This window comes from Meriones unguiculatus, chromosome 11, assembly GCF_030254825.1.
Source record: "Meriones unguiculatus strain TT.TT164.6M chromosome 11, Bangor_MerUng_6.1, whole genome shotgun sequence".
Classification (NCBI taxonomy): domain Eukaryota; kingdom Metazoa; phylum Chordata; class Mammalia; order Rodentia; family Muridae; genus Meriones; species Meriones unguiculatus.
The window spans coordinates 101,401,812-101,473,900 of NC_083359.1; the positions used below are offsets into that span (position 1 = coordinate 101,401,812).

The 72,089-nt window shown below is 42.5% G+C and overlaps 1 protein-coding gene and 1 long non-coding RNA gene across 3 annotated transcripts; one reads left to right on the forward strand and one right to left on the reverse strand.

Moving 5' to 3' along the window:
- Positions 1 to 9,943: 9,943 nt before the first annotated feature.
- On the reverse strand, positions 9,944 to 40,943 carry Fbxo28 (F-box protein 28). Of its 2 annotated transcripts, none has more exons than XM_021633644.2 (5): positions 40,650 to 40,943; positions 28,106 to 28,215; positions 24,435 to 24,573; positions 14,817 to 15,012; positions 9,944 to 14,305 (listed from the first exon to the last, which is right to left on the reverse strand). In XM_021633644.2, exons 1-5 carry the CDS (start codon positions 40,914 to 40,916, stop codon positions 13,911 to 13,913), a joined length of 1,107 nt encoding a protein of 368 aa, XP_021489319.1. In that variant the 5' UTR covers positions 40,917 to 40,943; the 3' UTR covers positions 9,944 to 13,910. The 2 variants fall into 2 exon arrangements, with proteins under 2 accessions (XP_021489319.1, XP_060220833.1); XM_060364850.1 differs by having other exon boundaries at positions 28,049 to 28,215.
- Positions 40,089 to 52,225, forward strand: LOC110546664 (uncharacterized). Its single transcript, XR_002476316.2, has 4 exons — positions 40,089 to 40,319; positions 42,942 to 43,023; positions 43,661 to 43,819; positions 51,627 to 52,225. It is a non-coding gene; the product is annotated as an uncharacterized LOC110546664 (long non-coding RNA).
- Positions 52,226 to 72,089: the final 19,864 nt, after the last annotated feature.

Here is a 72,089-nt window from a genome sequence, read left to right on the forward strand (position 1 = left end):
GGAAGTCCTGCCTGGTTGCAGGAGGTGGCTATTTCCGGTTCCATATCCACCATTGCTAGGAGTCTTGGCTAGGGTCACCCTCCTAGATTCCTGGAAGTTTCCATTGTTTCCCTCTTCTTCCAGAGATGCCCCTCCCCCACACCAATTCCAGCTCTCTCTCACGGTACCCTCTTCTTCCATCCTCCCCCAATTTGGTCCCTTCTTCTCTTCTTCCCAACCCCATTTGCCCTCTCCATCCATCTTCAATGTCTATTCTCTTTCTCCTTCTCAAGAGTTCCCCCTGGGGCCCTTCTTGTTACTTAGTTTCGTTGTGTCTGTGGATTGTAGCATGTTACCCTGTAATTTATGGCTAATCTCCATTTATAAGTGAGTATATACTATGTTTGTCCTTCTGAGTCTGGGTTACCTCACTCTTTCTAGTTCCATCCATTTGCCGGCACATTTCATGATGTCATTGTTTTTAATAGCTGAGTAGTATTCCATTGTGTAAATGTACCTCATTTTCTTTATCCATTCTTCCCAATTGAGGGACATTTATATTGTTTCCAGTTTCTGGCTACTACAAATAAAGCTGCTATGAACATAGCTGAGCAAGTGTCCTTGTGGTATGAGAGAGAATCTTTTGGATATATGCCCAGGAGTGGTATAGGTGGGTATCGCAGTCCAACTAATCCCAGTTTTCTGATAAAGTGCCAGATTGACTTACAAAGCGGTTGTACAAGTTTACATTCTCACCAGCAATGGAGGAGGGTTCTTCTTGCTTCACATCCTTGCCAGCATGCGCTGTCACTTGAGTTTTTGATCTTAGCCATTCTAACAGGTGTGAGATAAAATCTCAGAGTAGTTTTGATTTGCATTTTTCTGATGACTATAAACATTTCTTTAGTGCTGCTTGGCTATTAGAGATTCCTCTGTTGAGAATTCTTTTTAGAGCTGTACCCCATTTTTAATTGGGTGATTTGGTTTGTTGATGTCTAGTTTCTTGAGTTCTTTATATGTTTTGAGTATCAGCCCTCAGGTGGATGTAGGGCTGGTGAAGATCTTTTCCCATTTGTAGACTGCCATTTTGTCCTATTGATGGTGTCCTTTCCTTACAGAAGCTTTTCAGTTTCACGAGACCCCATTTATTGATTGTTGATCTTAGAGCCTGAGCTTTTGACGCTTTTTTCAGGAAGTTGTCTCCTGTGCCAATGAGTTCAAGGCTCTTCCCACTTTCTCTTCTATCAGATTTCGTGTATCCGGTTTTATGTGGAGGTCTTTGATCCATTTGGAATTGAGTTTTGTGCAGGGTGATAGATATGGAACTATTTGCATCGTTCTACATGCAGATATCCAATTAGACCAGCACCATTTGTTGAAGATGCTTTGACTTCTTTGTCTTGAGAAATTTTTAAATGATTTTTATTTATTTATTCTTTGACAATTTCATACACGTATACAATGCATCTTGGCCACACTGTTGTCTTTTAATTTTTATTTATTTATTTTTATGTGTATGGGTGCTTTGCTTCAATGGATGTCCCATGTGCTTACATGCCTGGTACCCACAGAGTCAAGAAAATCCCCTAAGACTGGAGTCACAGATGGTAATGAGTGGCCATGAGAATTGAACCCTGGTCCCCTAGAAGAGCAACCAGCACTCTTCACCACTAAGCCATCTCTCCAGCCCCTGGGGTTGTCTTTTACAAATCACGATACTGAACCTCAGAGATTAAGTTACCTCGAGGGCAACAGCATTCTCAGGTGTGTGTGTCCCTGTGCACATCACATACATTAGGAATGAAAAAAGATGTGGAAGTAATCTGAATCATTTCCAATGTCTTTTGTGGTTCTAGGATTCTGAGAGATAACAAAACTAAGACGAAATGAAAATAAAATTCTCAGGAGTCTGAAACATCTATAAGAGTAGTTAGTTGTGTATGTGTGTTTAAATACACTTAGAAAGTGACTAGAGTAGACCCATGCAGCATTTGGAGACCACTATCAGATGCCTGTTCCTGCTCCTGAAGTCACTATGGGCCTGTGTTGCTGTGTAACCTATGACATCTACATATCTGGGTGTCTGCATCACGTTCTGGGCAATGTAATTGCCCAGCATTCACCCCTTCATTGTCCAATGGCAAAAGCTAGGTGAGCTGTGTTTTCCAGCTACTTTGAGAATAAAGAGCAGATGTGATTCCAGTGTCTAGGGTCATAGAAACAGCCCTAAAGAGTAAGTCCTTCTCTGTTCTCCAGGCTAAATCTCAGGGTCATCCCTAGCACTACAACAGACCATCTCCCCCTGGCTTTCCCTTCCCCCAGCCTCCAACACCAGCAGCCATTTCCTGGGAACACATCAGTGGAGCAGGCCAGGAAGACAGTCAACATACACTCTGAAAATCCAGAGAGGAAACAAAAAACAAGGAACAAAACACCCACACAACAAAGACAAACAGATATTAACACCTACACCTATAATCACCCCAAACCCAGATGCCTAAACACCAGCATAACAATGCAATCAATATTGCCAGGAAAATATGTCTGCACCAGAGCCCAGCTATCCTACCATAGCTGGCCTTAAATATTCTAACATAGCTGAAGCACAAGAACAAGACCTCAAAACCAACTATAAAAAGATTAGATAGGCCCTTAAGGAGGGAGTTCATAAAGCCCTTAAAGAAATCCAAGAAAACACAAACAGTTGGAGGAAATTAATACATCCCTCAAAGAAAGCCAAGACAGAAACAAGCAGTTAAAGGACACAAATAAAACTGTTCAAGACCTGAAAATGGAAAGGGAAGCAAAACAAAACAAAACAAAACAAAACACCCCACAAACTTAGGAAATGGAAATTTTAGGAATGCAAATAGGAAGTATAGAGGCAAGCTTCCCCAACATAGTACAAGAGATGGAAGGGAGAATCTCAGGTATTGAAGATACAATAGAAGAAACGGACGCATTGGTCAAAGAAAATGTTAAATCTAAAAAACCCTGCTAACACAAAACATCCAGGAAATCTGGGACCCTATGAAAAGACCAAGCTTAAGAATAATAGGAATAGAGGAAAAAGAATAATCCTAGTTCAGTGGCCCCCCAAAAAAGTATTTTCAATAAAATTATAGAAGAAAAATTTCTTAACCAAAAAAGGAGATGTCTATAAATATAACTACAAGAAACATACAGAACACCAAATAGATTGGATGAGATAAGAAAATCCCATTACCACATAATAATCAAGACACTAAACATACAGAAGAAAGAAAGAATATTACAAGGTGCAAGGAAAAAAGACCAAGTGACACATAAATTCAGACTTAATTAGAATTACACTTCACTTCTCAGTGGAGACTCTAAAAGCCAGAAGGGCTTGTACAGATGTGCTGCAGACTCCAAGAGACCACAGATTACCACACCCAGCAAAACTTTCAATCATCATAGATGGAGAAAATAAGATATTCCATGATAAAGTCAAATTTAAACAATATCTGTCTACAAACCCATTCCTACAGAAGGTGCTAGGAAAAAAATATCCAACCCAAGGAGGTTAATTACACTCATGAAAACACAAGAAATAATCTCACAGCAGCAAAACTGAAAGAAGGGAAGTGTGTGAGTGTGCACAGACTCATGTCTGTCACTACTACCAATAACAAAATAATAGAAATTAATGATCATTGGTCATAGATATCTCTCAGTATCAGAAGTCTTAATTCCCCAATAAAAAGACATAGACCAACAGAATGGATGTGAAAACAGGACCCATCTTTCTGCTGCATACAAGAAACACATTCCAACATCAAGGATGGACATTACCTCAGGGTGAAACGTTAGAAAAAGATATTCCAAGCAAATGGACCTAAGAAGCAAGCTGGAAGAGCCATTTTAGTATCTAACACAATATCTGGTGCACCAATGTGAGGCCCGAGATCCAGATTAAACACATGATCCAAATTTAGGCATGAGATTCAGATTGTCCACAAGTACCAGACACAGGAACCCGATGAGAGAATCTAGCAACAAGGCCCCAGCTACACAAGCGTGGAGTGGAGCGGCAGAGTCAGAGAAGCTGAAATTCCAGGCCTCAAAGCCGGTAATGTATGCTCAGAGAGGATATCCCCCAGAGAATATAGGGAAGCTTAAATACAGAAACAAATGTTACGTTTGGAAGTGGTAAAAAAGAGAAATATGTAGAAATGTTTTGTAAATGACCACAATAAATTAGACTCTGATGGAAGGAGAGTTAGCAAGATTAAAAAGAAAATATTTTCCAAGTTAAAAAATGGAAAACATAGAAGAGAGCACTTTGAGCCCATATAGTTTGGTTTTAGTTGTTTTCATGTAACTAATTACAATATGTTCAGTAATGATTGCAGGTTTTTGTGCTCTCTGTAAAAAAGATCAGAATGAAGCAGACTTGGAGAAGGAAAAGTGAGAAATGGAATGCTAGATTACAAGCAGTAGAACAGAAACGGATCTTTTAAACCAGAATAAAGAATTTGTTCAAGCTAGCCCAGAGGAATTTGATCTAAAGCCTATGGTGACACCTAGTGACGAGATTGCAGAATGGCACTCCAGGCCTGTTAGAAAATGGTGATTTTGGATGGCAGCCCATGGAAACGTCAGAGCTAAAAAGACGTAAAGCAGCAATGATAGCCTGTGGCATGGGCCACCTCGGCCATGCAAAATTGCATAATTCCAAAAGACTGGAAAGATTTAATACCGGCTATATTAGAAGCTGGCCCTCAACTGCAGTGGTCGACATGATGGACAAAAAAGGCTTCGGTTATGGAGAAATGTAATAGGACTAGAGGCATTAATATCGTCAAGGACCAGTTGCTAGGTGCTCCGTATGCTGATCTATGAGTGCATATTATGTTTGATGGTACTACCTTACAGCAATGTGCCTGGGACAAGGGTGAACAAGAGGGAAGAACTCTAAATCATTTACCAAGATAACCAAGGGCTTAGATGAATCTTTTATTGATTTTTAAAAATATTATTTATACAGCATTCTGCCTGTACACCAGAAGAGGGCACTAGATTTCACTATAGATAGTTGTGAGCCACCATGTGGTTGCTGGGAGTTGAACTCAGGACCTTTGGAAGAACACCCAATGTTCTTAACCTCTGAGACATCTCTCTAGCCCTTATTGATTTTTTTTTTACAAAGATTAACTTCAGCTCTAAATAGAGCAACATCAGATCCAAAGACAAGAGTTTTAATTGAGTCTTTAGCTTTCAAGAATGCTAATGCTGAATGCAAAAAGTTACTAGATTTTTTTTAAAGGTTTATTTTTATTATTTATACATATTCTGCCTGCATGAGGGCACCAGATCTCACTATAGATGGTTGTGAGCCACCATGTGTCTGCCAGGAATTGAACTCAGGACCTTTGGAAGAATAGCCAGTGCTCTTAACCTCTGAGCCATCTCTCCAGCCCCCAGGTTACTAGATCTTTAAAGACCAGATCCACACTTATTTATGAATGGATTAAAACTACTGCAGATATTGGATCTAATGCTTACATTCCCATTATGATTGGACAGGCAATTGCTTAAAGTATGAGAGCTCCAAATGTCTGATGCTAGCTGTGGAAGACCAGGCCGCTTCCTAAAGGACTGTAGACAAGCAGCTCCTAAGCATAATATTTTCTCTAATGATAATCCAGGGAGAAAGTTTCCTGGGATATATAGATTTGGAAAGGGTGGACACAGAGTTTATGATATACGAGGGAATTTCTTAATTGTAAGAAATTGCGTAGGGACTTTGCTTGGGCCCCACCAAAAAAACAGTATGAGCCATACATTCCCTGTCAGCCAAGGAGAGACTGTTGTAGAGAGCAACTAGAAAGATTAGTGCCCGCTATGCTAGACAGCACTGCTCTAAGCTTACCACAAGTGATTTGAAAGATACCAAAAAGCAAATATTTTGGCAAACTGCTATAAATGATTAGAGGCCAAAGTTGAAGTCACAATTAGATGGGGTTGAGATTGAAGGCCTAGTGAATACCGAGGTAGATGTAACAATAGTTTTATACGATTCTTGGAATCCAACTTGGCCACTTCGAAATACAGCTACACAGCTACAGATATATGCCTGCTTCTGCTTCCTGAGTGTGGAGATTAAATGCGTGTGCCACCATGCCCAGCTTAAATATTTTAATTTTTAATTCTATTTGGTGTGTGTGGGCATTCTGCCTGCATGGGCGGGGTTACATTTGTTGAGTTGTTGGTCAAGGGGTTTCTGTGGAGATCCTTAAATATTCCAGGCTGGTGTTAGGACAGAGGGTTGCTCTCTGCAAACTCATAGCGGGGGCCACCACTGCTGAAGACAACATCCACACAGCTCACTGCACCATAGAGAGGTCCAGCTGGTGCCCACGTGCAGCCTTCACCCCTACATATTGGTCTCTTTGGTGCAGGAAGGTACGCTGCTGGCTCTGGAAAGAGAAACCTGCGCATCAACCCAGCCACAACCCTCCACCTACAATCTGCCCTTCCTGCAAGATGTGCCAGGGCAGGGATGGCACAGAACTTGTAGGAGTGGCCAATTAATGTCCAGCCTGACTTGAGGCACACTCCACAAGAGGGGACCCAGGCCCACACTACCAGGACCTGGAGACTGGGTAGTCTGTAGTCCAGAGACCTAGGATAGAACCAAACCAAATGAGTCCTAGTGACAGTCTGCTGTACTCATAGATCAGTGCCTTGGCCAGTCATCACCAGAGAGGCTTTATCCAGCAGTAGATGGGAGCAGGGACGGAGATCCACAGCCAGACATTATTCAGAGTCTAAGCTGAAATCTTCATGAGGTCCCTCTTCTTGGGAGCTCACAGAACCTCACAGAACCTCACAGAAGAGGGAAAGATTCCAGGAAATCAGGAGGGATGGAGGCCAACAGGAGAACATGGCCCTTTGAGTCAACAGAGAAGGGTGCTCACAGAGACTGACATGGCAAGCATGGGACCTGCAAGGGTCTACACCAGGTCCTCCGCAGATATGTTAGGGCCGCTAGTTTGATGCTTTTGTGAGACTCCTAACAGTGGGAGTGGTTGTATCTCTGTCTGTTACCTTTGCTTGAGACTCTTTTCCTCCTATTGGGCTGCCTTGTCTAGCTTCGGTGGGAGGGCTTTTGCTTTGCCTTAGTGTATCTTGTTTTGTCGAGTCTGGTCATTATCTCTTGGAGACCTCTTTTCTGAAAGGAGATGGAGGGGGACTGGATCTGAGGAAAAGGGGAAGTAGGGGGAAACTGTGAGAAGTAGAGGGAGGGAACTGTCATTGGGATGTACTGTATGAGAAGAGAATCCATATTCCATCAAAAATAGAAGAGCAAGGGCTTCTGAGCTTGCTCCAATCCAGTAGAGGATGAGCTAACCCACTTCTTGGTGTGAAGAGAGCAGGGGTGTTGATTTTCTCTTAACATAGGAGGTGCCTAGGTTCCCATTCCCAGGGCCAATTTACCATTTACATTGCTGCTTCACAGACTTCAACAGGGAATTAAAAACAGAAGACGGGTCAGTGAGATGGCTCGGTGTGTAAAGGCGCTTGATGTACAAAGTTGAAAGCTGAAGTTAAATCCCTGGAACCCATGTAAAGGCAGAGAGATGACTACTCCCTAAACATGTCCTCTGCCCTCCGTGAACATAGTATACCCCATGCACGGGCTCCATCAATCTCAGCTGGTCAAGGCACTTGCTGTTTATACCTGATGACCTGAGTTAAATCCCCAGGACCCATTGAAGCTGGACACCTGACTCCAGCTATCACCACACGCTAAATGTTGAGTTTGAAGCCAGGATGGAATACATGAGAATTTGTCTCAGACAACAAACACAAGAAATCTACTCAGCTTTGTTTATATGAAGTTTCTAGAAGTGTACTGTTTTGGAGACCTGGGGATTGAACGAGGGCCTTGTGCTTGCGTGTGCTATCACTGAGCTGTGTCTCCAGCACTTAAGGAGAGACAGTGTCACTTACTGGCCCAGGCCAGTCTCGGACTCAGTCTGTAGCTGAGAGAGACTTTGACCTTATGACCGATCCTCTTTGTATCAGTCAGCTGAGGAGCTGGGATCAAAGAACTGTGTCACCAGGCCTGGCTTGAAGCTCATCCTTGATTTGTATTTCCCTCCTAATGTAATTTGGGCTTCTACCTCTGATGTCCACAACTTCGGTTTTGCTTCCTTAAACTTTCCTCTAATTTTGCTCTGAGATGCACTTTGCGGTGAGATGATCATCTAACATAGACCCTGTAGAAATGGTTTCAGAAATTAACATGGGGGAACTAGCGTAGGACAGGGTTGTTGAGGTTTTTTTTTTGTTTGTTTGTTTGTTTGTTTTTTATTAGGGATGGAAATCAGAAGCCAACCCCTCCACGTGCTAGCAATGGGCTCTGTACATGCCTGTTTTGGCACTTTGAGACAAGATCTTGCTGTGTATTCCAGGCTGGCTTCAAACTCATGCCATATTTCCAGAAAGCTAACTCAGAAGGATGGCGTTGAGTTCAGGATTAGCCTGGGCTACCTAGTGCATTTCAAGGTAATGTGGGCCACAGAGACCCTCAAAATAAAGGTGGCCAAAATAAAACAGAACTTCATTGACATTCTATCTCATCCATCAGAATGGCATCAAGGAAAACAACAACAACAACAAAAACACAAAAAAACCAAGAATGTGGGAAGAAAGGAACCTTAACACACTGTTGGTGGGGGATGTAATTTCAAGCCCTGTGAAAACCAGCAGGGAGGGTCTAGAGAGAAGGCTCAGTGATTAAGGGCATTGACTATTGTTTCAGAGGACCTGGGTTTGATTCTCAACACTTATAAGGAGGTGCACAACTTCCTGTACATTTCAGAGTAACTGATGCCCTCTTGTGGCCTCCATAGGCACTGCATGATACACAGATATATGTAGGCAAAATACCCACACACGTAAATAAAAATAATTAAGTCAGGTCACTACAGAGACACCACGTTTATCTCACTTCCACAACAGCCAATAAATGGGTGAACCTTGTATACGTCAATGGATGAATAAAGAAAATATACATACAAATGAAGGAGCTTTACTCAACAATAAAGGACGCAATCATGTTCTTTGCAGGACAATGCACGGAATTGGAAATCACATTAAGTGAAATAAGCAAACTCCACAGCCCTGTTTTCTCTTCCATGTGGAAATCAGGGAAACAAAGGACAGGGAATTAAAAGGGGGAATGATAAGCAAGTGGAAGGTAAGTGATGATAGTGGAGGGTAAGGTTAATATAGGAGTGAGTGTGTCGGTGTATTGTGTATGGGAACATCAATATGAAACCTCTGTATAATTTATACTAACAAAAATGATCTGTATGATTTCAGTTCCCCCAAAATTCTATTTGTATTGGGAGCAGGAAAGAATTTTGAAGAGAACTGCTGTTCCCCTCTGGTAGAGCCTAAGAATTGATGGTCACAGCAACATATACCATAGTGACCATAAACCTGTTAGTTGCCTTGGACCTGGAAGTCAGCAAGTCTTTTACTTGTACACCTCGGGGAAACTACCGTCAGAACCCTCCACCTTTCCCCAGTGTGGGGGACTGGACCAAGAGCCTTGGAAACGGATGCTACTCAGCAAGCGTTTCTGCTGAAGCTCCCTCCCCAGAGCACCCAGCCTTTTTGAATGGCTTGCCTTGAGGATCTACAAGGATCGCTCCACGTGGCATCTTAATCAATGCTCCTTGCCCTTTTAGAAATGGAGTATAGCACAGCAGGAAGTACAAAGCCTCAGGCTGGAGGGTCAGGATTAAATCCCACCGAAACCTCTTCCTTGTCTCACTCTGTGGGACATGTCGTCAACCCTGCTATGTGTGGTGGCTCTGGGGACAGTAGTGTGTAAACAGTGTAGTGGCCCAGGACAGCAGCTACCGAGGCGGTGTGTTGTCTGTGGTGGCTCCCAACTCTGGTGCGTGAAATAAAGAAACAGGGAGACCTGGTGACAATGCATTTATTTCCGTGCCCTTTGTGTGACTGGGAGGTGCCTCCAATAATTGAGTAGGTCATAACAACGAAAATTCCAGAAGGTCAACTAGTGGTTTATTGTTGCTCATGAGCATAAGGTAAACAGACACACGGTACCACAAAGAGGATTTCTAAACACGTCTAACCTTTTGGCAGTACGAACCACTGGACTTTGGCAATAGCCTGATCGGATTCCTAGGCTTCTAAAGCGTGTGGCTACCTTCAGACAATGGGGAAGAGGTGAATTCAATGCTACAGCATCAGAAACTTAGCCACGATTCTTAGGAAACTGGAAAGGCCAGCATCACTCAAGCCTGCCCTAGTTCTTACCTGTATGATTTACTGCTACTCAAAGGAAGAGCAGTTGGTGGCCACACCCCACCAGCAGCAGTTTTTGTAGGCTCAGTGTTTTTTGAAAATTCTTATTTTCTGCAGATGGTAGACTCTATATTTAAGTAGTTTGAACTGAACCTTGTCTGCCCTAAAGGAACTCATGCAGATCCCAATCCAAAGCATTAAGCAGTAAATTCAGCTTCCTGTAGAGACCCAACCATTTTCAAACAGCGATGTCATTTTGTGTGTTCCCTTTCAGGCCTTTATTCCCGCCTTCAACTCTTACAGTGTCTACTTTCTGAGGGTTTGGTACATGTAACAAACAGGTACCCATCACTAGAAGTGGGTCTATGACTGTGTGTGGATCACTAAGGATGAGATTTACATTAGATGAATTCCATGCTGTTGGAAATAGATTGGAAATAGACGAGACGGGAGTTCTTGGATCCTAGAAAATATGGCTAAGGAAGCAGAGAACTCAAATACGAAGGCCAGCTCCAGGAGACTAACTCAGCATAGAGAAAAAGAAGTGCGTGCCATTTTGGGAATGAGCTCACTAACAAGGAACAGGTACCACACAGCATTTCTTTGGAGGTTAAAGCGCAGGCTATGAAATGGCATATAAAATAGTGCATGAAATAGTGCAATCCCAAGGTGCCATCGATTTTTGTTCATGACGCATTGCCTATCTTTTTCAATATGTCCATTTTTTCTCTAAAAAAATCCAGCTGTAGTGACACCTTTTAGCTTATTTATTTAGGCATTAAACTCTGTTTTACCCACTCTTGGGGCTACATAGAATATTTCACCATCTTAACACATAGAATATTAGCGCATACATCTTGAAACTACGGAATTAAGGCAAGCCCCTGTGAGTTCAGTACTCCAAAAAACCATGTTTTACAAAAAAGGTGATTGCAAACCTGTGGCTTTAGACCCGGGGTACCCCAGCAGTCTTCATAAAGCAGGATCACTGTTAATTACCCCATCACCTCCAGGCTCTCTACAGCACAAGGGAAGTTTGAAGAGCTTCTGTAACCCAAGATGGGTGGAAACCAGGTGAGCAAAAGTGTGTGTGGGAGGTGAGCAGGGCTCTGCGGGACAGGGGCCAGTCCTCTTCACTGCCCATCCACGTCTCTTCATGTTTGTATGCTTGTGTGTAGTGTGTACCACAAATAAACTTATGCATGGGAATGACCCAAACAGAGGAATCTGGGTGCTATAAACCAGCTACAACACGTAAGGTTTTGCCAGGAAATGCAAGAGGTCGCTCTCTTAGGAGTCTAGTTAACCTTTCCCATGGTGAGTCAGTTTAGCTATTAAAATAATGTATGATTTGGAGAATTATAACTGCCACTATGCTATTTCAAAGCGAGCATTACAGCTCCCTAGTAACTGTCTTGATAAATGGTGAAGACAGTTTCCTAATGTGTCAGCTGCTCCGAGGAAAGCTTAAGACAAGCGAGCCACAGTGCTTATTCTCAGTTACAGACACTCATGAAACACGTGCAAGTCAATCTGATGGGCTGGAGGTCACAGGTCCATGCTGTAGACATGTCCCCACTCACCGAGAAAGGGTTCACTATGAAAGCCATGTGCTCGCACCAGCTTATGGAAGACTGGAGACTACACTCAGGCTCGTTACATGTAGTTTGAAAAAAAGAATGGAGAAAACTTTAATAATTATTAAATAGTTTCAGGCTTATTTCTTTGATGCATAAGGATTATTACACTTTGAAAAGCCTTCCTCTACCAGAACAGCAGACTGGTAAAGTCAAGCTCTGAGCGCTCAGTAGGCCCCCTCCAAGGCTATGGTGATATGGCTACATCCTAGAATTGTAAAAGTAAGACCTGCTGACAAAATGGGTTCATTCCTTATGGATGACCTTGGCTGACAAATCTTTTTAGGAAACTGTTTATTTTAAAATTATGTTCCTAACAAACCATGAAACACTTGGATGCCACGTTATGGTTTCTCACTGAAAACACTACATTGTAGATGGACTTTCAAGGTCAGACAGAGACTTGGACCAATGCCAAGGGCAGGATCATGAAGGGACAATACTAAGAAAGGGCAGGAGAATGTCACTTGGTAAAAATAACCTAAAGGATGCATAACATGCCATGTTGGACGGATGACAACCTCGTGTTTTCCACCACCATGGGACTTACCAACATTTTAGTTTTACACAGGTGTCAGCTTTCACCTGGAAGGGATAGTTTTTACTATCTTACACCTAAATTTACTATAAATAACTGAAGACCATAGCAACAGATCTTTAAAAGAACAAAAACTACATAATTTAGTACATTAAAATAAAAATAGGACAGTGATAGTTCAATGTTTCAAAAATATACAACCGGGGAAAAGAAGCACTTTATACAATTTGGAGGTTGTTAAAGTGACCACTCAGAAGGTTGAACAGTGCAAGACACGCTTTTCCAGTTACAAGCTCAAAACAGGAGTGCAAACAAGACTAAAGCTTCTGCTCAAAGTTATAACAAGAGCTTGAAAGTGGGAGTAAAAAGCTTCACTCGGGCCATCCCCAGAAATGAAATGATCAACCTGCTTGTCTCATGGTACAATTTTCTTCAATGAACTTTCCTTCAGCTGGGTCCCTATTCAGTCATGGCTAATCCATGAGCACAGCGATGAGTCAGGGTCATGGCTACTTCCCAGAGGTCTGATTTCTAGAGAAATAGCCTTGGATTTGGGGTTCTCTTACCAGTGGACCTGAACCCTACAAAGAAGAGATACATCAATGGACTTTAACAGTCTCTTGTGCCTGTAAAACAGGAGGACAAATGGACTGACAATTCTCCCCCTACAGGCAAGCTGCTGAGAAGGAAGATGTTAAGCGCTTAGATCAATAAGGGCGCAGCTCTAACATGTGGAGAAGAATAAAGGTTCAAGATCACCACCAGTGCAAGAGCTGTGAAGTGCGCTGACTAGGCAATGCATGCAACCATCCATGCAAATGTAGAAAACTGAAAGCATGTAGCGACGACTGCAAACATCCCTTGCCAGTAGTTTATAAAAATAGCCGGCACTGTAGAGTCCCTTCTACAGACAACACTCTGCAGGCCTTCCCATTACTCATCACTTCAATACCAAAGTATGAACTACTTCTCAGACATTCCAGACAAAGGTCACTTATAACAAAAAGTCAACTTCTTTTTTTTTAAAACAAGATAGTGTCCATTTAAAAAGTAGATTTTTTCTTTCAAGTGAACAGGACATTTTATGTATTAAACTTAACTTTTAGTCTGTTGAGAATGGGTTTGTTAAAATCCGCACGTAATGCGCATATATGCAGAAACAAATAAACCTCTTAACACATCACCTGCACAGGAGAAAGGTTAGTCCCCAAACATGAGAGAACGGGTCTGGTTAGTACAAATCTATTGCAAAGTAAGAAAGTTCTGTGCATCAGCTCCAACAGAGAAGCGCGAGGGATGCCAACCACAAGAGCCAAGTGTAAGTTGTGTCTGATCGCCCGGAAGCCTAAGGGACACCATGTTGCTCCAGTATCCAGAAAGGAGGAACTGCTTAAACTCCCAGCCATGGACGTTTTCCTCTGGAGCCAGAGCCACATTCCACTTTACTTTCTATTCCGGAGCCGTTTGGATTTCCTAAGAGAGTCTATGGCTTCTGTTGCCTTCCTTCGTTTCCGAGGAGACTCCTCACTCTGCCCAGACCCTGAGGACGTTCCTACTGCACTTTCCATGACCTCTCGAAGCTTCCGTTCCAGCTCTGCCAGCCGTGCGTTCTGTTCACCTATGATCTGGGTCTGCTCTAGCAGTTTCTGGTCTTGGTCTTGAAGCTGTTTCTGCTGTTCTTGCACTTTGGTGCGGAGCTCAGAAATCTCACGCCTGAGGACAGTCACACCAGCACCGTTGGTTTTAACCTGCTGTTGCAGTTTGGTGACCTCTTGTCTTGAGGGGTTTTGCTTGGAGAAGAGCTGCATTGTTGTCAAGGCTGCAGATGGTCCAGGAACTGTACGGAAAGCATTTAAAGGGTTAGTCATTCACATTTCCCGCTGGGAACACCTCAGCTTACTTTAGGTTCTTGGGTTAACTACAACATAAAATCCACTTTATGTCAGTCATTGTGTTCACATGAAATGGATCTAGAGAGTAGAATTTAACCAAAACCCAGAAGTAGGAGCTGGGGATGTAGCTTTGCAGCAGGTCATATGCAAAGCTCTGGTTCCATCCTCAGCACCAAACCAACAAAACGTGGTTAAATGAAAAGATAAAGAAAGGTGCTACAAAATTGTGAAAAATGATTATGAGACACTGAAGATGTAGTCAAGGTGTCTGCAGAGGAGAGCTGCGTTGGTGGTGGTGCAAAGCCATGTTCTCAGCACTCAGGAAGCTGAGGCATGAGGCTCACCATCAGTTTGAGGCCAACATACACTACAGGGGGAGTCTGAGGATAGCCTGGGCTATAGATACACATAAAGACCCTGTCTGCAAAAGAAACCCCAAGAAACCAAATAAGATACCTGGAGGAGAACCCATGAGTCTTCCAGACACATCTGATCCTGGCAATTTCCTCTTCAGAATTGGAACGATCTTCTCATCAAAGTACTCCATTGCCATGGAAGAAATATCCCGCAATTCCTGCAGCACTTCGTGAGCTCGCTGAGGGGCTCTAGTAGAATTGACGTATCTCAGTACACGGTAAATCTCATCAATCACCTACAGTATGAATTCTCATTAGCACTTTGTAAAGTTAAAAAAAAATAGAGATCAGCTAACTAGTAAAGAAGGGATTACCATTTTATAGCTGCTGTGAAGACTTAGAGAGCATTTTAACTCATGAACTTGCCATGAAGAATCCACAGCACAGTTTTTGGACTTAGTATCTGAGTATACTTTATGCTTAGATTTAGTATCTTTACTCTGCCAGGATACTGTATTAAAGCTAAAGAGGACATCTGCTCAACCGTGTTTGTAGCAGCTTTATTTGTAATAGCCAGAAGCTGGAAACAGCCCAGATGTCCCTCAGTTGAGGAATGGATACAGAAATTGTGGTACATCTACACAATGGAGTATTACTCAGAGATAAAAACAAACAAACAAACAAACAAACAACAAGGAAATGATGAAACCTGCAGGTAAATGGTGAGAACTGGAAAAGATCATCCTGAGTGAGGTATCCCAGAAGCAGAAAGACACATGGGGTATATACTCACTCATAAGTGGATATTAGACATATAATACAGGACAAACATGCTAAAATCTGTACACCTAAGGAAGCTAATCAAGAAGGAGGACTCTGACTAAGATGCTCAATCCCCATTCAAAAAGGCAAAGAGGATGATGGACATTGGAGGAGGGAGAAAACAGGGAACAGGACAGGAGCCTACCACAGAGGGCCTCTTAAAGGCTCTACCCTGTAGGGTATCAAAGCAGATGCTGAGACTCATAGCCAAACTTTGGGTAGAGTGCAGGGAATCTTATGAAAGAAGTGGGAGATATAAGACCTGGAGAGGACAGGAGTCCACAAAGACAGCAACAGATCTAAAAAGTCTGGGTACAGGGGTCTTTTCTGAGACTGATACTCTAGCCAAGGACCACTCATGGAGATGGCCTGGAATCCCTGCACAGAGGTAGCCTATGGCAGTTCAGTATTCAAGTGGCCTCTATAGTAATGGGGACAGGGAATGTCTCTGACATGAATTGATTGGCCTGTTCTTTGATCACCTCCTCCTGAGGGGGGAGTAGCCTTACCAGGCCACAGAAGAAGACAATGCAGCCACTCCTGATAAAACCTGATAGACTAGGATCAGAGGGAAGGGGAGGAGGACCTCCCTTATCAGTGGACTGGGAGAGGGACATCGGTGGGGAAGAAGGAGGGAGGAATTGGGAGGGGAGGAAGGAGGAGGAACAGGGGGGATAAAAAGTGAATAAACTGTAATTAATAAAAAGATTTAAAAAAATTTCAAAACAAATAAAATATAGCTTCTGCCCCTAAGGAAATCAGAGCAATTGGGAAGACATATGAATATACACAATACAAGAAGAGCCACATGGACTGCTAAAGAAACAAGAGAATTAAACACAGACATTAACTTCTACAGGGAGTAGTGGTAGGGTGAGGGATTACCCAAGTCTACACTCCAAATCTGATTCTGTCCCCAAGAACTCAGTCTGGTCTGATTCCCTTTCTCTGTACACTGCCTCATGCTCCATCCCATAAAGCTTTGTTTCTCTCAGAGTTGACACAGCTTGGATGAGCTTTCAGACACACTTTCTCACCATCACCAACACTCCCTTTTCTATTTGAGTGACTATTTCAATGCAGAGAATGAAGGCCATCCATGGAGAAGAAACAACTGTTTACTGCATGGATTCCTAATTCCCTCTGCTCTAACCTGAAAGGTAACTGAATGTCCTTGGCCAATTGTGTTCCCAGCTTTACTCCGAGAGGGTATTGTTCGCACTGCCATGGCTTCAGCACAGCCCTAAAAACACCGATTCACATCTTTGAAGACCACAGTCCAAATAGCATGTACTTCAATGGACTTTATCTCATCTATTTCATAAGAACTGGGGCTATAAGCCAAACCATTCTGCCATTAGTCTCAAACCTCCTCAAATCACACGTATTCCTCTTACTGCATTTATTCCCACTCTCAGTCTCATAATTTGCCTTCTCTTCTTGATTCAGAGAATAAACATATAATATTTACTAGTTAAAAAAAAACACACAAAATCTAGCATAAAACACAAATCCTAACCCTTACTGTTTCCTAGATTCAAGTTCAAGGTGGTGGTCCTTTGTATAGAGATATGACTTTACCAAGGTGGCCAGCGCTGTGGGCAAGGACTGAAAAGGAACTCAATGAGCTGAGGGGGAGCATCAGGCGGACTTAATGGGAAGTGATTCCTCAATGGGCAATCAGGTGGTAAGTACTAGAGGCAGCTGGAGCCAAGCCAGAACATCAGAGACCAACTGCAGATGTGGGCAGGTTCCATCAGGCAATAACACAAGAGGGTCCAGCCCACAAAGGGAGAAAACGAGGACCAGAGAGTCAAAGGTGTAAACAGGGAACCAATGGCTAGTGCTGCATTCTTCTGCCATTACTGTTCCATACAGGACCCATGTTAGAAGAAAATTAACTTTTTCAATGACTTATTCAAGTGTCATGCTAGAAAGCCAGTACATAGTAAAATGGAGTACCTTTTCTTGGACTAATTATGCAAGTGTAGTTTAAAATAAACATTCAAGCATTTTGGAGCGCTTACTAATGCTTCTGATGTTTCAAAGCATTGGAGTCAAAAACAGTGAACAGGGACAACACTCTTATTCTTAGCCAAGCATGGGGTGCACACCTTTAATTTCAGCTCTCAGGAGATACAGACAAGTGGATCTCTGTCAGTTTGAGGCCAGCCTGGCCTCTACATGTAAGTACCAGGTCAATGAGGGACAGAAAATGAGATTCTGCCTCAACAACAATAGGAACAACAAAATTCTTATTCTTATGAGGTTTGGGAAAAACAAAAACAAAACAATAAACAAATAAATAAAAAAACCTAAATAGTACCACAAACAAAAAGAAGCAGGCAGAGGAGGAAGGACTACATTAGAGAAGGGTCAGAAACCTTTCTCTGACATCTTTGAGAATGAATAAGGACATACAATTGACTACCTGAAGTCTGAGGGAAAATATCCAGGAAGTGCTTACAGCGTCAGCTAGCATGGCTTGTGCAAGGCATTCAAAGGCTACAAATGGAGTACTTCATTTGACATGTACAGAGAATGTTAGGACCCAACTAGGAGCCAATGTACTTCTGTAACTACATATTTTATACACATTCAAATAGTATTTATAGAAAATTTTAAAACTTACATAACACCTATACATACTAAGACATGGCCAGTAAAAATGTAAAGGCTCCAAGGCAGGAGTCCAGCATTTTAGAAGGCTGTTCAGGTTTCATATGCTTGTTCTGGGTTAAATGAGTCACTCTTTCCCTTGTTTGTGTCCAAGTCTTATATGGGGGTTATAAATACGAAAAACACTGCAATATTTGACTGATTTCTGCATTCTCTGTTTGTTTTAAGCTGTCTCAAAAGCTAGTACATTGTATCTAGCTCTGTGAAACAAAATCAGGCCTTCTGCCTTAATTTGCCCCAGGCTTTTGTATATTCTGATCTTCAGATCCCTTTTCTAGAATGTTTTCCTTGTATATCTCTTGCACAATGTATTCATCTCTGAACATTCTTCCAGTTTAAGCCACATTAATATCCTCATAAAATTTTGTTTGTTTGTTTTTCTCAAGACAAGGTTTCTTTTTGTGTAGCCCTGGCTGTGCTGGAACTTGCTCTGTAGACCAGCCTAGCCTCCAACTCAGATATCTGCTTGCCTCTGCCTCCTGAGTGCTGGGATTAAAGGCATACATCACCACTGCCCAGCCTCATCAACCTTTTCATTTTCTCCTTAGAACACGCCACATTGTAAGCATACCTTTCTGCTAATCTGTCTTTCCCATAAGATAAAAGCTAACTGAAGAGATCATGGCCAGAGCCCCACAGTGCTGACACATGCCAGCTACTTCTAAGTATTAACTAAATAAGGGATAATAATAACCAAGTATGTGTATTGTTTAATATTGACACATCCAAATGAAACTGTTTAGGGCATGCTACAGAGTTATGTTCAAATTAAGAATATGTGTTTTAGAGGGCTTGTTGCTTTGAACACAAAATTCAAGAGTTAACAAGATTACTATTGAGAGTAATTTCTCAAAATACACAATCCTTATATGTGCTTCTTCTATGTTTAATCAGGTGTCCTCAGTTTTATGACTAAATCTCTAGATACTATGTAAACACAAAGACTTATTTGCAGAATGTTTGGTCTAGACTGATAGTGTTTATTTTCTGCAGGTGTGAAAAGATGGAGTCAGGGTAGGTGGCCCAAGCCTGCAACCCCAGTGCTGGGGAGACTAAGGCAAAAGACCACGAGTTTAGGCACAGCCTAGGTTACACAGTGAGATCCTGTTTGAAAAAGCACAAATGAATGAATGAATGTGTGAATGAATGCAACAAAACAAGGAAAAGTAAAGAAAAGGAACTGAGCTGAGGTAGGCAGATGGCATAAGAACAGGTGACAAGATGGGCAAGCAACACGTGTGATATCGTATACCAGGCATTTATTCTAGGGTATGCTTTTATAAACAAACTAACTGGGCACTGTGGCCTAAAACTTTAATCCCAGCAGTCAGGAGGCAGAGGCAGGCGGATCTTTGTGAATTTAAGGCTAGCCTGGTCTACATAGTAAACTTCAGGATAGCCAGAGTTATGGCCTGTTCTCAAAATTAAAAAAAAAAAAAAAAGCCAACAACCAAAACAAACATTATATGGTTAATGTTTTTTATAACATACCAAGGGGACTGCTAACAGATATTAAATTCCATTTGTAAATTAAACTATGAAACATTTTTATTTTTACTCTATTCAGTTTTCCACATATAATATGAAGTGAAAGCTTTGCACATAAGCTTCCATTAGGAAAGTTCACATTTTCAAATCTTACTATACAGAGGTTTTAGTGTTGTAGAATAATCCATATTTTCAGTAAAATCTTAAATGACCTCTTTGCTCTGCCCAACAGTAAAATAGAGTGCATAATGAAAGACAAGCCCAAACCACAGCACTGTGTGGCGGGACTGCATGCTTTGTCCAGCCAGCCAGGAGGGGCAGCAAATGGATGGCACAGGCTGAGAGAACACAGCACCTCGCACAGTTAAAAAACAGTTCAGGGATGGAGAGATGGCTGAGCAATTTAACTTCTGCACCTGGGGAAGACCAACGTTTGGTTCCCAGCAGCCATATGGTGGCTTACACCTGACTGCAGCTCCTATTCTCAGGGCTCAGAAGCCCTCTTTAGTCCTGTGTGGACATTACATGCACGTGGTACGCATATATACATGCAGACAAAACACCAATGAACATAAGATTAAAAAAAAAAAAAAAAAAAAAACAACAATTTAATTTGTATAAGTGTAATGTTTTGCCTGCATTGGTGTTTTGCCTGCAGGAGAGTGTTGGGTCCCCTGGAACCAAAGTTAGACAGTTATGAGCTGCCATGTGGTTCTGGGAACTGAACCTGGGTCCTCAGGAAGAACAGCCAGTGCTCGTAACTGATTAGTTATCAAACTAACCCATAAATTAAACTCTTAAAGAATCATTTATTCATGTATTTGTTTTGAGAGAGGGTCTCACTGCATACCCCTTGCTGGCCTGAGTATGTAAGTTAACCTACTTGCTATGTGGGTTAACCCTGAACTTAGAGAGCTCTGCCTGCCTCTGCCTCCCAAGTGCTGGGATTTAAAGGTGTGAGTCCCACGTCTGGTCTTAAACAAAGCAAAACAAATACTTCCTTTGAGATGTAGCAGAAAGGCAGCAGGCCTCAAGCAAGTTATCCAACTATTTGCATGCCATTCAAGTAATATGCCATATACCAAACCCAACCTACTGTAAGTAACAAATGAAATCATCAAAGATATTTTTGTGTTTAAAAAGCATGGCATACCCCCAATGTGAATCACTATCACATGTCCCAACTGTAAAGTAGTAACAATGACCATTTGTGTCTTCAGGCATTTGTGGGCAAGAGTTTATCTTCGTGAAGTATCCCAGAAGCAGAAAGACACACATGGTATATACTCACTTATAAGTATTATAAGTAGATAATAGACCTATAAGATAAGACAGCATAAACATACTAAAATCTGTACACCTAAAGAAGCTAAACAAGAAGGCGGACCCAGGGTAAGAAGATCAATCCTCACTTAGCAAGATAAATAGGATGGACATTGGAAATAGGAGAAAACGAGAAGCAGGATAGGAGCCTACCACAGAGGGCCTCTGAAAAACTCCACATAAGCAGTGTATCAAAGCAGATGCTGAGACTCATAACCAAACTTTGGGCAGAGTGCAGGGAATCATATGAAAGAAGAGAGAGTTAGAAAGACCTGGAGAGAACAGGAGCTCCACAAAGACCAAATATATCTGGGCACAGGGGTTTGTCTGACACTGATTCTCCAACCAGGGACCATGCATGGTTATAACCTAGAACCCCTGCTTGGATGTAGCCCATGGCTAAGTTCAAAGCCAGCCTGGTATACAACATGAGTTCCAGGACCACACAGAGAAACCCGCTTTGAAAAACTAATACTACCACTAACCATGCAGCATAGAGCAGCCTGTGGGAAATGCTACTGCAGACACAAGCTTACACAAAATGCAGCTTCCATATGCAGAATGAAGATTTGAGAAACGCATCCAGGAGAGGTATATTCCTAGGTCACAGAGAAACTGAATGCACCATGAGTGTGTTGGGCAGAGTTGGCCAACTATCACTCTCTTTGGTCTGTAAAAAGCAAATCCATTCATTGACTCCATGCAGCCCAGCTGTCTCAGGATTGGACACCTGTGAAAAAATCTACATGACCTATAGAGCCATGCAGAAAACATGTACTGATCCTTACCATGGATACCGGTGATGAAATCTCAATACTGCAGTGTCTGGCAACCTAAGTTAAATTATGCTGCTCTTTTTCTGACTTAAGCAATAAAGTGCTGACTGCACACCTCACTTTCAATGAAATGGATACATTATAATAATCTAAAGGAATATAATCTTGGGTATTATAAATCATAGACTAACCCGAGATTACACATTAAGAAGAAAATTTGTGAGACTATTAATGTTTTGATTTGGTGGAGTGGCTTCCAGAGGCCATGTATGAAAGGCTTGGACTTCAGTTAGGTGTTGCTAACAAACGGTGAAACCTCTGCAAGCTGAGGCCTCGTGGAAGGGAGTCAAGTCATTAGGTATATCCTCAAGGGGGCTCCTGTAACCCCCTTTTTGAAGACTCTCCCACTTTCCTTTCTGCACACTATGGCCTCCAATGTCCATGCTCCCATGATGTTGTACTACACAGCAGAGCCAAACAGCCATGGAAAATGAAATTTATGAGTTATAAGGAGCCCTTTTTCTTAAGTTTATTTATTTCAGGGACAGGGTACAGTAATGAACAGTGAACATAAAGTTCTTAGTTCAGCATCTGGAAATTAAATGCCATATTCTGTTATCTGTTATAGTATGTGGTTAAGTTTAAGGACAGGGAATCTTTAAGAGAATGATTATGAAACAATCTAAACACTATTAACCTTGTTAAATTAGTTTTGTTTTGTTTCTCTGAGTAGCCATGGCTGTCCTAGAACTCAAAGATCTGCCTGCCTCTGCAGTGCTAGGATTAAAAGTGTGTGCCAACATGCCTGGCTTAACTATTTTAGTTAAGAAATACAGAAAATAACAGCAACATATTAAAAAAAAAATTACTGAATATATACATGTTGTTATTTTAGGCAAAACATAAACTATTAATCAAGGTAATTTTAAGAAAAACAAAAATCTAAGTATGATAAGATATGTATCTGAATAAAAATAAAAACTGTGTTTTTGTTTGTTTGTTTCCAGTGAAGGACTTGCTTGCTGAAGAGAAAAAAAATCCTTGTGAAGCAATGGGCATGTAGTGAAGAAGGCTGGAAGGAAGCGGCGGGTGTGAAAACCACATATGGAGTGAGCGCTGCTTCAACCATTTCCCTGGGCCTCGGTTTTCTTGCCCAGGAATCAGGACAGAATCAGGACAGCTTGTCCTATCTTCTATCCATGGCTGAGGGAATGCGGGTAAGTAAGCATACGTGGAGGTGCTCTGACAGTGAGGATGTGCTTCATAAATGCACACTGCAGCGATGACAAGAAAGGGGACAGGAGGAAGTCCATATACTGAGGTGAAGGTGATACAAAGTTCCTTTCTGGTGAGCTCTCCTGTGGACCAACGCAGATCCAGTCAAGGAGCTGCCTACAAGGCCGAGGACCCACAGCACCTGGAAACCTCAAGATGTGTCCACTGCTGCCTACTGGTTTGGTACTAGAATTTAAGCCGAGAAGCTAACAAATGGTTTCCAAAAAGAGAACTCAACTGGACTTCACTGCAGTTGCTCAGGTGCTACAGCTCTATGTTTCAGTTGTATGAACCCAAAGCCTGGCAACTACTGTAAAGCACAGATACACAACACTCATCTTTGCAGGGCCCCAATCTAGCCACAATCCCTCTGTTACAACTGGCTGCATATTCTTTGATGGGAGGAAACTGTAAGCTGAGTCTCAGTGCTCCTATTATTAAAAGTGAGATGCACAGTGACAGCTGTCTGCTGGAGAGGACAAAACGTATAGGCTCAAAGGACTTTTCAGTTAAGGCCTATTAACGGATAAGATCTGGTATAAAAATCTGAACCCCAAGTTTTTAGGTAGACATGTTCTTACAGTGTCTGCAAAGAGCATTTGTAGGTCGTATGAAGATACAACAAGGAAGATTTGAAATAAAATTATAAGCCATCAAAACAGATGTTACTGGAAACAGTATCTCCATACAACACTGCTGGGGGAAACTGTTTATGGAAATAATCTCACTAGGTATTAAAAAGTTCACCCCTGAACAGACCCTTTACCAGTGTCTATCCAGAAGAAAAATGATCTCCCTTGATCTACACATGACTCAACAATGAGGATGCTCCTAGAAGTCTTAGGTCATGCAGTGTGGTGGGGGAAGGGACTTACCTAGTAACTAAGCATCATACTTAGTGGGTAAAGAGGACTGACTACTTCTTAACTCCAGTATATTGCCACACAACACATATTTCTGGCCAAATTTGAAAACTTGTAAATTCATCATTACAAAACATTTCTCAAACAAAACCAAACCTGGCATACCCTCTATCCTACCCTCCCCAAACTGTAACAATCTTGAAGGCGGCACAATCCCTATCTGGTTCAATGCAGAAATTTTGACCATAAAGGTCAAAATGTTTTAACTATGAATCTTCATCAAGTCTGTCACTTCTACTGTGTATTTTAGAATCTTAAATGTCAGGATCACATAAATGATACATATTTATAACTGCACAGAACAGCTAAACATAGGCACTAATAGAAACTCATTTAGAGAAGTAAATTCTGACATCACAAAAACTACCTTAACGGTTCTAAGACTCAGCTTACACGGGCCAGCCCAGCATTCTGGGTGTGTGGCACTGTTACCTTTCCTGGGATGAAGCAACAGAGGTTGGAATCCACATACTTCATGAAGGTCATATTTAGCAGGGACAGCCTTGTTTCCACAGCAGCAAGTATGTCTGCATGACGAGCTAAAGAATGGTTCCTCCTTTCTGACTCCCTCCTAAAATAACAATGAAAGTCAGTAGCAACCGTTAAAGCAGCAGTGTAGAAGAAAATGTTAACCAATCAAAGTATCTAAACAAACAGATGAACCTTAACAGGCTAATTTAGACATCTGCAACTGGGCCGTAACTGTGATGCTGGCAGTGTAGCTCAGTGATAGATCACTTGCCCAGTATCCAAGAGGCCCTGGGTTTGATCCCAGCACAATGACACCGGCAGTGTAGCTCAGTGATAGATCACTTGCCCAGTATCCAAGAGGCCCTGGGTTTGATTCCACCACACTGACACCCACGCACCCACACCCACCACCACCACCACCACACACACACACACACACACACACACACACACACACACACACACATTTCTTCTGCTGGTTATACCAAGCCCAATAGTTATTAGAATCAGCGAAAACAGTTAGATGAAAGAATTAAACATGTACACATAGACAAGACTGTTTTTCCCATAAAACTGACCTCCTGCAAGCTCTTCTACCAGTTTTATTCATGTGACGCTCAGAATGCCTTTATTTAGAAGGCAGCTGTGCACACTGCACAATGCAATATCCTATTCAGTGTGTAGTTCACTCAGAGGAAACTCTGTACTAAACAGAGTGGCACAACCATCACCATTATCTAACTTCGGCACACCTTCATGGCCACAAACAGGAAGCCTGGACCCCCTCATCAGTCGCATCCATCTGCCAACCCCTCATCTACTTTGTTTCTATGACTTTTTTATTGTCAACATTGGAATAAGTGGGATTGTAATGAGTAGCTCTTTGTGCCTGGCTTTTCACACTTGCTATAGTTCACACAGTTCACTGATGTTCTAGCACTGACCTTTTTATTGCTGAATAACATGCCCTTATACATGGACATCATCACTTTACACAACCAGGTTGTTTCTGTATTTGACTCTGACCGAAGATCTAAAAACATCTGTGTGAAAGTATGTGCTTTCGCTGTGCTGGGGACCATGTCAGGTGTACATGCTAGTCAAGTGCTCCACTGAGTTATAATCAGCTCTTGCTTTCAAGTTTTTGTAGGAAAACACATTTTTTTAAATTTAAAAATTCTTTTTTATGTCCTTTTCTTTCTTTTTTTTTAAAAGATGTATTTATTTATTATTTATACAGTATTCTGTCTGCATCTGTAGCCTGCAGTCAAGAAAAGGGCACCAAATCTCATTACAGATGGTTATGAGCCACCATGTGATTGCTGGGAGTTGAACTCAGGATCTTTGGAGAACAGACAGTACTTTTAACCTCTGCGCTATCTCTCCAGGCCAGGAACACACATTTTAATTTCTCTTGAGTACACACTTGGGGCAAGCTGCTTTATTGTAATATGTCTATTAACTTTTAACTTAGTTGTCTCCCTTCTTTGTTCATTTTGTCTTTTACAAAAGTACTTAATTTTATGCGTATGAACGTTTTGACTGCATGTACTTATCTACACCATGAGGGTGCCTGACACCCATGGAAGTCAAGAGAGGGTGACTGGAACCGGAGTTCCAGAAGGTTCTGAGCTGCCACTGGGTGCTAGGAACTAAATCTGGTTCTTTGTAAGGGCAACACGTACTCTAAACTGCTAACCAGCTTTCCAGGCTCCAGCCTGCCTTCCTGAGACAGGCCTCACCACGCAGCTCAAGCTGCTTCTTGCTTGCTTTGTAGCCAGGGTAGGCCTCAAGCCTGCAATTCTCCTGCCTCAGTTTCTTCAGTACTAAAATTAGAGGTGTGTACTATGCTACTTAGCTGGCCAAGCCACGCTCCTTACATTATGTACTCTAGGGGTTCTCAAACGAGTACAGCAGCTATAATCCTTTCTCTACAGAGTGTGGTAGTGGCCAGCTTTATATGCACAGGTTTTTGTTCTAGCCCCAATTTTTAAAAACATTTATTGTGTGTGTACACATGTGGAGATCATAGGACAACTTGTGGGAGTCAGTTCTCTTTACATCATGTGAGTTTTAGAGATAGAACTAAGGTCATCAGTGCCTTTGCCTGTTAAGAAACCTTGCTGGCCCCTAAATCCCAATTTATTATTATTAATCATTATTTCGAGACAGGGTTCCTCTATGTAGTCTTGACCATCCCAAAGCTTGATATGTGGACGAAAGTGGCTTTGAACTCACAAAGTTCCTCCTGCCTCTGCCTCCCAAGTGCTGAGATTGAAGGCATGTATCACCATATCTGGCCTATTTTTTTTTAAAAACATCATTCTTTTCCCAACTGAACTGTTGTCACCTTTACTGAAAGTCAAATAAGTATACAAAGTTCCAGACCCTATTTCGTTCCATCTGTCATTACATCTTATACCATACCATTTGATTACTGAGCCTTAGTACTACATTTTAAAATCGGAAAGTATTACTCTTCCAACACTACTACTCTAAAGCGTGTTAGTTATTTTGGGTCTCTTTCATAAGAATTTTAAGATTAGCTGTCCCAAGTTCTAAATATATGTATGTGCTGGGCTGAAATCTAATCAGGACTGTACAGCATTACACACAGACCTGAAGAACAGTCACACCCACAATAAAAAAATCTTCCAGTCCACAAATGTACATGCCCTGTTGTTTATTTATGTTTTTTTTCTCTTCCCCTGTTCTCTTTCTTTTCTTTCATTTTTGTTTTTTGAGATTCTTTCTTTTTAAAAGACAGAGTTTCTTGTAGCTCAGGCTGGCCTCAAATTTGCTAATGTACCTAACTGAATGCCTGATCCTCCTGCTTCCACCAAATGCTAAGGTTACATATGTACACCATCACACTGGATTCTTTCTTCTCCATCTGTCTGTCTGTCTGTCTATCTATCTATCTATCCATCCATCCACCCATTCAACCATCCTAGTAGAGCTAGTTGGCCTCAAACTCACCTGCCTCTGCCTCCTGAGTGCTGGGATTAAAAGTGCGAACCACCACTGCCTGGCTTATGACTCTGTTTTATTTTGTAAAGATTTGTTTATGGATGTTTTGCTTGTATGTGTGTGTCTCTGTGAGGTCCTTTTTTTTTTTTTTAAATTTGAAACAGGGTTGCTTTATGTAGCCCTGTCTGTCCTGGAACTTTCTCTGTGGACCAGGCTTGCCTAGAACTCAAGAGATTCACCTGGCTCTGCCTCCCAAGTGTGTGGGCCACCACAGCCTGGCAATATTACTCATTCCTAGTGTACAGAAATAGAGCTGATCTCAGAGTATTATAACCTACTATCCTTGCTGAACTTATTACCTCTAACAGTACATTGTTAGTGTATTCCTTGTATCCAAGAACATGTCATCTTTACACTGAGGGACACTTAGGTCCTTAGTTTCTGCCTCTTGCCCTGGCTAGAACAACCAATAAAAGGTTGAACAAAAACGGCAATAAGAACAGATGACAAGAGAGAGCATTTATTGTGATGGGATGTCCTTTGCTAGAAAAAGTTAAAACTTATGTATGAAAAATCTGTGCTCAAAAACAAAAACCAGAACTTACCAAGCAAGCCCACCCTGATCCCGGTGTACATCAAGGGCAGGGCTGGCTAGAACGTACCTCGGTAGCTGTGCTTTAACTTGCTTCTGACATAGATTATGGTACCTCTCCACCTTCAGAAACCCCTGGTTCAGCATCCTCTGACAGACCAAGTCCATTCTTTTACAAACCTATAAGCAGAGGGGAGACAGGATTTAAAAAAATAAATAAAACCAGTAACCAAATCATTAGTGATGAACTTGGGAGGGATGACTGAGGCAGGAAGGTCTCTGTTCCCAGGGCACCGTCTAACCTGAGTCACTGCCAGTGCCATCAGTGCCATGGACCTACTATGGCGTTTCACCAGGAAATCGTATTTGCACCAAGCAGTATCTCTTACTTAGTTGTGATGTAAATACCTGTCTGCAGTAGGAAGATCAGTAAAATGATACACGTGAAAGCTTTAATAGCTTCAAACATTTCCTTTTATAAAAAAAGAAGGTAAATTCAAATTTTACTTTAATCTCAAAAATATAATCAGAATGAGAATTTTTATTTCTTCTAGTGATTTGTCTCATGATGTCCAAGGCTTTCAGACTACCTCTGTTAAATTCTCCAAAGCATCTTCTGTACATCAGAAAGGCAACCACTTTGGCGTACTCAAGAATAGGGGTCTTTAATACAGAAGCACTGTGCCATTTGAAAGCTTCAGAGCCTGATCTCTCCAGAGTGCATGGTATATAACTCAAAGACAACTGAGACAATCACGAGAATGAAATAGGTCACACATGCTAATTCCTTTGAAAAACTAAACCAAGTTATAAAAATGTTAGTTTTTCCTAAAATGAACTTGAAGTCTCTGTTCTGCAGTTTATTTTTTATATCTCTGAGTAATCCTAGTATCCTTCTTATCTTTTAATATTTTAAATCCAGCACATAAAACCTAATTGGTTTTTTTTTCTTTCCCTTGAAAATTCTGCAATGCTTCAGTCATCAAACTAAAGACTGCTTCTCCCTGTATAGGGCTAGATGCTGGAAAGTACAAGCTACTGAAGCGAGTGCCTACCAAGGCTGTGCCAATCAGCAGAGGCTGTCTCATGCTTCTTTTAAAATCTGTCCTATTCCAATACAGCATCTATGCACAAATATTTGCTATGCATTTGTTAAGATGAAATGCTGATAAAATTGCTAAGCTTATTTCTCCTAGGAACACAGGGAGACAACAATTCCTGCACACTGACATGAATTTCACAAAGGCTTTCATGTTTTCATGCCATATGAAACACATTAAGGAAAAGTTATTTCCAACTGTACAGTAAGGTGAAAAATAAGTTGAGAGTAATGACAAACACCAGTAATCCCAGCACTCAAGAAACAGAGGCAGGAAGATTATTTCAAGCTTAGAGTGAGTTCCAGGCTAGCCAGGCGATGTAATAAGAACCTGTCTCAAAAACCCCAAATCATTGCTTTTTTAAACCAAGTGTGGGGGGGGGGCGGGGGGAGGTGTCTGTTCATTCAAAAGAAAAAAGTAACTGGGATTTACTTCCAAGTAAAATCAAAAGAATCTTTTGAATACAGCACAGTAAACCATTTATACCCTATAATAAATAGATTGAGAAAGTAGGTGGTGAGATGGTTCAATGTTATACACATGTAAAGAGACAGAGACAAGGTCTCACACAACCCAGGCTGTGCTTGAACTTATGTATCTGAAGATGGCTTTGACCTTCTCCTGATCTTCTTGCTTCAACCTTTCAAGTGCTGGAATTATAAGCATGTACATCACACCTGATTGTTAACATATGGGCATGCCTGCTCACATGCAGACAGAGTCTCATTTGGTGGCCCTGGCTGGCTAGCTGGCTGTGTGTGTATTCATCAGAGTCTCACTATGTGGCCCTTGCTGACCTGGAACTCATTACATAAACCAAGCTAGCCTCAAACTCAAAGAGACCTACTTCCTACTTCCAAGTGCTGGTATTAAAGGCATGTGCCACCTCATTTGCCCCTTAATATGTTTTAAATTTAAAAAAAATTTTTTTTTCCTTTTAAAAACCACGTTTAGTGAGGGGCATTACTTTACATTTTTCAAAGTTCTTTGCTAAAAGAAATTTCTAAAAGTTAATTCCACAAGAACATGCAGTAAATGTTTCAGTAGTTATGGGCATATAGACAAGGCCACAGACCACATAACTCCTAGTATATATGTCAAGGAGCAAGTGAGCAATTGCAGCAGAAGTATCTGCAGGCTCAGCTGCTCTTCCAGAGGACTCAGCACCCACATGGTGGCTCACATACCTTTTTAACTGAGGTCCAGGGGATCTGATGCCCTCTTCTGGCCTCTCTGAGTACTAGGCACACATGTGGTACACAGACAAAATACCCAGACACATAAAAAAGCAGAAACAGACCCACAAGAATGAATTATCTGCAATCGTACAGAGCCCATTTTGGGAGGCTCTGTCAGTTCTCTAGAACATACTTTAGATATTCAGCACCCTAATATGGAATAAACATATCACCACAAACTTGAGTACTGAGCTTTACTGGGAGAAACGTTGAGAAAGAAGATAGTATATTTATGCGTGAAAAGAAACAAAGAGGGTTAAATTCCTATCTTTCATGGCAGAAAGTTAAAAGAAAGTATGAAATAGAGTAGTCAAAGATTTCAAAGTGGTGCATCTGGAGTAAGAACTAGGAGGCAGAAAGAGACAATTATTTAAAACCCTAGGATATTTCTTTAGACTCTATAGACTGCGACACTGCTAAATTCTGAGATTAAATAATTTTTGAACAACCCATATTTATAAAACCCCAAGGTCAGTAGATTATTACTGTAACAACTTTTAGGTATTGTTGAAGTTATTTGTTCAGAGTTTTGTTCCACTGGACCCTGCCTGGTTCTAAGGGTTCCAGCAGGCAGACGTTACTAATGAGTGCTTTTCTAATGTGAATAGATAAGAGTCAGTATGGAGAATCTGAGTCAATATGAAAGTCAACCAAGAGAAAAAGCACATGACTAAAGATTCGAATTAGCCTCTGAAGGAAGAAATGGCAATACTGCATGCAGCATTCCAGGTGATGGTGTTTGCAAAGGAACAAAGTTTGCAACAAGCAAAGCACCAAGCAAATATTTCTGAAGACAGATCAGGTATATAGAAGATTTCTCAAGTCTTGAGCTTAGAAGTCAAATAATGAGAAGTCACTCTAAAAGGATGATCCCCAATCTACTGAAAGATACTGGGACAGCTGGTTATTTCTGTAAATACTGTAATATTAGGTTTGTTAAAATGTACCTCTGGAAACTCCCTGGAAACAGCTGAAATCAATATGGACAAACCCCAGAGGAAACAGCAAAAGATTAAAAAAAGATGTGTATAAATGAAGTCTCCACTGCCATCTGTAGATGGAAGCTAACAGAAAGGACAAAAACAGAAAAAAAAAATCATGTCACAAAGACAAATGAGAACAGCACACAGAAGCCAACATCAAAATCACAAGAAGCATTAGTCAACAGCGTCTGACACGCAGTGTTTTATTGGTCCTTCTCCTTTCATGAACGTTCAGTAAACACTGACAGCACAGACACAAAGATACAAGAGGATACACATAGCTTTTGTTTAGGATTCAAAAAGAGGCAAAGTCGTCTTAGGAAAACAGGACTGTACTGAATTTCCCCAAGGCAAACAATTTAATGATCACTGCTGCCAATGTATGCTAACGAGCACCTCTGAACTACCTCAGTCAGGCAAGGAGAAGCACAGTGGTAGAGTGCAGCAGAGGTGCCGGCCGGGTTCAGTACCGAGGGATGGCACAGCACCGCACACACAATTCCCAAACCGCCTCATCTAAAGTGTAATTCTAAATTTAGGGCTATGATAATAAGTTTCCAAGGCTAAAAGGAAAAAAAATTTTTTTTTCTGTTATTAACATCACAAAGTTAATCTTAGCAAATAGGCAGTTTACCTAAGACACACAAATTAAAACCACAGAGCATAATAAACAAAGATGATGCCTATGTTAGAAACTATCAGGGTTCACAGGAACTGGCTAGAATGGTGGGAAGGAGGGGCTGAGCAAGGCTGAGTGGAGTGGGGAAAGGCTGACCAACAGTCACTAAGATCCATTTGAGGCGCAGATGTCCAAAGTGCAAAGCTAACTACAGACATGAACCATGTACAGTGCAGTTATAAAATGCTATGCAGGAATTTTAAATGTTTCCACATTATGAAAAAAACTACAAAGGTTTGAGGTCCATGTTTATCCTATTTTGGACATTACACAACAGCTACGTTTGCCCAAACCTGCTCCAAGCATGGTGGTACATGCCTGTAATGTCAGCATCTGGAAGAAGAGCCAGCAAAGAGCTCATGGCCAGCCTGGGCTACATATCAAGTCCAGGCCAGCTTGGACTGCACAGTAAAACTGTCTCAATAAGCTAACAATAGTTTTCCAAATACATACAAAATTTATGTATCAACTTAAAAAAGAATAAAGGCTGGAAAAACAACCCCAAATGATGTAGGAAACAGCTTCTGGCAGTACTCATAGATTTTAAAAGTCACAGTCAATTTGAACATGTCAGGTGTAAAATTAAGTATATGCAACAGATGTGTAACCTGTCAATTAGCAGTTTCTGTATTTTTAAATTTTCTATGTATAGGTTTTTGCACACATGTGTTTCTATATACTATGTGTAGGCCTGATGCCTGCAGAGGCCAGAGAAGGCCCTAGAACTGGAGTTATGATGGCTGAAGCTGCCACCTGAGTGCTGGGAATGAACCCAGGTCCCCACTAAGAGCAGCAAGTGTTTTTAACTGCTGAGCTGTCTTTTCAGTCCCAGTTTTTCTAGTTTTCTTGAGAAGGATATATTTCCTTCTCATAATGGCACATTTATTTTAATGCAAATTATGTGCTACTACACCTGATTTGAAATGCATTTTACAAGTTATATGCCATGAACTCTTCAAAAGATCAATAGCAAAAGAGAATGAAAACGTGGCATATTCTGAAGTTTAATTCTTTATCATATCCAAGATGCTCCTCCTGCAAAAAAGATCCACAGGGGACAATGTTGAGGAGAGTTGAGGAAGCTGGATATAAACTGGAGTGCTAAGTCCCCTGGAAATAGATGGCACTGTGGTGATGTGAGACAAGTATTTAGAGGAGCATTTATATTTGTGCTCTTCAAGTGGATTCGTAAAAGGTGGGCTACACCGTTGCCTGTGCTTGTGCACCTAAACGGACCAATCCCACCTGGAGCAAGAGAATGGGCCACCCGTCACGACAAGGCAAATGTACCCCAATTTAGTGATAGCTGAAAGTCAGTTAAAATGAGTAATGAAGAGCACATCCATTGTGCCTGCTTTCTTTCCTATTTACTCTTCCAGGGGACTCACTCTCCCTCACCCACAGAACAAGCAACTTACCAAGTCTAACAGTATTTTAGTGCTTCCTAGAAAATTATGTCTACCGTACACAGACCGCCCGTGGACTTGTGCTAGTACACAGTGTGTGTATATGTGTGGGTGATCTGTCAGGATGCATGTCTGTGCACCATGTGTCCCTGGAAGCCAGAAGAGGGCACTGGATCCGTCACAACTGGGCTGCAGATGGCTGTGAGATGCCAGCCTTACGAGCACTGGACAGCAAACCAGGCACTCTGGAAGAGCAGCCAGTGCTCGTAATCACCAAACTGTCTCTCCAGCCTCCGTGGTATAGCACACACACAAGCAGGTCACAATCCTCAACCGACAGCAGGCAGAATTACTTTTCTTACATGGTTTGTCCCTATATATTCACTTGAAGGAAAATGTGAATTCATTTCACACTAGCCTGAGAAAAAAACACTTAGGAAGACTGTTTCCAGGACTCCTATAAAGGACCCCAAGAGCCAAAGAGGATAACTCTGATATTTTTGTTATGTGCACTGTTCTCCTCAGTAAAGGATGCAAGCGTTGATTAAACTGAGGTGCTCTGATCAAACACTAAAAATGGCTGTCTTGTTTATACTATGCTAATTCTCAGAAATTTTTTCTTGAGGGGTTAGAGAGATGATGACTCAGCAGTTAAAAGTGCTTAGTGTTTTTCCAGACCTGAGATTGGTTCCCACAGCTACATGAGAGGGGCTCACAATTGCATATAACTCTAGCTCCAGCGGATTCAACACCTTCTGGACTCTACAGCTCTTGCCTACATGTGGCTAACACACACACACACACACACAAATAAAAGCAAAATAAATCTTAAGATATTTTTCCTTGAGCTAAGAGTACTTACTGATACATGCCTGTATTTACAGTGCTTGAGAGGTACTGGCAGGAAGACTCTGAGTTCAAGATTATCCTTTGCTAGTTTGAAGTCAACCTAAGCTACACCACACCTGACCACCTCTGGCCTTCACACCCACACGCATGTGAATGCATCAGTATATATACGCATAACACCCACATGTGTGTACAGAAAGAATAATTTTAAAATCATATGAACTCCATGCTGGGCAAATAAAAAAAAAACCTAAAATAAAAAAAAATTACACCTGTTTCAGGCAAATACTAAGCACCACTTTTTCAGTTGGTATAAGGTAATCAGAAAACCCCTTTATTTCACAATGACTTGACTTTCTACTGTTTACTCACACAACAGTGAAATGTTTTAAGAACTATTTTGTTCAAAACACTGAAAGCTTACCCTGTATCATGTGGAAAGCACAAATGATACAAGGTATACAAGGTGAAACAGGGCTCAGGAGGATTACCAACACCAACCTTATTTCTCTGCACGTATGTGCCCTACACAGGTGAACACACGTGTACACAAAGCATGAAAAGAATCACTTCAGAATTCAGATGTATTGACAAACCTTGTGCTGTCATTTGGATCTGGAATGTCTCCTAAAGGTCGAAGCCTTACAGAAATGGTCTCTAGCTTGGCACTCGGAGGGGTGCCCACTAATGAGTCGTAGGTCACTGGAGCTGTCAGCTCTAAGGGGACTGTGGAAACCCGGCCTTTCTGCCTCCGCTCTCACCAGAGTGAACACTGCAGTACCAGTAGGCTTTTGCACAGTAAGGAACTAGAAGCCCAAGGCTCACAACAAGCCATTCACCTCATCAGTCAATCTCCTCCTGGTTTCTTGCACTGACAGAAAGCTGAACAACACCTCGATAAACTGAATTACAGAGTCTTACACCAATGAACATGGTACTCCATTAGGATTACAGCGCATGCCTGGAAACCAATCTTAGAAGCAAAGAGAACATTTAGTAAAGTTCTCTCCCAGGCTCCTGCGCCTGGCATTTCCACTTAAGACTGAGTAAACTGCTCATCAAGCCCGAAGGAGCATATAAGCTCCTGTTTCCCCTTGTAGAAAATGTGTCTTCAATGTATGAGGTGAGGGAACCTCACTAGAGCCTTCTGTGAGTCTCCTCTGGACTTCAGAGCATTTCTAGCTCCCTATGTATAATTATTGTATTTACTGTATTATAATTACTTTTAAAAGCCTGTTTTTCAAGTAAGTTGAAGCTCCATAAGGGTAGGAGGGTTCAGAGGATACAAGGTTCAAGGTTACCCTTGGCTACATAGCAAGTTTGAAGCTGGCAAAAAACAAAATAAACAAAACAAAACCCAAAAAACTGCTTGAATAAGGGTTTTTAAAAAATGATCTTGGAGAGCTGGGGATATGACCTGGCGCACAAACAAGAGAACCTAAGGCAGGGTGGCCGGCACCACTTTAAAAGCCCATGCTTACACAAAACAACTCTAATTAAACTCAGTGGTCCTAAAACACAAACCAGACTTGAAAGAAGGTTTGTTGGGAAGAAGGACATCCCTCCATGAGGGTTCTTGTATCTCAGTTCAGGATACGGCTCCAATGATTGATGTCTCTATAGTGGGCCCTACTTCTTGACGTTTTGGGCAGCTCCTAACAGGGCCAAGCTGGAGACCAGGAACCTTTGGGAGGCATTCCAGATCCAAGCACAGGGGATACACATGGCTTCTTCTACGAAATAAGTAGAAATGTTTTTCCTTCATGTTTTGTGTGTGTGTGTGTTAACCAGTGCAGGCGTATGTGCATGCTGAGAAATGAGGTTAATGTTTCTACAATTTCTCTTTCACTTTATTCTTTGTTGTTTTTTTTGAGACATGGTTTCTGTTGTAGTGCTGGCTGTTCTGGAACTCACTCTGTAGACCAGGCTGGCCTCGAACAAGAGACCCACCTATTTCTGCCTCCCAAGTGCTGGGATTAAAGGTGTACGCCACCATACCCAGCCACTTTATTCTTCTGAAGCACGGCCTCAAACTCAGAGCTTGCCAATACCAGCTAGGCTTCCTAGCGAGCTTGTTTCAGGGATCTCTGCCTTTAGAAGCTAGAGTTACATGTAGGCTGTCACACCCACTTGGCATACATGCGGGTTTTAGGGATCTGACCTCCATTCTTCTGACTGCTGAGCCCCCTTTCCAATAGCTTCTGCTAATGTACTTAAGACATTTCTCCTCACCAACAACTGTCAATGCTGGAGCGCATCAAAGTTTTCTTTACTTCACTATTCGTTGGAACAAAGATCAACTACAGTGGAAACCACCCAGTAGCATATTTAAAACTTTATGCTTCCAGATTCCAGATCATCCCAATCCTTTTCGTCAGTCCTCCCCGTTTTCTCAGCACTTTAGGTTTTTCCTGTGGGCAGTGTTCCACTGGTACTATGTTGTAGAAACCCACGTCCTGAAGATGTATTTCCTGCTCAATGCTCTCATTTATGCTTTGTGCCTTTCTGATTCTGGTGCTTTGCACATGTGTTGGGAAGGATATACAGTGTCTCCATAATGGCACTGTGACAGGCTCGCTGACTGAACTCCTTTACTTTGTGAGTAAAATGCACAGCACCGCACACTCTCTGTAAAACGGGGTAGTGGCTCTCAAGCTATGCAGTGGGACCCTTTCATCATGGCCAACTATTCTCCTATGGCAGTGAGGAGACTCTCACTCACAGGTATCCAGGTGAGGTTTCTAAAGCAATACAGTAATTCTATGGTGTACTCCTATTCTGACAGCTAATGGATATGTACTTTGTTTTCTTGTGTTTTATAGAATTTTCTAAGGTAAGCTTTTGGGATCTTCAATGACTTTTAAAGATTATAAAGGCACACTGAGACAAAAAAAAAAAGGTCAAGAGCTTCTAGCATGCAGTGAGAAACAAGGCGGAGAAGCTGCCCAATCCAAAGCAAAAGAAAAAGACCTCCATCGCCCTTCCTATCCCTACTACCAGCCCAATCCAGAACTATAGCTTTCTAATGCTGAAGAAAAACCATGGAAGGAACTATCAACAGCAGGTTCAGCTCTCTAGAGTGATCTAGACAATATCTCTGCACAGAGCATGGCTTTAGGTACTTGGTTACTAACTGGAAATTTCCATTCCAGGTAACAAGCAGTCATATTTATGTTCTGAAAATCTAATATTCCACTGTATTTATATGAACACCACCTGAACTACGGGGACCAATGACAATATCTCTACCACCTTGAAAACCCTACCATACACAACACAGGGCTCATGAGCTAAGGTAACATGTCCAAAGTTAACTTTGATCTACTCCCGCATACAATGTGAATTCTAACCCTTGGCCACCTGTTTCAAAGTCTCTCAGGTACTTATTGAGGGGTCTGTGTGACACACCAGAGCTGCACCAGCACTAATTTGTCTGCCCTAACTGGGAAGGCAACCAACTCAAAGTATATACCCTGCCATCTGAAAAGTTACGTCAGCCAAATACATTTTAACACATTATAGGAATTAAATATTTAACACTATTTCTGTGGAACCAGGATTTTAAGGCTGCATATGTTTGGGGAGCGAGATTTAGTGGTAGAAAAATAGCCAATTTAGTAAGGCATTCAGACAGACCCTTAGAAATCAGTAGACTGGAAAATCAAATTTCAATTATTTATGGTTACTGGAGGCAAAGACTATCACCGACTAACCTGAACAAATAATTGAAATGTTATTGTAGCAACTTCAGGTTAGAAATCTTTTACAAAATATACATAATATTAATAAGTACTTGGCTTGGGGAGGGGCATGCATGCAGAGGGTGGAGGAAGAGAGGGATTGGGACGAGAGGAGGGAGGAAATCACAGGGGGGGATACAAAGTGAATAAAGTGTAATTAATAAAGAATTAAAAAAAATAAGTACTTGGATTATGTACCTGCCTTTTAGTTAGGTGCTAGAAAGAGTTGGAAGAGTGACATCTTATAGGAAGAGGCAAGAAAGAAAACGGGAAAGGAAGAAAAAAGCAAAATACCTATCTCAAAAATGCATAAAGTGGATCCTGGGTCTTAACTGTGCTAAATGGGAGCCAACTGTGCTCTTAATATCACTCCCTTACTTCTTATTCAAGAGAACACAATGAAAGGAACTCAGGTAACGTGTACAGCAGATGCCAGCACATACACTTAAGTCTCTTGATTTCATGGCAAACGATTTGGGTAAAAACAACCACTTAAATTGAAAAGATATATACAAAGAGCCTGACTAGGCAATGTCTCCATTCCACCAATCTCACAAAAAGATCATAATTAAATTACTGCTGACACCCAGTGACAAGAAAGAACATCTGTATTTTACACCACTTGAATTGTGTTCTCTGAAGCCAATGGATCTAATGCCATAGATCCACATTAATTTCCATAAAGACACAGTAACATTATGTAAAGAAAGGAATGGGGCCTCCCTATTTCTAAAACCATCTGTGCAGGTGCAGGTATAAAACTGGCTGTAAGTGGGAATGGAGCACAACAGGGACTCCTTAAAAAAAATGTTTTAAATTACAAATTTGTGACACTAAAGGCCAGGAAAAAAAAAAAGCTTCAGATAGCTATACATTTCACATGAAAGAGATGCCAGTTATTAGTAAATTTGAGGGATCCATTTTACCTCAGGTCTCCAAGCATAGTCTATTTTCTCCCCTTTAAACAGGTTTTTTTTTTTTTTTTTTTTTTTTTAAAGAAAGAAAAATGAGTCATAGCTGATAGAGCATTTGTCTAGCAGGTGTAAGGCTGAGTTTGAACTCCAGAATGGTGAAAAAACAGTAACTCACAAACAAACAAAAATGAATGAAAGGAGAAAATAAAAGAAAAGGACTAATAAGCAAATAAAAGCCAGTTTTTCTCAACACTTAACAAAACAATTGTGAACATTCCAAGCTTTGCAAAGCCATTGTCTGGCTGACTGGCTCAGTTCAATCACACGTTATGCCCAACTGCCAAACACCATGTACATACAGCGTGCATCTTGGTCAAATATCACTCTTTATAAAATATAAAGAAATATTTATGCTTCTACAGGAAATTCCAGGATGATGTTTTGAAAATCAAGGACACTGTATTCTGAAATGCCTACTTCCAACTGAAGAAATTTTCCATTCTACAGACCAGGGGAAACATACACACAAAACCTGCCCATTTGAATGAATGATTGCAAGCTGTTTTTTTTTTCTTAAAAGATGATTTCTTTTGAAATGCAATTATGGTCAATTTTGAACTGGAGGAATAGGTCTAAAATATGATATATCGATTAATAAGAAAACGCTACACACAGCACATTCAGAAAGATGTCTTTGTCCTTTTATAAACAATCCTGAGAACATTTAGTGACTACATAGAACCGGCTCACAATCACTTCAAAATGTCCACCACCTCCAATTTCCTGACTACTTAAGGATAAATTCACTGGAAGGAAGTGAGATATCTTCCTGAACCAAGGAATTCATCCAATCTTTAGTCAAACCTCTGGGATGTAGTAAAACACGATTCCAAACACGATTTTTTTTTTCTCTCTTTATACCCTGGATAGAGCGTGTTTATTTTTTAGGGTGTAACTAAACCACTCCGACTGCGGGCTGGTGGGCTTGAAACGCTAGTTAAAAAAAAAAAAAAAATCATTGCAAGAGCTGGGGAGGAGGAGTAATAGCTTGTCAAGGGGCAAGTTGCTATGGACAGGAAGTGTCAGAGCAGCAAAGCCGGAGTGGTCATTTCCCAGGGCTCTGCTTTAGCGGTCAACTAAGGCTCCGGGGGTTAAAGCCACAAAAACACAATTGCAATTTTAGAAGCTCAACTGGGATTCAAGGAGGAGGGGACGGGGAGGGGGGAGAGAAAGACCAAACCTACTTCAGCCTTTTCAACCAGGAAGCTTGGGTGATTGGAGGAACAATACACTATTCTTGAACACAACCCAAGCCTAGCTTGGATCATCTGCCTCCTTGGGAGTGAACTCAAAAGCCGGGCGACGGGCTGGGGCGGTAAGTCAAGGCAGACTGCCAGGCCCCTCGGGGATCCCTGCTCAGCCCGGTGGCGGGCCCCAAGCCCAACTCCGTTACTTCTCGCTGGCGGGCGCGTCCCAGGCTGGGGGCGAGGAGACCCCCAAGGCGCAGAGCCTCGCCCGCCCGGGAGTCGGGATGCCGGCGCAGCAAGCGCCCCGCCGACCGTCGCCGGGGACACTCGCCGGCGGCCGGGGCGCGCTGCGTGTCCCGCTGGCGGGGGGCTCCCTCCCCGGGACCGCGCCGCCCTCGTCGGCCCTCCCCAGACCTCGGCCCGGGGGACGCGGAGGCGGGGTCCCGCGGGGGCCTCACCAGGCGGAGCTGGCTAATTTCGTCGTAGGACATGAAGCTGAGTATGTTCTCGATGGCTACGATGGGCAGCGCCACCAGTGTGTTGTTTTGAGGCAGGTGGTCCGGAGCCAGCGCGGGCGCGCCGGGCGCCTGGGACCCCGGCTGCGGGGCCTGCGACGGGGGCGGCGGAGGCTGTCGCTGTGCGGAGCCGGCGGCCGAGCCGGGGCCGCCGTCGCCGTGGCCGCCGCCTCCCTCCTCAGCCATCCGATCCTCAGACGCCGCCGCCATCTTGGGAGTTTGATTCCTTCCTCCACTGTAAGGGGACCAGGACACTTCCTGCGCGTCACTTCCTCCTCCTGCCTCCTCCGGGCGGGGTGGGGGGGCTAAGGAGAGGGAGGAGCTCGTGGGATGACAGGAGGAAAGGGATGCTAGCTTGCTCTGTTCAGTGCAAGGAGCGAGATACTGTACATCCTAAGAAAGGTGGTCGTTGTGGCTCTTTAAAATCGGAGGCTACCTTGTTGAAAACGAGCCGAGCATTCAGAAAATCCTGAGGAAGGAGGGTTGTCACGGTCCCTTTTATCTGATTGGAAACTACCTGAGGGTAACGGAGCCCTTCTTATTAAAATGAACGACACAGTTTTCTTTAAAAGCAACTCGACAGAGGATGATAAAAGCCATGTTATCTTCATAATTTTAGATGGAAAATTGCATTTAGATCAGCATTTCCCAAGAGTCATAGTAGTAATTTCAGTTTATAAAAGGAACAGGATACTGCTATTTAAAAACTACAAGACAGTAGATAAACCCTGAAAACATGTTAATGGAATAAAAACACAAAGAGTCACATACTCTCTGACTACTTTTATATACGATGTCTCATATAGGCAAATCCTTAGAGGCAGGGGCCAGAGGGATGGCTCAGCATGGGAACTGTGGAAGACAACAGTTAACGCGTGTACTGTTTCTTTTTGTGGCTGATGAGAACGTGAAATTAGGGGCCAGCAAGATGACTTTAGTGGGTAAAGCACTTGCTACCAAACCTGAGTTTGATCTCCATAATCCACATGATAAAAGGAGAGAAATGACACACCCCAGACAAATAAATGTAATCTTATAAAGAGATTTAGGGCAGGAGTGGGGCTGGAGATATGGCTCAGTGGTGAAGAGCACTTGTTCTTGCAGAGGAATTCCCAGCACCCACATGGCAGCTTGGTGCACAGACACACATGCCAGCAAAACACTCATACACATGAAGTAAATCTAAAATATGTTTTAATGATATTAATAGTGGTCGTGGGTGTAAACCCTTGTGAAAATATTTAAAACACTGAATTTTGTATGCTTTTGAGATTTATTTTGCTTTTAATTTATGTACATATGTGCTTACATGCGGTGGATATGGGTGTTTAAGATGCCAGAAGAGGATGATAGACCCCCTGGAAATGGAATTATAGGCAGTTGTGAGCTCACCAATGTGGGTGCTGGGAGCCAAACTCAGGTCCTCTGGAAGAGCAGCAAGTGCTCTTAACCTCTAAGCCATCTGCCCAGCACCTGAACTGAGTGCTTTAAAAGCAATGACTCTTATTATATGTGACTTTCCCAACAAAACAATCAATTTAGACAAGAACCACCAAAAAGATGCTAAAACAAGAAGGCAAACAGGCGGTGAGGTCCAGCACACATTCTCAAAAGAATCCACATCACATGACACATTAATTACAGAAAAGAAAAGCCTGATACAGAAATTCAAGGAGCAGGCTCATAACCAAATGATTAGGAAGGCTGCCGCAAGCTGTGGGAGGAACCACCATCATGTGCTTCTTACTATAATGCCCCATCAGTAACCCAACATCGTGTAGTACTAATGCACAAAAATACATAATCTACATTTGAAGTAAGCAAATTTAGGTTGGACTCTGTGGTAGTTTGTGTGAGAATGTTTCCCATAGGTTCAGGTATTTGGACACTTGGTTTCCAGTTGGTTGCTGTTTGGGGGTCCTTTGGGAGGTGGAGCCTGGCTGAAGGATGTCACTAGGGGTAGGCTTTGATTGTGTGTAGTCTCAGCCAACTTCCAGTTCACGCTCCGGTTTGTGCTTGAGACTGCAGATGTGGTCCCTCAGCTTCCCTCTCCTTCCGCCGGGCTTGCCACTTGGTGCTGTGGATCCTCACCACGAAGGACTCCTTTTTTTTTTTTTTTTTTTTACTATAAGTTGCCTCAGTTATGGTAGTTTATCACAGTGACAGAGAAGCAACTGACACAGACCTGAACTTACAATGTTTCTGTCTTGCCTCCCATGATTCCATTTCTTAAAGGTTTCATCCATGATGACCACAGGTTCCCGTGCGTGAGCGGTAGTGAACACACTCAAACCATACCCATATCATAGCGGGGTTGGTGAGTATCCAATATGTATTTTATGTCTAACTTCCTAGATGTGTGCATATTATAGTGTGCTAATTTTCTTTCCACTAATCGACTGTAATCTTACTTTTGTGCTTAGGGCATTGCTACCTCTTCAGAGAACCAATTACAATTTAGTCTAAATTGAAATAATTTTCTCCTACTTTTATTAAATTTGGAAGCTTTCTAGATGCATTAAGGTGAAATAGAATCTCTATAAGCAGATAAATGCTTTAAGTTCATTAGGAGAACGTTCACTTCATATGCAGTTGTTTGTATGAAGTGACCCGACAGCAAGCAATCCTCTTCCCTTACCTCTCCACCTGTGGACAACTGTTAAAAGTCAGTTCTGTTGGTCTTAACTACAGAATACAAGTTAGGGGATAATTTTAAGCAGTTCCTGCCACTCAGCTCATTCAATCCACCCTTCCATTTCCCATGCGTGTTTGGGGTAATATGTTTTGGAAGCACTTGGAATTGAACTCATGGCTCTGTGTGTGCTAGCCAAGTACTCCACCATCCAGTGATAGCCACAGCCCCTACACATAAAGAGAGTTTCGAAACAAATGGTAGTTTCGTTTAAATTTGCAAACTCAATCTTCCCAACCAAAACAAACATCTGCACCCTCAGGAGAAGTTCTGATCTCCAAATGTAGTTTTAAGCCGGGCAGCTATGGAAGGCACTTCACAAGACAAGGAGGGGATGGACGCATACTTCTCAAGATCCAGGTTTCCCATTTCACGTTTGTGAAGATCTGAAGGAGAACATCTTCCTCCAGAGCTGGATGAGGTGAGACAGTAATGGAGTGGTGCCCTTAGTTTGCGCATATACATCCTTAGTTGACTGGCGATGGGGATGGAGTCCAGGAACTGGCATACGACAGGCAAGTGCTCCCCCACTGAGCTACCTCCTCAGACTTATTTGTTTGTTTATCACTTTATTTTCTGCCTTGTTTTCTGAGATAGAGATTCACTGGCCTTCACCTCTCAATCTTCCTGTATGCTAGGACACAAGCTTGCACTACCACCATACAGCTCTGGACGAGCTGTATTCTATTGATTTCTTTTGTGTTGTTTTGATTCACAGAATTAAAACCCAATTACTGTAATGCTGACACTGTGTGTCATTCCACTCACTCCTTTCCTGTCTTTCTGCCTTTCTGGTCAGGGTGTGTGCTGGGAATACGGTAAGGCTGGGTCTGGTGGAATACGATGCTAAGAGATCTGACTTTTTTAATGGCACTTCCACAAGGAGTTGGGTTTATAAAAGAGAAAGCTATATAACCATACGTTTTCCTGGTTCAGGTTAGCAGACCTGTATTTAAAAGGAATAAATGAGCACCTATCCTAAATAGTAAGAGGGTTTAAGTTTTTGTGAATTTTTATCAGTTACATTAAAAAAATACTTATTCATTTTGTTTTATGTGTGGGTATTTTGCCTGTATATATAATTGTGCACCGTGTTTATGCAAAGCCTGCAGAAGCCAGAAGAAGTAGTCAGATCCCCTGAAACTGGATAGAGTTGTGAGTTGCCATGTGCGTGCTAAGAATTGAATTTGGGTCCTCTGGAGGAGCAGGCAGTGCTCTTAACTGCTGAGTCATCTCTCCAGCCCCAGCTATAATTTTAAAGATTCATCTTTTAGGAATGAGGAGATAACTCAACTAGTAAACTGAGTTTGCCATGCAAGCACGAGAGCTTGAGTTTAGAGTCCTAGGACCACATAATAAGCCAGGTACTGCAGCATCCTCGCAGTGGGGAGGCAGAGACAGGAGGACTCCCGGGACTTGGTAGCCTAGCCAGTCTAACTCCAGATTCATTGAGAGGTACTGTCTCAAAAAATAAGGTGGAAAGCAATTGAGAAAGACACCCAACAGAGACCTCTGGCCGCCACATACATGTACATTTGTGCATACACTTCTTTGCACATGTACACACACCCCTAGATGCATTTAAAAAATTTAAAAATCCACTGAACTTCAATTCAGGATATGTTGCTGGCTGATGGAAGGGTGAAGCTCTAGGAAGAGGCTGAGATAGAAATGTTTCTTGTAACTGGGACTGTAGGAGTCTGGCCGCATACCTGCTGAATTGGTCTTGTTCATCTGGCTGACTGCACGGACATCTTATTTCTCTAAGGGCATCCTTCCTGAAGGTATGCGTTCAGAACACTGATTCAGCTGACAGCGTTTCTCTGCCTTTAGAAAGGTGTGCAAACACAAACTGCGGGAACACGTAAATGGGAGAGGGTACTTCTGATCCGAAAGATCAGAGAAAGCTTCACAAAGGAGGATATGCATTCACTTGGCCTCAAGGGATGGAGGTGCCATCTTTTTGTTATGGTGACACAATGCCTGAAACAATCTGCTTATAAGGAGGAAAAGTTTATTTTGGCTCATTGTTTCTGAGGTTTTGGTACATGCTTAGTTGGTCCTGTTGCTTTGGGCTTATGGTGATACATATATAAGACAGACTAAATTAAAGAATAGAGAGTTATTTCTTAGTTCTAAGAGCATTTTAATGGGAGATGGTAAGGAATTATAAATTGATATCCGAATCTCAGTATCTCAATTTAACCTCAGACCAAATAGACACAATTTTTCTGTGTCCTCTTGTTAGCAATTAGTATCACTCGAAACCGAGGCCAGAAATTAGCACCAGAAGTTTCTGAAGTGCTTATTTAAAATTGAGATTCCCAGGCCTTGCTTGAGATCCACCAAATCAGAAACTGGATGTGTTTCATCTTTTTCCTGAGTTTCTTTATTATACATAAGGTCATACCTGTTTCATAAGCATATTACAGAGTCAAACTTTCTATTTTTGTGTTTGCTTCCCACCATCAGTGAGAGCCGCTGTTTTTAGGTTGTATAATTGCCTAGTCAGGTTTGCAGTACTGTAGAGCTCAGTTTTGTTGAACATTTAACTAAGAATATTTCTTCTTTTTGCCACTTCCTTCTTGCTTTCAGGCAGTAACACCTACCTTAGTTTTCATAAAGCTCCAGGGAATAAATAAATCTGACTTTTCTGTTAAATAAATATTTAAAGTCCCCCTGTATAGATTTGTCTCAAAACCTTGTCTTATTTGTGTCTGAGTGTTCAAGTATGTGACATGATGCACTGGTGTAAAAGTATCCTTTATTTGTCTGAAGTGATTGTCAGAGGCTTACTGCTGAATAAGCTCACCCTTTTCTGAACTCTGGCTGGCTGGTTCAACTCAGCTGTTCTGGCTCAAACTCCTCTCCAAGCTGACCGATTTAAAAAAAAAAAAATCGGGCTTCTCTCAGCTTCTCACTGAATTACTCTGCTTGGAAAAACTGCCTCGGGATGCGGAACAAACTCATCTCCACTGCACTGCACTTTCTCAGCTGAACTGCACTGACTCAGCTCCTCTCAGCTGAACTGATCCAAACTGCCAAGAACTGAACTGCCACTGCACTGTCTCTCAACTGACTCCCCACCCACTGCCAACCGACTGACCTCGACTCATTCCCCCAAACTCTGCCTCTTCCTGCAGGCTTTCGTCGCTTGGCCACTCAAGCTGGTCTTGGGTTGAGGACATGGAGACAGACAGACTCTACTCTTCATTGGAGTTCTACATCCATATTTACTCCTCTTGCTGCCCTCTCCTCTGTCTATGAACCATTCTAATGCCATTTAAGGGAACAAGTGGGCTTTTTTTCCCCCTCTGCGTTCAGATGCCTTAAATGCTATTTTGATCTACTGTGCACCTGTAATTCACCAAGTAACCCAAGTCAGGCTCAGATTTCTCTCCTCTTACCAAGTATTGCTTGAGAACATTGCTACCTTGTGAGTGCCTGGAAGAACCAGGTTGTGGTTCTTTAATAAGAGGGAATGCAGGGCAATGAGAAACATATACTTAGTGGGAAAATCAATGGGAGGACTGAAGATTATATTGGCTCTTTCAAGTCACAGTGACGTCATTTGGTGCCCTAAATTATTGGTTACCAAGTCATCAGTGCTTATTAGAGACAAAGATTCCTGGGTTCCTCCCTTGGAGATTAAGGTTCAGTGGGTCTGGCTGGTCTGGGTCCTAGGAACCTGTATTGAAATAGAAGAAAGTTTTGGGTGTCAGCAGGTTTGGAAAACTCAGTCTTTAGGAATACATGGCTGAATAGTGGCCTCAGGACCTGAGGATACATTTTACTTGGTACACTTTTTTTTTCTTATAAAAATGTATTGACTCAACATTAAAGAAAACTTTAAGACATAATCTTATATTTCTAGCATTATACTATAACAATTTTCACTTTTCTATAACTCTTTATAACAGTATTCATATATATATATAAAGACAAAAAGATGCAAATTCAGATTCTTGTAGTGAGGCTTTCTTTCTGTCTCTTTCTTTCTCTTCTTTCTTTCTTTTCTTTCTTTCTTTCTTTCTTTCTTTCTTCTTCTTCTTCTTCTTCTTTCTTTCTTTCTTTCTTTCTTTCTTTCTTTCTTTCTTTCTTTCTTTCTTGTTGCTGTTTAGAGAAGAGGCTGGCCTTGAACCTGCTGTGCAGCTGAAGCTGACTTTGTATTTCTGCAGTGCGCCCCACCATGCCTGGTTATAGAATGCCTTAAAGAACGCCAGCCTCTGGATGCTGGGCAAGCACTCTCCCAACTGAACTCCATCCCAGCCGTGTTTGTCCTTTGCATCAAACATCAGAAATACTTTTCTTCTGATGTCACATAAAGCTGCTGACTTAGACTATTTAGGTTGCTTGTAACTAAAGTGTTATAACCTGGCTCATTCACGGGTACCACCAGGGTATTTCTTACAGTCCTGGAGGCTGAGGAGTAGAAGATGCCAGCAGACTCAGTGTCTGAAGACAGCCCACTCTTGTTTCATGGCTGATGCCTCTCATCATGTCCTACACAGTGAAAGGGAGAAACAAACTTCCTTGGACCTCTTCTTGTCATCGTTTTCTGTTTTGTTTCATGTTCTGAGACAAGGTTTCCCTATTTGGTCTTGGTGAGTCTGGAACTTGCCATGTAAGCCAGGCTGGCCTCAGACTCCCGGAAACCTGCATGCATTTGCCTTTCAAGTAGTAGGATTAAAGGTGTATGTCACTCTGTCTGTCTCTCTTGGGCCCTTGGATAAGGCACTAATCCTGTTCATGAGGGCTCCTCACTTATGAAGCAAGAACTTACTCAGACTCTCACCTTTTTTTTTTTGCATGTATGTACAAGTTCATGTGTGTGCACATATGCATGTGAAGTTCAGAAGTTTGATGTCCATTGTCTTTCTCAGTGTCTGTCAAGTTTACTTTTATTATTATTACTATTACTATTAGTGTTAATATTGTTTTGTTTTTGAGACAGTTTCTCTACATATTTCTGGCTAGACTTGAACTCACAGAGGTCCTCCTGCCTTCGTATCCCAAGCATTGGGATTTAAAGGTGTACATCACCATGTCTGGCCTTTATTTTTTTAACTTTTAAAATTACATTTATGTGTTTGTGTGTGCATGTGTGAGTGTGTATGCATGCATATGTGCACACATGCACAACATTTGTTGCCATGGCATGGATATGGAGTTTAAAGGACAACTTGCAAGAATTGGTTCTCAGCCAGGTGGTGGTGGTGGTGCACGCCTTTATTCCCAGCTCAGGAGGCAGAGGCAGGGGGATCTCTGAGTTCGAGGCCAGCCTGGTCTACAGGGTGAGCTCCAGGATAGCCAGAGCTACACAGAAAAACCTTGACTCAAAAAACAAAAACAACAAACAAACAAACAGTGAAGAGTTGGTTTTTTCCTTTTGGGTCCCAGCAGTTGAACTCAAGTTCACAGGCTGGACAGCATGTGCCTTCACCTTTGTGCTACCAACCTTATTGTTTGTGACAGGGTCTCTCGCTGAACCTGGAGCTTGCTGACTCAGCTACACTGACTAGGCAGCAGGCCCTAGGGATCCTCTTGTCTCTGGCTTCCCAGACAGGAATGACTGGTGTGCACCACAGCACTGGGCTTCTTGAATGGATGCTGGTGAGCCAAACTCAGGTCGTCAAGCTCACACAGCAAGCCCTGTGCCAGTGGAGTCATTTCCCCAGCTTCTTTCCACCTTTCAGTATTATTCTGTTGATGATTAGGTCTTGAATTATGAGTTTTAGGAGACGACAAATATTCAGACAATAGCAATCAATTGTTACATTAAGTATGAATAAAATTAATCTGTTCTTTCCCAAGTACTGAACACTTTTGCTGTATTTAAGGTTTTTTTGGGGCATTATAAATGAGGCAATAGCTTATATTATAACGTCTATATAAAACTTTTTGCAGTATTGAGGATCAATTTTTGTATAACTTTTCAGGATTAATATTAATAAGTCAAGGAGTCTTCATATCCTAAATTCAGAGCGATTAATATTGGAACATGACATATTTCGTCACTGGTAGAAATTGGGTAACTATTTTCATTCTTAAAATGCATGTAAACCTTTTGCAATACATTGACTCCACATCTTTATACTTAAAATGCATTTCTTTTATTTGCATAACAACCATTTGGTGGCACACAGTTTCCATCAGGATACTATGAGGCACACACACACACACACACACACACACACAAATGTTCTTGTGGTGCTCAGGGTGGAGCAAGAGGGATGGTGGGTGACTGTGCAGGTGCAGAGGCAAGTCAATTTTAGGCAGTGGTGGCAGAGCGCATGATATGTGGAAAGTAATGGAGACCAAGTGGACTTGGAGGGCAGTAACGAGGAAACGAGATTATGCTGTGGCCTGAATAGCAAAGGGGCCAAGTGCAAGGTTATGTTGGGGTTCTTCAAAGAAGCAGAACCAAAGATTGTGTACACACACACAAAATGACAGGGATGCGTGTGTGTATGTATATGCATGACAAATCACAATTGAGAATTTTCTCACACCCTAAGGTTTGTGCCCCTTTGTAGCTCGTTTCCATTTCCTATCCTCCTGCAACAAGCAGCCTTTGATGTTCATATTCATTCTGTAATTGTCTTAAAGCATTTGTTTGTATGTTTGAGACAGGGTTTTACTCCGTAGCCCTGGCTGGCATGGTACTTGCTATGTAGCCCAGGCTAGCCTCAAACACATGTCAATTCCCCTACATTAGCTTTTCGAGTGCTGGGATTGTAGGTGTGAGGCATTATGCCTGGGTACCCTAGAATTTTGCATAAATAGAACTACAGGCCCTTGGGAAACAGAAGAATCGGATACCATACATTGCCTGGTCAGGCTTCACTGTTTTTCCGTCCTGGGGCCAGAGTCCAGGGCCTTCTATTCTAGCCAAGTGTTCCACTACTTACCACACCCTTAACACTCGTGTTTTTTGAGACAGGTTCTCACTGTGTGCCTCAGGCTAGTCTGTAACTCACTGTAGCCCAGGCTGACCTTCATCTTGAGGTTCTCCTGAATATCTTCCTACTGACTGCTGATATTACAGGCGGGTGCCACCACGCCTTGTCACTTTTTTTTTTTTTTTTGTAAGCTTTGAGGTCTTTGTCCTTTCTGAATAGTGATAGGAATCTGAGGTCCTGTCCTCAGAGGCCCCATTCCTTCTACTCTCTATGGCCTTCAGGGTCAGCCCTTCTCTGTATTTCCCGCATCCTAACAGGTCTTGTTGATCATTGCTTTAAAGTTTTTTTTACAACAAAAATATGCATTTCTCTTTTTCCACGATGAATGGTGTGGTACCAGCATAATGTGAGTTCACACCTCTGTCACCCTTGAGAATCGCTCATCTCTTCTAATGAGCTGACCCAAACACACTGACTGCTAAAGGATGTTCTCAAAAGACACAGGACAGCGTTCCCTCATCCTGCCTCTCCTTAAGTGCGTGCCTTTTATGGACACCAAATATGTAACGATCCCAAACCAAAGCAATTACTCATGTCTTTGTTTTACATCCCTTGGCTTCCTGGTATTATTTTTAATAGCTCCTCCATAACCATATAACAGCTTCTCTTCTTAAGGTCACTGGGCTCCAGGAAATGATGACCATTTTAATAGGCTAGCCAATGACTTCAAACAGCTCCGTGGGGCAGGACAGTCCCCAGCTGGGTTGTTGAGGTTGGCAACGGAAGATTTAGATTTCATAGCAGAGATTTAAAAATAACTATGTTGCAGACACAGAAAGAGAAGATGTAAGTGTTGGAATCTAGCGTGCTTTAAGGGGAGACATATACAAGCTGACTGGCGAGATCCCAGCACGCGCGTGCGCGCGCGCATGCAAACATACGCACGAACACACACACAGAGGAAGTTTAATGAAGCAGCTTATTTCTTTAGGGGGGAACTTTCTCTTTTCCTTCTCCGTCTTTTGTGTGGTGTGCGTGTGTGCACGTGTGCGTGTGCAGGAAGCCAGAGGTCAATCAACGTCAGGTGTCTTCCTCTGGTACTTTCCACAAGGTCCATCACTGAGCCCGCAGCCCAGTAGAGCACCAGAGGTCCACCTGCCTCCGCCTCCCCAGCGCTGGGGATAGAGACGCGCGCCACACCCTTGTGGTCACGCTCAGGTCCTCAAGCATGCGCAGCAGAGACTTTACCCTCAGACCCTGGTCTCTGCTCATTCTTCCAAAGAGCCGAGCTCCAGCGGCGGTTTCAACGTCTGTCTTCTCTTCCAGCGCGTCTTCTCACAGCTTCCCAGCCCATGCACAAACCGCCATGCAGCAGACGTCAAGAGGAGGAGGATTTTTATTTTTCAGACTGAGAAATAGAAAAAAAGGGAAGAAGACTTTCCGGTTACTGTAAAACCCGTGTAGGAGTTGAGCGAGCAGCAGTGAGCAGACAGCGCTGTTTCAAGCCTCCTACGCCGCTCCCACCCTCCGGTGACTTTCTCGCAGGGTCCCTTCCGGTAGAAGGGAGTCGATACAAGGTCTTGTAGTGTAGAGTTTACAGGGAAATTTCCCCGGGGTTCAACCAGGAACAAACATTCTTTTTTTTTTTTTTTCCTCCGAAACTAATGGCTTTAATCTTCGAGCGCACTGTCGTCGAGTAAAATTGATCCTGTATTCTTCCTTTGTCGTGGAATTGTTAACACCCAGAGTGCAGCTTTGTGGCTGCCCTATGAATAAGACTTTGCAGCTCTCATTTTGTTCGTAGCTTCGTGTGCTCTTAGAAAATGTATACTCCCTTCATTGTGATGTGCCCAGTTAGTTATTTATTTATCTATTTATTTATTTTTACTGCCATGGGTTGTTGTAGAAGGATTCTGATGCTGTACACTGTCTTTGTAAACAATAACATATAAATAAATAATGAAGTTTTTTATATTGAGTTATTTTATGTATACGGGTACTTTGTCTGCATGTACATCTGCACACCAGAAAATGGCATCAGGCAGTTATGAGCCGCCATGTGGGTGCTGGGAATTGAACTCAGGACCTTCAGAAGAGCAGTTGAATGCTCTTAACCACTGAGCCACCTCCCCAAGCCCCTGAAAGAAAGATTTTAAAGGATGAGCTATTGATTTCAGTAGGAATTTTGGGACCTGTTTAATTAACAAGTAATTTAACTTTTTCTTGAGAGCAGTCTGTTGCAGTGTTTTTAATGCATCCATTCTGAATTCTGGCTAATGGCAAGTTTAAATCTTTCCTAATGCCTGGGCAACATAATGAAACCTTGTCTCAAACAAACAAACAAAAAAACAAAACAAAACAACAACAAAAAAACCAAACTACAACAATAACAACCATGAAAACAAACCATTCAAATCTTTTCTAATTTCCTGATTGATCTACGGTATTTAATCTATGCCTCAGTTTCCTTGTATGCAGTAACAAAAATAACAATTTTTTAAATCAAATTAAATTAGATAAAAAGCATTAAGCACATAGAACTATGGCTGGCATACCGTTTAAGGTGAGCATTGCTAGATGTTAGGAACCACTGCTAAGCTTTGTCAGTTTTTCTTGTAGGACAGGAAGCTCAGACCCTTAACGATTTTGTGCTTCGCAGGACCATCTCCTTTTGCTGTACATAAGGTCCAGTTGCTAATGTAGGTTCTTTGTGTTTAGGATGTCACTGGCTTTTGGTCACAACATATCAAATACAATAATTATGCATATTACTGTGTGACAAATTACCTCCAAATTTGGATTAAAGTAAATTATAGAGGGTTAGAGACATGGCCCAGCCTCAGTTAAGTGCACTGGCTGCTCTTGCAGAGGACCTGAGTTCAACTCCCAGCCCCCAACTGTCTGTAATTCCAGTTCCAGGGGCTCCGATGCCCTCTTCTGGCTGCCTTAGGCATTGCACACAAACGGGGCAACGACATACGCGCAGGCAAAACACCTGTACATTTTTAAAATGTAATTTAAAAAATTCCCATATTAGCAAGAGCCAGAGATCTGAGAAGGGATTTCCTGGGCCTTGGGTTACCAAATCTCACAAGGCTACAGTAAGCCTCAGCTGGAAGGCTAAACTGAGGAAGAGCCACTTCCAACCTAACTCACCTTGGGGGTTCCTCCATGTGTCACTTGAGGCTTCCTTCAGTACCTTGCTATTTGTTCATCAGACCCAGCACGAAGAGCATTCTGTGATCAAGACAGCAGTCACAGGCCTTGGTAACTTAATGTTTTGAAGTTTTAAAAATGTGGTTTTTTACTTCTGGTTATTAAGAGAAGGCTGCTACCTCCTTGGAGTTTCAGGAGTGACTTTGTTAGTCACAGCGAGCCCTCAACCACACCTGAGTTTACTACGGAACTGACTCGTGGTGGGGCACATACAGTTTCAGAATCCGGGGGACTGTCCTGGGAAGACCAGCCATCTGATTGATTACAGGGTTAGAGCCCTCAACTTGACCTTCAGAAAACAGACAAGGCTAGTGTTTGAAGTCAGTCAGTCACGTGACTAATGACCAAGTCAGTCATTCAGTTATGAAAAGCCTGTGAATTCTCTGGATACTGAAGTTCAGCTCACGACTATAGTGACGAACCAGAAGATTGACACATCCTGACTCAGCAGACAAAGCCCAGCACTTAGGAAGCTGAGGTGGGAGAGTCTTGAGTTCAAGGCCAATTTGAGTACTGAAGTGAGTTTGAGGCTAACCTGAATACATGGCAAGACTGTCAAAAAATAAAACAACAACAGCATCAACAAAACAGCAGAAAACAGCTGAGCATGGTGGCACACTCCTTTAATCCCAGTTCTTGGGAGACAGAGGCAGGCAGATCTCTGTGGGTTTCAGGCCAGCCTGGTCTACAAAGTGAGTTTAGGACAGCCAAGGCTCTTGTTACACAGAAAAACTCTGTCTTGAAAAAACAAAACCAAAACAAACAAATAAACAAAACCACAAAAAAGCACACACACAGCTAAAAACAAAACAAATAATAAATGCACAGAAAAAAAAACAAACAACCAAAACTCATAATGACTCCAAAGAATCTCAGCATGTTCAGAGACCAAAACAGTGACAAGAAAAGAAGATTGCGAAAGAAGTTTATGATACATTTTTATAGCTTTAGTTCTTGAGAGAGCAGAAGTGAATAACTTATTTCAAAGTTATGTACTTGTCAAAATGTTTTGAGTTTCCTTCTTCCCTTTCCCCTAACTATGTAAAGTGAAGTGCTACAGCATCCCCTTGGCTCATCACACAGAGGGAGGTGAAGTAATTTGCTTCAGGTCATAGGTCAAACCAAGACTTTAAGTCTGATGGACTCTGCAAATGCCCACTGATGCCCACTCCTCTCCTCATTTCATTTTATTTCCCCATTAGCCTGGCAGCTCCTGGACACCAGCCCTGAAAATGCTGCCATTGAGGATGGCATCACATATCTAATGCTCACTAAACATTCACAGCATAGATAAATGACCATCAGTCCCATTTTACCAGACAAGTTGGTGGATGGCTACTTGATAAGCATTAAAGCCTACACATACTTGCCGTTAGTATAAATATCTTTGAATGGGACCCAATTAAAAAAAAAAAACTAAATTGAAATTTCCTAGAATTCAGAAAGACAGTCCACAAGCTTTATGAATGCTAAAACCCAGTTTCACAACACCTGAAATCTCATTAAAGCTTGAGCTTTGGAGAGGGAATGAAAGTCTGTTGTCATCAAGAACAGGGCTTCTAGCTAGAAGCTAGTCCTCATTGCAATGACCCAGGAAAGGTGGATTAGTCCTTTCAGGCTTTGGTTTCCTCTATAATACTAATACTAACAACAAAAACAAATCCAGCAGTGTAATGCTCTTCCTAGAGAGTCAAAGTGACAAACATCAGAACTGTCTTTAATGTAAAGGAAATTTGTGATCAGGTTAGGCTAAGAAGCCATCACATAAAAAATGATGTGTTCTTAGCGTTCTACAGAGTCAGTTGTTGGTTAGCAAAAGCTCATTGTAAGTGGATTATTTTATGGCCACATTCTAAACTCTTGCAGGAAATAAATGGTTCTTGTCACAATGTTTGACACACCCTTACATCACAGCACTGGGTCTGACAATATCACCTTCATCTTTATCACTTGAAAAAAAAAAAACCACTTCCTCCAAGTGTTTACAGAGCATACAGTGCCCTTTCCTCTGCTAAACACTGGCCTCTTCGTGCATATTTTGAATGTAAGTCTTTAGACACAGAGAACTGCTGAATGCCCTTTCAGTGTGTTCCTTTGCTGGTTTTATCTCCTCTTCCTCCTCCTCCTTCCTCCGCTCCCTTCCTCTACCTCCTCCTCTTCCTTCTTCTTTGTACAAATCCCCGTTTTGAAGGGTAGAGAACACCACACAGGTCGTTCAGTTTCTCCCTGAAGATACTATAGTCGCGCTGTACCTTAAGTATTTCTTGGAAAAAGACAAGTCTAAACTAGTTACGCCACCAGAGTGAACATTCCCAGTGCACCCACAGGAGTGTGCCATCATTCTGTCTTTGAGTAAGTCAAGTACTGTGGTACCATAACTCATGGGAGATTCAGCTCTAGGCTTAGGCAGTTGTACTTCTTTAATATGACCAAGGACTCTCCAAATGTTACAGACTTAAGATTTCTTGGGATTAGGGTTTGGCTGCTCTTTGACTCACTTTTTTCCTGTTCTGTGGTAAAATGTATCTCTGACCCGCTGAGCACTTCACCAGCTGGATTAAGGCAACATGAATCTAGGTCATATGAAGTGATGCGCTGTTCAGAGGAAAGGTCAATGGAATTTTATGTCACCCAACAGAGTACTCATTTTGACATACTATCTTATACCTATCTCCCTGTCCCTCTTTCAAGTGGGCTGGGGAGGCGAGGGACTAGCGAGACATCTGTGTGTCACTAGTATCTATGCCTGCTTGAAGTTGAATAAATCTTTGACAGATGACCGAATAAAACGATCCTAACAGATTAAAGTCAGTTTGGTTTAGTCTGTTCTCATTTGCTATCTACAATCGTCCTTTCCTGTTTTTCAGTCTTCACTTTCTCTGTGGCTTAGCTAGAAGGGCAGAGGGCAATTTCCTCTGAGAGACCCTCACTTGTGACTTACTGTAACCCAAAACAAAAGTATTTGCCAAGACAAGGAGGAGAAGGGGGTAAAATAATAAAGCGAGTACAATGTTCTCAGTTGGGCGTGATGGCGAGTGGCTGCAATCCCAACATGTGGGAGGTGGGGACAGGAGGATCAGGAATTCAAGCTCATTCTCAGCTACACAGTTTGAAGTATTATACATTAAAAAAGGAGGAAGGAATAAAGAAAGAGAAAGAGAAATACCATTGGGGCTGAGAGGTTGTTCCCTGAGGCTCGCTGACCAGCCCGGCTAGCCTGCTTGACACATTCCAGGCCAGTAACAGGCCCTGTCTTAATGAAAAATAAATAAGGAAGGATGGTACCTAAGCGTGTCCCCTGTCGTTATCCTCTGGTGGCCTTAGATGAGCGGGCACGTGTGCATGCACATCCCACAAACCTGCACCCGTGAGCACACATACACACAAGAGAATACTTTAACTCTGGGAGGCTTTTTCTGTGTGGTGATGGCTTGGTTTCTATGAGGAGAGCCTGGTATGGCATGCCCACGAGCTAACAAATGTTTCCTTAGAGCCTCTCCAGGAGAGTTCAGCCACTGGTGGGTCCTTGCAGCATCTTCTGGGTAAGGACCAGTCAGTCGGTCCTCTGGTGTTCATAGCTACTTGCTCGTCTTGTCTCCACAACTTTCAAATTCCTCAAGCAAGCCTGCTGCTGGTCCGTCCAGAGCCACTAACTTGGATACAATTCCAGTTTCGACAACGTGGATGGAATCTAGGGCATGAAGTTATTTTGAAGATGAAGTGAGCTAGTAAGTACTTGGAATTGTGCCACGAGAGTTACATAAACATTTGATACCATTATATTTTATATTGACTAATATTTTATGTTGACTGTAGCAGCCCATGCACCTTCCACTTTCCTTCTTTCCTTTATTTTGTGGGGGAGGAAAGGCTCTTTACTGGAGAGTGAACTTGGAATCTCATGTGTGCAAGACAAGCTAACCACTGAGCTAACGTCCTCACACTCCTTTTTGCTTCTTTTTTTTTTCTTCTTTTCATGTGCTTGAGAGTGTGTTATCTCCATGTGTATGTATGTATGTTCTTAAGTGGTGTGTGTGTGTGAATGTTTACATATGCACACTCATGTTGAAGCCTGAGTTAGATGTGTGGTACCTTCCTTGACCATTCTTTCTTATTCTTTTGAGGCAGGGTCTCTCAGTCAAGCGCAGAGCTTATTGATATGGCTAGGCTCACTGGAATCTTGCTCTGAGGATCCTCTGTTATCCCTTTTGAGGCTAGAATTACAGGTACAGATGGGCTGGCACATCCACTTGGCCTTTACATGGGTTCTGGGGGTCCAAACTCCAGTCCCCTCGCTTGTGTGGCAAGCGCTTTAACCACTGAGCCACCCTTTTCTTCTTTTTAAAGGAGACTTTCTTTTGAACTGGTTCCATTAAGGCTCCTAAGCTGGCCTTGAACATGCAAATCCTCCTGCCTCAGCTTTACCAGTAGCTGGTATTATAGGTACATGCCACCACTCCTGAGGGGGGGAAAACAACTCATGATTTTGCTAAATTTTCCTCAGCAAATAGAACAGACATAGTAGCAGACACTGGTGGGCATGTAGGCATGTCTGTACAACAGTCACAGAACATTTGCTTGCTAGATAATGAGATACCTAGTGATTGCAGCAAAGGGTGTTCCAAAAACATCGACATCCTTTCCTTCTGGCAACAGACCCAGACCTGGCCAATAGGATTGTCCAATAAGTTCTTTTGGCCATGATAACCCAAGGCTGGCCCATATCTTTTTTTTTTTTTTTTTTGTTCAGGTACGGGGGTAGCCTCAAGCAAAGTGAACCAGTCCTTCTCAGGATTCTGCTGGAGGCGGAAAGGAAGAACATGCTAGTTTTGAATTCTCAAATCCTAAAGCTGGAAGTGGAGGCATGGTGGAGACACTCGTGGAGACAGAATGTATAGGAAAGAGAGGGTAGCTCTTCCTCATGGTCATTCTGACTCCACTCCTGGATACAAATGAGTGGATGAGTTCCCATATCTGAGATGCAATGAGTGAGATGGAGAGCAGGCGTTGTGACTACTTGACTCACAGCTAAGATAGCCAAACAGATTCTGTTTGGCTCTTAGAGCGTTCTGACAGGTGCTATAGAGTGCTAGATCAAGACGTCAGAGAACGGATTATAGAGCCACACCCTGAGGGATGCTTATGAACTAAGCAGGTTATGGGCAAGTTTAGAAAGGGATGACGGTAAAACCAAGGAAGGGTACCACCTTCGTATGATGAAGTAGTGGAGGGAAAATATGCCAGAGAGATGGACCATTCAAGAATTCTCATTTTTTCCTGATTGCTTTGTCTTGCATCAAGGTAATGAAATATCATTAAAATACATGGTCTGGGGGATGGCTTTCTATTTTAGAAAGCACATTCTGCACAGAGTGGATTGGAAGGGTACAAGTCTAGAAGCAGAAAACCTTTCCAGATATGTAAGACATTGCTATTGCTGGCCTCAACTGAGATAGAACAAGATGGAATTAGGGCAAAGTGCCTGAAATCCAGAAATCTCCAGAAGATGACGCGGTGGCCTGTGGTGACTGGCCTTGCCTCCTCCTTCCCTTTGCTCTAGTTAGGTACTTAAACACGGGCCTTTCCTCCGGCCTCCATTTCTGGCCCCTATCTCAGCCTTGAGTACTGGGCTTGAGTATTGAGTTCACCATCATAGGCTCTTCTTTCCAGCTATCTCTCTCTCTTTTTTTGTTGGTGTTTTTAATCAATTGTTTTAGTTAGTTGGCTTGGTTCCTTCATACACATATTCATTCTTGTTTTAAATTAATTTTTTTTTTTTACGTTAGGCATAGTGGCTGATGTCTATGATTTCAGCACTTTTGAGAGGCTCAGGATAGTCACAAGTCTAGCCTGGCCTACACACTGAGACCTTATGTCAAAAGCAACAAACAAAAAGTTAGCTTATAATTTTTGTTGTAGTTATTGTGCATATAAAGAATTGTGTAATCTACACAGTTGGCTACTGAACCTAGTTCTCCAGCCACAGACAGTTTGTAAATCTTTTTTTTTTCCTTTGATGAGTGTTTCTCCCTCTCAGGCCTCAGTCCCACTAAAGATTTAGTCTCCCACTGCTACTCCCAGCCCAGTCTCCCTACTTCTAAATACCATGGATATGCTGTCATAGCATTTCTAGTTTGAACATTATCTTATGACTTCCTAACACAGGAGGGAAACATTTCATTGAGTTTCACCACTGCCCCATCACGACACTACCAAACACATATGTATTTCTCCTGTTCTCACCCCAGCCCGAAGCTAGACCACTCCCATCCCTTTCTGCTGGGAGCAGGCTTTCATGCAAATAATACTTGCTGGTGAGCCACGTGGCACGCGATGATCACTTGCCCTTTCTTGCACAACATTTTATTTTCTCTGAGGTTAATAATTGCCATGTTCTTCCCTTAATGTCTTCTAAAGTATAATTAATTTGACCACAAACTCGCCATGGCTGTCTAAATCTTCTCCCCATTAGCGTAGACTTAGCATTAATCTATCATTTTCATCTTCTTAGAGAAATCTTTCCTGTGTTCTCCCACTTGCTCCGGCCTGACTAGGCTGCTCTCTGAGGCTCTGAGGTTCCCCCCGCTGCCGCTTTCATATCTTCAGTATGATCCTAGACAAACTCTGTGCCTGTGTCTCGAGCTGAATTTTATTTCTTCTGTCTTCTGTTGACTCCTTGACTTGCTGGTATGTGTTCAACACAAGCTTCCTGAGAAACTGGACCCAGGACGGAGGTTCAGACAATTTATGTCTGGAAACTGAAAACATCTTCATTCTTTATATTTAATATTGTTTTAAAATTTTGTTTGTATGTGTGTGTGTGCACCTGCATGAGTTTATGGGCACCACATGTGTGGAGGGACTCCCATAGAACAGAGGGTGTTGAATTCCCCGGGAGGGCAGTTGTGAGCTGCTTGGCGTGGGTGCCAGGAGTCAAACTTGGATCCCCTGAAGAGCAATAAGCACTCTTAACCACTAAGCCATCTCTCCAGCCTCCTGGCTTTACATTGAGTTGATGGTCAAGGCAGAATTTTAAACCATAGATCATTTTCCCTCAGACTTCAGAAAGCCGGGCTCCTCTCACCCCAATTTCCAAGCGTTCTATCTTCTGATTATTTGTGTGTGGCCTGCTCTCTATTCTGCAAGGTTTTATGATTTTCTCTTTATGTCTTGTGTCCTTAAGTATCGTGTGTGTGTGTGTGTGTGTGTGTGTGTGTGTGTGTGGTTTCCTATGGCTCTCTTTTTTCTTTTTATACCAGAAATAGTTATTTTAACTATTCATTTTAGATTCAATCTACAGCATAGGTCCTGTACAGAGATGGTTCTGTCCAATACAACCTAAAGTACCACATTCCTCCTTCTGTTCACTGGAGAACGTTACATTTTACTTTCCCACATGTTGGATAACCAGTCAGTGTGCTCTTTCCTGGGGAAGACTATTTCTCCTTCTCTCAGCATTCCTTAGTCTGTAGCTCTTTGTGTAGGGTTGAAACCTCCTGGTCCTTCCCCTGGGCACTTTGGAAAAGCTTGTCTATTGTTATTCTTGTTTAGCTTCTATTTAGGCAGTCTTGTTGCTGAGACTTTGTGGGTATAGAATGCTCTTTTTTTTTTTTCCCTTAAGCTATTGTGCTGGGCATTATGTGTGCCCTTCCCATTTGATAACATAAAACTTTCTGTTCTGAGAAAATTTTTGGAATTATTTTTTTTAGTTTTTTTCCTATTTCTCTTATTTCTTTTTTTTCTGCTAATTTAAAAATGTTTTCCTTATAACTTTTCCTTATTAAAGTGTTCGATGGTTTTGAATATTTATTTTAATTTTCTCATCTCCACAATCTTTTTTTTTTTTTTCATTTCTACAATCTTATGCTTCCTTTGTCATTTCAATTTACTTTCTGAGGAACTTCTTCACCTGATTTTCCAAATCTTGTGCTGCGATGTTCATGCCTGCTAATGCTCTCTAAACTCTCTCATCTTTGTATCTTCTTGGCTTTCTGAGATGCTAGCTGTAGTTTTGTGGTGATGACTTTCAATTTCTCTCTTTCTTCTTTCTTTGTGATCTGTCTCATGTGCTGGAGACCTGCCTGCTTGATCTTAGATCTGCACATGTTTCTACAGAAGACAGCCTGGCAGTCAGCTTAACAGCTCTGTACATGTGGGTGGGGCTTGTTTCTGGCTTTCATCTGTTTTTAAGGAACGTTTAAAGTCTGACTCTTTCCCCTTCGGTTGTTTAAAGATGATCCTTTAATGCTTGGTAGGTAAGAAGCTGAACTGAAATCCCCTTTAATTTCCTAAAAACATTCTCCTAACCCTCAGCAGTGCCCTACTGCTCACATAGTACCCCTCTGTCAAGTGAGCATGGCTTCTGCTTCAAGCTGCTGTCCTGAGTTCCTGTCTGGACTTAACCTGTCAGTCCTTTCCTTCCAGGAATCAACACGCCTTGTTTCTAAAGGTTATTTAGTATTTGATTATCTATATGTGTCTGTGTATGTGTAGAAGCATGTGAGCGCAAGTGCGCACGGAGGCCAGAGGTATTGAATCCCTCTGGAACTGGACCTACTGGTGGGGGAGTTCTCGCATGGGTTCCGGGACTCGAACTCAGGTTCTCTGCAGGCTCTGTTCATACTCTTAACCACTGCACCATCCCTCTGGCCCCTATTAATCTGGGTCTATTTTCAGCTTACCTCACACTTCTCGTTCCGGTCTTCCGCCTGACTTTGGGGGAGCATGTTGAATTCTTTGTTGTTTCCCCACTGTTGGCCTAAGGACTGATTTTCTCAGATGAGCTGGCTCTCATTTGCCTGTCAGCCTTCAAAATTCTAAAACTGTGTTGATGACAATTTTTCAGTCACAGCTTTTCAAATCTGACTGTTGTAAATCCGTGTCTTGGAACAAAACAAAGCAAAGCAAGGCAAAACAGCACATGCCAATTTATTAGGATTTTAAAGGGAAGCAAAAATAAAGAGAAGGTCAGCCTGCCCTCCTAGTGTTCCCCTGCCATTAGGCTTCCTCTTAGCCTCTGGGCAGTGGCTAATCTTTCTGTCAGCTTGACACAGGTTGAAAGAGGAACCTCAACTGAGGACCCCCTCCCTCAGATTGACCTGTGGGCATGTCTGTGGTGCATTTTATTGATTGCTAATCAATACAGGAGGGCCCAGCTTACTGTGAGCAATCTATCCCTAGCAGGTAGGCCTGGCTGTACAAGAAATGTAGCTGACGGTGGGCCAGAGAACAGTGCTCGCCATAGCTTCTGCTTCAAACTCCTGTATTGGGTCTCTGCCTGAACTGTAACCTGCAGGCTGAAATAAGCCTCTCCTTCCTGAGCTGCTTTTGGTCATACTGTTTATCACAACAATAGAAAACAAACAAGGGCTCTCTGCTTTTCTGGAACTATTTCTTGTTCCTTCTTCCTTGAAGATCATTATTAAATTCTCTTGGCCTTGAACTCTTCTTATAGGACCTTTCAACACTAAAAAGATGAAATCCAAAGAGGTAAATGCAAAGTTCTACATTCAGAAAGAAACCAGCAATTAAAGGACAGAATTAAAGAAGTATTGCTTACTCTTCATAGGGAGGAAATTGCATAATATCAAAATAATTCAATGACATGATATGACTGTCCTTCAGATGGTGAGGATGTGATGTGAGCTATGCTAACAGGAGCACAGTGCTCAGGACAGGGGAGAGGAAGTGTGTTTGGAAAGGGCTCCCCCTCTTCTTGCTGTTTGCCAGTGAATTCTGTGGCATCCTCTCCACCACTCTTTGACACGGATAACAACAGCTTACGACAGAATTGGAGAAGAGTGACCAGGCAGAGAAGTGGCTAAGAAGTTCAGATGAAAAAGGTAGGAAGCAAGTGACAATACAATGTTTGGACCTGGAATACAGGAGGGAAATGCCAAAAAGCACTTGGGTTGAAGGAGTGAGTGTGGGTGATGTTGGAAAGGCTAGAATTTGGATCATGCAGGAAGGAGGGTGTCTGCTGAAAACACAGAGAGGACCTTTCCCCTACTAGAAACTGTCTGGAAAGGGTAGGGGTTGGTAACAGGAAGTTCTCCCTGTCATTGGAAGGTTAGTGCTTAAACTGAGTAACTTGTAAGGTATTTTCTGGTCCTGAGTATGATCTAGAAACGCCTCCCATGTTTTAGAAAGAAACTGGAAGCAATCTGATGAGTGCCTGGGCACGTCCTGCAACCGCACCTTCTGCTCCCAATGGAACATTCCTTCTGTCCAAAATACCTTTGTTGTTCCAGACAGCCAAACACATTTGAACGCCTAACACATGGAGATACATGCGATTGCACACACTGGCCTTTGTAAATTATATTTTCCTAGAATTTATGCAATTCTTGTAACTAAGGTCTTAAAGGAACAGTGAACTTTCTGTCCCTCTGGCATAAGTGGCATTGTTGGCACAGCAACAGGTGACAACACAACCCTGCCTTGGGAGCAAACACCCGTTTTTAAGGGCTGAGGTTGAAAAGTATGTCACCTTTCAGAATTCAGCTACCTATAATTTAAAGCTCGCATATGCAATGAGGAAATGTAGGTTCTTAAGGAAGCCTTATACACTTACTGAACCTTGGGTATTTCAGATTAACAATGTCTCTATTGTTCTTTGTAAGGATTGGCCTGGCCAAGGAGTCCAAAAGTGAAGAGTAGTAACTGAGCAGAAGGCAAGCAGTGTGCATGCAAAGCAAAGTTTAAGGCACGTGCGTTGCTAGAGGTCAAGGCTGAGTCAGGCGTTGCAGAGAGAAGTCACAAGTTAAGGAGCAGACCAAAAGTTCTGATCTAAGCAGCCAGGGCCCCGTCACCTAGCAGCACATGCATCTGAGTCTGAAAGTCGTTTGTCTGTGGTTATCTGTTCAGAGAAGAGGTCAGATTCTAGGTGGGGTCTGCTGACCTAATCAGAAAATAGGTCTGAAAGAATGCTGCACTTCCTCTTAATTTTCCAGGAAAATGCAGTATGGTGACCTCATAATTCATAATTCTCCCACCCCAAACAACAGTTAATTCACTGCCTTATCCTCCTACCAGGGAAGGCAGCTCAGTGTAGGGCATAGGAAGAGGGCAATTAAGATGATAGATTCTTAAGCTTCAGTTTCAGGTCTTGATGTGCAAACTTTGAAACAGCCTGTCCTGTTTGACCATCAGAAATAAGGCACATTCGCTAATGGCCAGGTCTGATTCCGTGAGCTCCTTTCCATCTGTGTGCAAGTTAAAAGCAAGGTCTTTGGGCTGGAACATGGGTCACGAGGTTATAGCTTTTCTCTGCATGACTAAATACCCATTTCTTCCCAGGCAGTATGGATGACCACAGATGAAACGCTCTGTAAGCCGTGGCCAGGCCACTGAATCATCTGGCTGGAAGGACAGGCAGCTATTAGCGTAAACACAGTGATGAAGGGAGGCCAGAAAGGAAGCACAGATCACCTTCTTTGTAAAGCTTTTCATTTTCTTTCCTTAGACTCAGCTTATTTTTAGGTAGTATAATTATTCCTCTTGACCCAATCAAATAGCTTCTTTTCTTACAATTGGTTTTTTTTGGCAGGACTTGAGTATAATAACCATATTCCTGGAGCCTTCCTGGATGTCTCTGAAATGAGAAGGAAGGAAATACATAAAGGACTTGTTTCAAAGAATGGCTGCAAAAACCTTCAAAGGGTATTTAATTTAATTCTTCTGAGTCACAGCCTCTCTTGGAGTCTGAACTATTTCAAAAATTAATTGACTTCAAAATATCTGTCTCTGTCTGTTTGTCTGTCTGTCTGTCTCGCTCGCTCACTTTCCCCACTGTTGGAGATTGGACCCGAGGCTTTGTGCATCCTAGGCAAATGCTCTTCTACTGAGCTGTACCTCTAATCCCTGGACTGCTTTTCTTGAAGACTCCATAGAAGAAACTCTACCCAACCCAGTCCCACAGACACGCACTTAGGAGTCAGGCTTCTGGGAAGCTCATCCTACTTCCTTCTAGGAAACCTTCAAAAAAAAAAAGCAATGACCCCGAGAGCCCTTGTGGGTTTACATATTCCACAGGAAAACACACCAATCACACCTTCTGTTGGCCTCACCTTAATACCTTAATACCTTAATACCTTAATACCTTAATACGGAAGTAGGTTGTCATTATGTTGTTTAGGCTGGCCTCCAACGCTGGCTCAAGCGAGCCTGTGCGCCAGCTGGTGACGCAGCCCTAATGCCAGTTTTATAGGAGATGTGCACATCTGTGCTTGGCAATTACAGAGGAAGCTGGAGTCAGAGAACTCTCTCTCACTATTAGGCCGTACTGCTTTTCAGACAAAGTTGATGCTTCCTCTCCCGGTAGAGATGCATCCAGACTGTGGTTTCTGTGGGTGGAGAAGAGTTGCTGCAGAGCCCACAGCCTTTCCTTTAGTCCAGATGTGAAGCCAAGGTGTGAAGCTGGTGTGATCTGTAGCTAGGTAAAAGCAAACAAGAAAACTCCCCTAAAAAGAACTGCATTTCTCTTTGGTTCTCACTTCAAGACAACCTAATGGTGGTGTCAAAAGGGGTCTGTGTTATATGTAGCTGCATGAATTATACCCAACATTTCCCAAAGAACAAGGCCAGTGAACAGTTTTCACAAGCTGGATGTACCTCAGTGGTAGACAGAGCACTTGTCAAGCTCTGCACTTGATAGAGGTGAGTGTGGGAGGGAAAATGGATAGATGGACGGATGAATGAACCAATGAATGAATGAATGAATGAATGAATATATAGTAGGTTGCCTACCATAGGAGACATTTTCAAAGCTGGCATCTCCGGTACTGTCCCAGACTGACGTGAACCTGTATTACTGTGTGTCTCATGCAGCTCACAGTAAGCTGGGCAGGAAATGACCTCATAAAGCCAGAAAGGCCCAAACATGCCTGCTCCAGTTTAGACCTGAAGGAGCAGCAGCCCTTGGAGGAGCTGAATCCTCAAGGACCGTCTTCTGACACAGGTGTGGGGGTGTGGAACTGATGAAACACAATGGGGTCATCCTTTATCAACTGCCTGTATGGGGACTGGGGCAGGCGTTTAGCAGACTGCTTAGGATGCTGCTTCTCTTTTGCAGCATTCAGGAGCCAGCCAGTTGGGGCTGCCTGGGCATCGACAGCACACTCGTGGTTACTTTTCACCCCATGCTTTTGACTGAAGATACTTAGATGCCCTCTCACATCGGACTTGTGATGGCTTTACAACCCTCTCTTCTTTCCTTTTTTTGTTTTTGTTTTGAAACTGGATCTCACACTGCAGCCTTGGCCTGCCTGGGACTCACTGTCTAACTCAGGCTGGACTCAAACTTGCCACAGTGCTCCTGCCTCAGCCACCCAGGTGCTGGCGTTATAGGTCTGAGCCACCCCTCCTGGCAGACTCATTTCTTTTCATGTCTTCATCAGTGGGCTTTTGTTGAACCACTCTCGCTTTGTGCTTTATGAGTCAAGCTTACTAATCTTTTTGTCTTAGTTTGTGTCTGCCCAGCACATTACTGTCCCTAAAAAACCTCCTTGTGTTTGCTGTTGTCGTCATGAATTGCTACTCAGAATACCAGACGGGCTTTGCACGCGCTGGCCTCAGATGTGTCCGGCATACTCTCATAAACATGGCGTGACGACTGTGCTCCTGTCATCTTAGTGACTCGATTCAGCGTCTGCTGGGCAGTTGGAATAAAGATGTCAGTCTCCTCTATGTGTTGTTCAAACCTTTGTCAAACTGGAATTCACAACTCATTTCCCCAAACTTTTCCATAGTGGAGAATACTGAATAATGATTGGGTTTGAAATCTGGGGTCCCTCCCTGCCCAGTTAATGTACCAAAGTCCTATGACTACAATACATGCAAAAACTGAGCTAAACTATAAACCTGACTTTTTCCCTCTGACCACCTGAGTTTGGTCCCTCGGGTTCACTGTGGAAAGAGTAGACTCAATCCTAAAAGTTGTCTGCTGGCGTACACACACACAATAATAAACATAAAATAAAATTTAAACAAAGATTTGGCTAGTTGTGGTTCAGACCTATGATGTTAGCTAGCACTCAGAAAACTGAGGCAAGAGGATTGTTGTGAGTTCAAGGACAGCCCAGGCTATATGGTGAGTTACAGGTTGATGTGATGGGTATGGGCTACAATATGAGACTCTTGTCTAAAAAAAAAAAAGGTTTAATTTCCTATTTCTCACAACTAAGAAACATTTGTAAGCTTCATATACAGCTATGCCACAGCAGTACTCACAGCTCATAAATTAACTAAAAATGTCAATGGATTTGTCTCCTGAAACAGATACTTTTTTCCTATCTTTTTTATATTTTAAAAATTTTTTAATTTATTATTCATTACAGTTTATTCACTTTGTATCCCAGCTGTAGCCCCCTCCCTCAGCCCCTCCCAACCCCACCATCCCTCCCTTTTCTTCTTTCATGCCCCTCCCCAAGTCCACTGATAGGGGAGGTCTTCCTCCCCTTCCATCTGACCCTAGCCTATCAGGTCTCATCAGGACTGGCTGCATTGCCTTTCTCTGTGGCCTAGTAAGGCTGCTCACCCCTCAGGGAGAGAATTATCAAAGAGCCAGCCACTGAGTTCATGTCAGAGACAGTCCTTGTTCCCATTACTAGGGAACCCACTTGGACACTGAGCTGTCATCTGTACAGGGATTCTAGGTTATATTCATGCATGGTCCTTGGTTGGAGTATCAGTCTCAAAAAAGACCCCTGTGCCCAGATTTCTTGGTTCTGTTGCTCTCCTTGTGGAGCTCCTGTCCTTTCCCGGTCTTTCTATCTCTCCCTTCTTTCCTAAGATTCCCTGCACTTTGCCCAAAGTTTGGCTATGAGTCTCAGCATCTGCTTTAATACCCCATTGGGTAGAGTCTTTCAGAGGCCTCTGTGGTAGGCTCTTGTCCTGTTCCCTGTTTTCTCTCTCCTGGATCAGATACTTGATCCACGAGATTAGATAACACGCAAAGGTGGCCAGGAACACCTCCTCTCCTGCCTGTGTCCAACTTGGCCATGACAGATTTCCCCAGGGAGTTGGGACCCTGGATACACCCCTTTTCTCTTCTTGCTTTCAACCCTACTTATACAACAAGCTCTCCACAGAATGACTCTTTTTAAAAGATTTGGCTCAGAATTTATAGGCATAACTGGCTTTCCTTATCCAGTCTGGCCTTGGTTGCCCACATATGGATACTTGTTCTGAGCTATCCACACTCCTTCACGCCACTGGTATATGTGAGGTCTCCGATGGCACGCCTTACTCCCAGTTCCCACTTCATCTTATAAATGAATTTGCCATTTTTCACCTGAGCGGTGTGGTGCATGCAGCACTTGGGAGATGAAGGCACGAGGATCAAGAGTTCAAAGTCATTCTTTTTTATATGGTGAGTTCAAGGCCAGCTTATGCTACATGAGAGCTGTCTAAAACAAAACAAAATTTCCTCTTCATATTTGGCCTTCTCTGAAAACCTACCATGTAATAGATGTTTTGTAAATATTTGTTAAAATTCGAGTGGAGGGCTGGAGAGATGGCTTAGCAGAGAAGACCATTGGTTGATCTTCTAGAGATGATTTCTTTTTTTTTTTTTTTTTTTTTTGAGACAAGGTCTTGCTGTGTAGCCAGGCTGGTCTGGAACTCCTGCTTCTTTTTCCTTGGCCTCCCAAGTGCTGGGATCACAGGTGTGCACCACCACATCTGGGTCATGATACATATCCGGAAGTGGTGTGTGTGTGTGTGTGTGTGTGTGTGTATGTGTTTTTTTTTTTTTTTTTTTTTTTTTTTTCTGGGACACTGCATCCTGGTACAAACTGAGAATCATCAGTTTGTCCCATTCCTGGGGATGTTACAATTTTCTGATGCATCCTCACTGACAAGCAGAGGAGGGATAACACAGGGACAAAGAATTACTAAGTATCAGGGTCCAGCTGGGTGGAAGGAGTTCTTAGCACATGTGGCAGATTTTTCTGAAGATGTTTTTTTGAGGGGGTGGAGTGGGAGTGTCACTGCTTCTTACATGTTCCTTTTATGTATACCTTACAAATTTCATCTAGTCTAAGTGAACCTGTGTAACACTGTGGCAAATAGATATAGGGAGAGAGGGTTTACAGTGATTCCTAACCAGTCCAGACAGACTGTCTTGGAGAAACAGCAAGGGCCAATGGGCTCCTCATCATCGAACAGGCAGATGTTCCAGAGCACAAAGTGGGAGGGACTTCCAGAAGTTGTAGGTATACCCGAAGATTGGACTTTCCTGGAAGCCGTTCCCCAGCCTGCTCCCTGCAGTCCATCTGGACAAATACTGTTACTTTTGGTGCTACTTACACAAATATGCTGGTTTGAATGAATGAGAAAAGAAGAAAACGATGCCTTTGAAACTGCATTCTTTCTCAGAGAGGCTTCCCTGCTCTTTTTAGTGTCTTGTTAAGCCACACTGGGACTTGTCACGTGGAAATCTGATAGGTCTCCCCATGGAAGGCACTAATTACAATTCTATGAAAAAAAAAAAAAAGATCTGAATTTAAATGCTGCTGTTTAATCAAACAAGGCTCCTCAAGAGGACTCGAGGATGAATGCTGTTCTGTAATGGGTGAACTTCTCATCAAATGCCAAGAAAACATAATGTACATTTGCTTTGTTCTGAGTTGCTCTTTGCCACTGCTTAACAGTGCAACGTATTTCTGCATCCCTACAGAAGAACGACAGAATGCACTGGAGCAAAGAGGTGACTTCCACCAACTACCAAATCTTTTTGGTGTGAATTATAGGTGTGCGCGCATGCGCGTGTGCAGGTGTGTAGGTGTGCATGTCCCTGCATGCATTTGTGCAGCCAGAGGCCAGAGAGTATCCTCCTCTATCACTGGCTGCTATATTTTCTGAGACAGGGTCCCAGTGAGGACAGGAGCTCCCTGATTGGCTACACTGGCAAAGAGCCCTAAGTGTCCTCCTGTCTCTGCCTCCTGGTGCTAAGATGACAGATACATACATACCACAACAGCCAGCTTTTATGTGGGAGTGTGGGCTCTGAATTCATGTCCTCACGCTTGCGAAACAAGCACAGTACCCACTGAGTACCCCCCAACCCCCCTGAATCCCTAATTTTGATAATTTCGTGCAAACAGTAGTGATGTATCCTGCACATAGCATTTTCAAGGAGATAAAGAGAGAAATTATGATGACTGAGAGTTACGGCTTTACTGAGGACCCTGACAATGATGAGGAAGTAACAGAATTTAGGAGATGTTTATGGCCAACCCAGAGCCGTTTAAGATGCTTTGGTGAGCCGGGCATGATGGCGCACACCTGTAGTCTTAGCACTTAGGGAGGTAGAGACAGGAGGATCTCTGTGAGTTCAAGACTAGCCTGGTCTACAAAGCGAGTTCAGGACAGCCAAGGCTACACAGAGAAACCCTGTCTCGAAAAACCAGAAAGAAAAAAATATGCTTTTGTATGCAACTGAAGCTGACTGAATTGAAGAAGTCACTCTCAGAACTATCTGAGCTGTCATTTTCTCATTCGGCCGCCAGATGGCCTTTGATTCTTTAGTTCTTGCACAGGGGACAAGTCCAGTGGGGCTTTGAACAGTCTGTCATGGGAACCTCAGGTGGTGCATCAAAAATCAATCCTACCTCAAGTATTCTTTGCTCTGCCAGGAATGACCCATTTCAGAGCCCATCTGGTCCTCCTCATCCTGCTGTCCTGTTTGCCAGATGGACAGACTTCCCCATGGGAATTTAAACAACCATTTGCACAAAACCTAATGAACACTGCATTATAAACTCTATTGCTCCAGGTTCATTTTCTGCCTTTGATAAGCTCTCTGAGCAGACCATAAAATTAGGACGTGTGCTCTTCTACTACTTAATGTTCTGGTTGTAATAGAATGTTGTGTCTCATGTTAGAATTACTATGGGCTGTATAGCTTTATTCTGGAAAATAATGTTTCAATGAGGATGTTTTGTTGTGACTATAAAGAGCACTGATAGGAACATAGGAATTTTCCACTTCAAAATAAAATTAGAGGGCCAAAGAATGATTCCATAGTTTGTGTTATACATTCCTATGCTTTTTGATTGGCACATTTGCCTGAAGCCTCTAAACCCTGATTGAATAGTAAGTTGTTAGAAGCCAGACGGCTCAGCTGGCAAAGGCACCACCACCAAGCCTGGTGACCTGAGTTCAGTCCCTGGGACCCACATGATGGAAGGGGGGAACCAACTTTTGCAAGTTGTTCTCTTACCACCCCTGGGCCATGGTATGAGCACTCACATAAAAATGTAATAATAATAATAATTAAAAAAAGGTTGTTGGTATGAGTACCTACCTGCCTTGTAAAGTGCTCCCTCTCCATCACTTCTTTCCTTTTTAAAATTTTTTTTTAGTTAGCATACAAAATAGCATGTAGCTAACATGAGCATCATCATGACGCTTTTCTATATATGTGGCCTTGCGTTTTGCTGATATTCATCCCCACTGTCATCTCTTATTGCCTCTCTACTGCTTAGCTCTTCCCTGTAAAACAATTCAGCATATGAACTTGCTCCTGCTGAAAGGGCAGACTGTATTTTCAGATTATATTTTAATGTATTT

Coding starts and splice junctions, on each gene's coding strand:
- Fbxo28 (XM_060364850.1), bottom strand. CDS start 40,916: ATGGCGGCGGCGTCTGAGGATCGGATGGCTGAGGAGGGAGGCGGCGGC. Junction 28,216..40,649: donor AAATTAGCCAGCTCCGCCTG/GTGAGGCCCCCG, acceptor CTCTGCTTATAG/GTTTGTAAAAGAATGGACTT. Junction 15,013..24,434: donor GTTGCTTCATCCCAGGAAAG/GTAACAGTGCCA, acceptor TTCATACTGTAG/GTGATTGATGAGATTTACCG.